Source organism: Pimephales promelas, chromosome 2 (genome assembly GCF_988280905.1).
Source record: "Pimephales promelas chromosome 2, fPimPro1.hap1.1, whole genome shotgun sequence".
NCBI classification, from domain to species: domain Eukaryota; kingdom Metazoa; phylum Chordata; class Actinopteri; order Cypriniformes; family Leuciscidae; genus Pimephales; species Pimephales promelas.
In genome coordinates, this window is record NC_142770.1 from 11,952,021 (window position 1) to 12,012,968 (window position 60,948).

The following is a 60,948-nucleotide window of genomic DNA, read 5'->3' on the forward strand; positions in this document are numbered from 1 at the left end:
ATTATGTAATATTTTGTTCAATCGCGCAACTACATTACAAACAGGTTTACCTTCATAATTCGCTGTTTTATGGGTGATTCTTCAATGATGACAGCAGTTTTGGGAACAGTAATATCTTATATATATATATATATATATATATATATATTTAATTTAAATAAAAGTTAACGTGTCCGTGTGTGGGGCAAGCTCAATATCGAGAAATGTAACAATAAAAAATCTTAATAAAAAAAATCTCAATAAAACAAATCTTTAAAATGAGTCAATTAAAGTGGCCTATATAAAGCCATCATGATATTGAAGAAGCATCCATGCAAATATATAATTCTAAGAGCCTGTAATCTGTCTACGTGTGCAGCTTACGTTTGAAAGCTTGCATTATGATTATGATTATGGTTATCTCTATTCAAATAGTCCTCCATAAAAGACAGTATGCTCTTAAGGAAACGTCGCGTCCCAGACCAGTCATCCAGTATAAGCATCGCTTGGGGCGATACACAAATTGACACTTACGTCAATCACTCACAATCATGCTCTCGTGCCAAATGTGCTGTAAGCTACAGTCTGCAAACGTCTACAGATGGTTGGGCCAGCTATGACATAACACCTTATCTGCAGAAACTACTGATAAAAAAAGTACTACTGATAAACTTGTTTCTGGTTTTATCATATCTGTGAAAAAAAAAAAAAAAACTCTGACCAAACTCTGGCATAAGGCCCAAGTGATTGTTCCTAATGCCAGACTTTACAACTTATTCACGTAGAGCATGGGCAGTTGTGAGAACCAATGTGAGAACAAAATATCTATCCATCCATCTAAGATTTACGGTGTAGTTTTAGCGCCTACCAGTGACCAAACTAGGCATAGGTAAGTTAATTTCCAAACAAGCGAGGCAACTTTTTTTTTTTTTTTTTTTTTTGGTCGTATAAGCAAGAAATTAACATCAAGTGGAAGCTAAATATTTGCTAAAAAAGGAAAAGTTCACGCAAAATAAATTTTATGTCATTGATCCAAACCCATTTGACTTTCTTCCGTAGAGAACAAAAGTAAACTTAGGCAGAATGACAACATCAGTATTTTATGAAAAAAGATGCTGCAATGAAACCGTGGCTGTCATATTCTAATAATCTAATGTTGTTGTGTGCCACAGAAGAAAGAAAGTGACACAAAACAACACGAGTGTGAGTAAAACATGACATTATTTAAATTCTCTGTGTTTTAAAATATTAATTTTAATATTTAAAAGTATTGAATTAAAATCTCTTTAACCTCCCAAATTCAAATAATCTAAGAAGGTCAGAGCTGGTAGAAATTAATAAAAGATTTTACTCAAAACAAATGTAAAAAGTCAAATTAAACACGTATCTTGCTTTAAAGCGAAACCAAACTTACTGCAAAAATGTACTGGTGCATACATGCACCAAAGAGTAGACAGCAACCCAGCTGTTGCATTAAAAAGTACATATCCATTTTAAAAATATGACTCTGGCACTTACCAATAATTGTGGCGAAAACCTCAAAGTTTCGCGACAACGTCTCAGAATCCTCCACAAAGTTGCCTAGTTTTGGCATGTATGGAAAAAATATTTATATAGTTTAGATTTGTCCACAAAGAATGTCCGCTAAGATGTGTCTGGGTTAAATGAATCGGCTTTCCCAGTGCAGACACCGGTTTAAATCCCAAGTCTATTCCAGTGTTCCTGCCATCCGAAACTACACCGTGTGGTGTGACAGCATTCGAGCGGCGGAGTTGAAGTACAAAGCAGCTCATAGAAAGGGCGGAGTCTTCCCTTCTTGCGATGTCAGCATGTGATTTAAGGTGGAAGAATAAAATCACATGCTTTATTTAACTTTTATGGATATTTTATGATATTTGTTTAAATGTATGACATTAATTCACTCAGATGTAATCTAAGAGTGAAAACGAGGTTCAATTGTATGGCATAAATACAGATATAGACAAGTTATAAGAGTCGAGCCACCTTAAAAGATGCTAACGTGGAGAAGCCATTGATTTAGGAGGGGCGTGATTATGTCTGACGTCATAAAGAAGTATCTGGGCAACCAGTCAAGGAAAACACATTGCTTGGATACGAGAGAAGTCTAAGGTAAACAACAAACTTACGTGGAATTCTAATCTCAGGAAGTTGGTGACGCCGCTTTGATATAGCAGTAAAAAAATACGAAAGATTAATATTTCAAGAAATAAAAGTATATGTTATAAGTATATGTAAGCAAATAATTTGAGCATTTTATAGAGAGTTGAATTATATATTAAATTATATATATTTTTTGTCCTCCAAACTAAAATCACCATCCTAATTTGATATACTTATTAGATCAAGGGTATTTTCATAAATGTCACAAAATGGTAACTAATTGTTTTAGGAGAAATAATAGTGAAACGTTCAGCAGCTATTTTGTAAGCTAATGTAAGTTGAAATGACTTAAACATCCAAGTTGATTGTACTTAAAAATTTAAGGCGGCAACTTTTTTACAGAGTAGTAAAGATGATGATTATGCATTTATATTCTTATGTCTGATTAATTTGTCCAACAATACTGACAATACAACACTGAAATATGTTTCATAAACCTTCCCTCATCACATTTTCGAAGCGGTGATGCGGCAAGGTGGAGATAAAGTGCAAAGTGTTCATGATTAATGAATTCTTTGTTAATGCTTCTAAACTGAAACAATGCGTTTAGCTGCTTTCCCACCCTAAAGGGAATTTTATCGAAGAGGTTATCTTGCCAATTAAACAGCTTTCAATGAATCAATTAGCCTTATTCATGCTAGAATGTCTGTCTTTGAATGTAATGGGTGGATGTGAAGGATCTTGAAGTGTCACAATGAGTAATCTTTATGTGCATTCATATGTGAGACATGTGTGGGACATATGTGGGCGTCTGTGCATGTGTGGGTGAGCAGCATTCCAAACTATCAAAGTCACCCGGTTCCCATATTCATGTTCGAGAAATTTTCATCTGCCCTTATCTGTCAGCCCATTCCGAATTGTTGTTTACCCCCGATTCCTTTGTTGAAAAACAGAGAGGGAAGTATTAGGACATGCCTGTCAGTGCGCAGGGCCGTGGCTCATAGGTCTGTCAACAGGAAGTTGGGGACAAATGAGTACTGTGGGAACAGAAATTACACAAGACATAGTTACACAAGGTTTTGAACGAACATACAACAAAGTACGTTGCAATAAACTGTACTTTACAGGTGTATTTCCTCCAACAGGGTGTAGGAGATATTTTGTGTGTTGACTGTTTTATATTTTGATTTAAAATGTCATTTATTCCTGATATATGGCAAAGCAAAGCTGAATTTCAGAAGCCATTTCTCCATTTAGTCACTTGAACCTTCAGAAATCATTCTAATATGCTGAGCTGCAGCTCTGGTAACACTTTTTACTATCAATGTTAAAAGCAGTTGTGCTGCTTCATATATTTGTGGAAACCGTGATCCATTTATTACATCTATTTTGAGATATTGACAGCCGACTCTACTTATAATTTTGCTCATCAACCAAATAAATAAATACTTGGACATTAACTATTGATCGGAGTTACCTGTAGGCCTACATATTAGCCATCTATAGGCTTATATCACTTAAAGGAGTAGTTCACTTAAAAAAAAAATTGCTGATAATTTACTCACCCCCATGTCATCCAAGATGTCCACGTCTTTCTTTCTTCAGTGGAAAAGAAATTAAGGTTTTCGATAAAAACATTCCAGGATTTTCTCCACATAATGGACTTCAATGGGAACCAAACGTTTCAAGGTCCAAATGAGAGTTTCAGTGCAGCTTTAAAGGGCTTTAAACGATAACAGACGATGAATAAGGGTTTTATCTAGCGAAACGATCGGCCATTTAAAAAATAAATAAAAAAATGTATAAGCTCAAATGCTCGCCTTGCTCTGTTCTGTGATGAGCGTTAAACATTTTAAAATTAAATAATTTATAATAAAATAAAATGCCTTAAAATTTTAAGTTGATTGAACTGGAAAAAGAGAGATTGATTTAATCATCAGAAACTCAAAATAATAAGTTATCTGAACTAAATAAATTATTTAAGTTGATTTGATAAAAGAAAAAATGTTGTGATAACAAATCTTGAAAATATATATATATATTTTACCGTGTAGCTGTCAATACAGAACTGGGACAAATTTGATTGAAAAGATCATTTGTGTGTTCCGAAAATGAGCGAAAGTCTTATGGGTTTGGAACAACATGAGGGCAGAATTTTCATTTTTGGCCGAACTGTCCCTTTAAGAAATATCTGACCAATGAATGCCAAGATTAACCAATGAGAATCAAGTTTTCTAGAGACTCATGTAATGAGAAGTTAATACTGAGGCCCTCAGCCAACCAGAATTGAGGAATTAAAATAACCTGTAAAGATTTATGACATTTATAGCTTGCAATTCTTGCAAATAACTCGAAATTGTGAGTTTATATCATATAATTCTGAGGAAAAAAAAGCTGGAATTGCAAGAAGTAGCAATTACCCTTTTTTTTTATTCAGTGGCGGAAAACTAGCATAGCTTTTTTATTATTTAAAGTGGTTAATCTTCAGCTAATCACGAGCCCACTGATTCAGGTATTTTCTATATATAATCACAAAATTACATCTTTTGTTCCAGGCCTTAGTAGCTGGCATATTTCATTTGTATAGTCTTTCATAAGTAGCCACCTGCAGAGCTTGACCATTATAAAATGAAAAAGCACTTGGAAACCGAGAATAAGCACAAGAGAATTCGACCAACGCGTCAGCCAAATTACTCGAGCAAATCAATTGTGTATTGCTTGTTATTAATCCACATTTCTTTTCATATTCTACAACATCATATGATGAATTAAGACAAAGCGAAATTACAGGGGTATCTTTGTTAGCCTCATGTTCAGCAAGGTTTATTTGTTCTCCGCAAACCCTTGTTATCCACCGCCCACTCAGCAACCTACACTCAAACATGCATTCTCCCATGTACTCTCGATGTCCTGCAGGCTTAATCCTGGGTTGGCTCGGATTAGCAACTTCCCACGTTAGGCTAATTTAATCAGAACACTGCCTCTATAGAGAAGCAATGCACGGGGGCAGCGTGGCACACTGACATTTCACCTGTACTCGCTGTTTGTGGTGATCTAAATCATTGATATGGATGGTAATTCTGGCCCTCTGATTCCATCTGTGACGTAGGAAGCTTGGTCATCCTGCATCCATTTAGACTTTAAAAATAGAAGCACACACTTCACAAGAATGCCATTATTTCCCGTCTCCGTTTCTGAGCCGCAGTCCCCACGACTGGCTTTTCGCGCTAATGTGCCTTATTGCTTACTTCCTCATTTCCCTGTGCTGTTCGAGTTCACCACAGAGAGTTCAGTTGTGTCCATCCGGTAAAGCATTTACATAGGGGCCAATGAGTTTGTTTACTTTTACAACTTCCCACATATTGGCTGAAGGAATCAGATTATGACTTCCATGAAGAAGGAAAAAGATTGGTTAATTGAAGACTAAAACATTGTTTCCTAGACAAGTTAATTCGTTTTCTGAACTGTAGAGAATGTAAACTGAAAATGTTGCTTAGTGACTTAGCAATATTAAAAGTTATATTTATTTATTTAGGTTAAGATACTCAAGAGTTAGGCAGGTTCATTATTAAAAAAAAAAGATTGTTCTAGAAGTATAATAATCGTACCTAGTGCTTATACCAGAAAAGAAAATGTTTCGAAATATCCTTATACCACTTCTTTTCAAAGGAAAAGTGTATTTTGTTCATGCAAATTAATTCTTCTTTAGTCCTTTTCAGTTCCTCATTAGTTGATATTCAAACAGCTGCAAAGGTATCATGAAGCAATCATTTTACAATACAAAACTGTTTAGATTAGGGCTGTCAAACGATTAATCACGATTAATCGCATCCAAAATAAAAGTTTTGTGTTTAATATATGTGGCTGCACTGTGTATAATTATTTTATAGACATAAATACACACACATGCTTGTATATTTTCATGTATATACTGTATATAGAGTTATATATAATTTATATCATATATAAATATAAATATTTTATATAAATCATATTTTTTTCTTAAATATACATGCATGTGTGTGTATTTATATATATATACAAAATAATTATACACAGTGCACACACATATATTATGTAAACACAAAACATTTATTTTGGATGCGATTAATCCTACGCTATCCCACGACCAATTCGTACGAATTCGTACGAGTGATTCAAAATTGGCTAATTCGTACTAATTCATACGACCTCACTTGTACGAATTCGTACGATTTGTCTAAACCCACGTGACGGATATGTTTAGGGGCGGCGTCAGGGGTAGGTCATTCGTACGAATTTATACGAATTGGCTGATTCGTAAAATATGTATGATTTAGCAAAATCGTACTAATTATTACGAGTGAGGTCGTACGAATTATCCACCTCGTAAAATTCGTACGAATTCCCGTGAGATCGGGTTGTAATCGCAATTAATCGTTTGACAGCCCTAGTTTGGATCAAAACTGAACGGAATTACAGTGTACTTGACATTTAATGAAATTTTGCATTTAGCTATTGTTTCCACCTAAGTTTTCCTGGAAAAGGCTATCCGTTTGCATTCACAGTCATCTCAATGGCACTTGCTCGGCTGGTTTGGAACCACGTGGAAGGATGTAATGTGAAATCTGGCGTGTTTACTCATGAGCACTTGTTTCTGCAGCCAGTCATGTGATAATCACTCTAGAGCTGCGACAAAGTGACGTGGCCACGATGCTAATTGGCTGATGAACATACACACTGTACAGTCCTGAACTGTTGTGATGTCAAAAGCAGCACAGAAAAAAAGTAGGTTAAAAAAACTGTCAATGGAGAAATATGGTGTAGTTACAACATCTACCAGTAGGGGCTCATAGGCCATGGTAAGAATTGAAAACTTGACCCTTTAGGTTGCATAAAGCATTCTGTATGATGCTTTACATCATCATTTTGTGACGTAATCCCCTTAGAAAAATTAAGTGTGAAACGTTGTTTAACCCAGGGTTGAAATGATGCTAAGTATCCAATATCCGGTGGGAGGAACAGCACACTTTGTAATCATGACTTTCCACTGAATCCAACCCTTAAGGTGAGGGTTGGCAAGAGCTGGCAACCCGAATGCCGCACGGGATAACATTTTTAACTAATGCTGCCGGGCAATGTTGCTTGGGCAATTTTCCATTAAAGGAGCTGTATGCAAGAAATTTATTTCAATTATTCATAAGTTTTCCCTGATATGTCACTAGACATTAAGAAATCATGTTCATTTCAAATACTTATAACACTGACAACAGTAGTCCGCCCAGGATATTGTCATTTAAAAAGTGAAGTCGCAGCCCTCGACTGGTGTTGATGTTGTCAAGTTGTGTTTTGTTCTGATGCGTCACCCTCCACCGATCTACCAATCACGGACTCAGTAGTGTTGCGGCATTCGGGTTGCCAGCTCTTCTCTAGTTAAATAAAAAAATTCTAACGTTGCGAAACACCAAAGAACTCGATATGAATCCGAAATACTTAGTTACAAAGTCCGAAATAAATCATTAACAGAAAAAAGCTCACTGTGTCGGACTGCTACTCCTTGCAGCAGCCTATCCTGCAGGAATATCTGCAGCATATCTGGCAACCTCGAGTCATGGGGGAAGGGGAGGATACACTCTAATTTGAAAGTGATTGCAGTACCAGTTTTGGCCACAATCTTGCACACAGCTCCTTTAAGAATCAGAAAAGGTCGCCTAAGTCTCACCTGGTTGCCCATTGACGGCAATATCGCCCAGCAGCATTGCTCAAAAAGTTGCCCAGTGTACCATCAACTTCAATTAATAACTCCTCCCCCTGAGTTTCACAGAAGGACTAAAATGCATGTTTGAGCTGTTTTAACTGAAATAAATTGTTTTGTCTCAAGATGCACACCAGTAATGTTTATAAAAGCTACTCAGATGTCCCCATTAAACTAAGGCCTAATCCTGGCTTAATCTAAGCCCTGTCTGTGAAACCAGGCCATTGTGTTAAGAGGCTAACAGAGACTGGTGCAGTCCATGTTTAGTCATGTCGAGGTATACCAGATCAGAATATTTGATATGTGCAGCATTAATTTGTCAAAGAGGTCTATTTTTGTACTCTTGTTAACCTATATGACACCAAGCATGAGGATGTGTTAACATGCAGCGCTACGTTAATCTTATGCTAATGTTTCTGAGGATACACCTCACTAAGGTGCATCATTTGTTGGATGGGTTACAAGTGCTGTGCGTCAACACACTGAAGGTTCATTAGACGTTTTGTACACTGATATAAGACACTGTCCATGAGGTATTCATACTTAAATGTCTTACTGCAAAAGCACACCAGCAACCTTCTACTTATTACATGTAGTGGCTTCCCATAATCTGAGGCCTTGTGAATTCTAAGAGGCGATCTATTTGTGGGATAGTCCTGGATTGAACCCAGTATTTTTTTGCCCATGTAATACCTTATCAGCATTCTGTAACCACTGTGATAAAATGCATGCTACATAACACCACGGCTAAACAGTTAAGATGTGTCAATCTGTCAGTTATAAATTATGTGGTTAATCACGTCCAGTTGTTCCCCAGTGCACAATGGATCTTTTTGCTTCAAATCTGAAGCATCAGAAAGCTTTTACTAGTTTGAGTTAGTATGGGAAATGTGAAAGCTAGCTTTAGCAAGCACGTTATCTTTCTGGAATGATGACAAGTCGGGAGTTCCTGGGAGTATTACCTCAGAGGGATCGTCATAGCATACAGTAACTTGCTTAAAGGGCAAGGCGGTGGTAAACATAAATAAGTTCACTGTCAAGCCTTCGTTTTGGCTTCGTATAAGGCTAGATTGCATACTGCAAAACTGCTGTCATCATTACTTCTCGTCATTATGTTCACCATGAAAATAAGTGACCAATTGGCATCGTTTTCACTCTAGCGCATTCCTGACCTCGCCTAACAGCCCAACCTTCCTCGCCCCACCACCTGCTAATACGGGGCCAGCTGACAGAAAAAGATCAATGGCTGTACTCATGGTTATGTTTGATCTGCTGTCTGCCAGCACTGGAAAGCGTCATACATTTGCATTGGGGTGTGGGGCCCAGCACCAAAGTCCGGGACTGCATAAGTGTGTAAATGGTGCTATGTCTACTTGGGTAGTGCTAGACGGAAACTAGCATGATGACATATTTTCCAAGTGCTTCAGCATTAAGACATGTGATTCGGAAACCAGCACGAGTCACTCTGTGTAAGGACAGGAGGATATATTTGACTCTACATTTACTATAGACCTTTCAAATGAATATGCTAATTTTGAACTAATTAGGTAAAAATTATTAATGCAAGAGAACAACGCCCATGACCTGTATGCAAATTGCATAAGGGATGTTCTAATGCCATGGAAACAATTCAAACCTGAAACCCCCCCAAAAGCAAAGCATATCATTGTGAATTATACTTTCAGCGCAGTTGGTACAACAGGCAACACGGCTTGCTAAACCACAAGTACTGAGAGCCGGTATTAGGGTGTGTTCCTACAGGACGCATTCTTGCAAGCAAGACAGAGCGCAACACAACTGCGAAGGGGTCTCAAAGTAGTAAATACTTTCAACTTTTTAACACAATGAAGTAAAAACGAAGCACTCTTGGCGTGAGACGATGAAAAATCCAAACGGATCTCACGAGAATTCGTACGAATTTTACAAAGGTGGCTAATTCGTAACAATTCGTACGACCTCACTAGTAAGATTTTTGCTAAATCGTACATATTTTACGAATTGGCCAATTCGTATGAATTCGTACGAATTACCTACCCCTGACCCCGCCCCTAAACCTACCCATCACGTGGGTTTGGACAAATCGTACGAGTGAGGTCGTATGTATTAGCCACTTTTTAATCACTCGTACGAATTGGTCGTGAGATGGCCTAGGAAAAATCAAAAAATAAAACAGCCAACGGCAGCTGATGCAGTGTTACAAAACAAAGGTCAGACAGAATGAGCAAAGCAGTTTAAGTGACACACAGAACACATTTAGGGTAATTGAATGAAAAAAATAAGGCGAGACGCATTTTTTTTAGAAGTGAACTTTAACTTGATACAGCCTTCAGGCGGGAGACACTGCAGATGACGCACAACTGAAGTGCAACAGTCAAACATGTCCACCTGGTGCATGTATACATAGAAAATAATGTGCTTTGGAAAGCAGAAACTTGTTCTTTGTGAACGGTGCATTAAAGGTTTACATTTTATCAGTCTGTGTCCTCTAAGAATCAAACTTATGACTTTGGTATTAATTGAGCCATTGGAAACATTCTAAATTTACTGGGCGAGTTGCCATTGCAGTCTTTTTTTCTTATATTGTGTGCAAACTCACTCAATGTTCTTGCCAAACAAGAGGTTCTACTTTAAGAGTAGAGATGCATGCACAGAATCGTGAATTTACTTTTTTTCTCTCTTAAGTTAATCATTAGGTCTATGTCACAACTGGGTTTGCCCAAATTAGTTTTCCATGCAGTGCTGCAGGGTTGGTTCCACAGTGTGATGCACTCAAAGGGTCAATGTTTTGCATTTAAGGGGAAATAAAATCAGAGCTTTTTTCCAGCTGGATACCTTAGTTGGGGAAAAAGGTGATGGAGGTGGAGAAGGAAAGTGCTTCTTGATTGGTAAGGTTAAGACAAGACATTTGACAGGTGACACAAGTTGCGTCCCAATTCAAAGGCTGTGTGCCTGCGTTCTTCGAAGGCTGATTGCGTCGCCGCAGCCTGGCAATTTGAAGGTGGCCTCCAAATGCGTCCTTCGTTTCCCATGAAATTAAGGATACAACAGATGGATCCTTTGCGGCCTAGCCTACGCCAAAATGTATTGCGCTCCAGTGACGACAGGATTTCATTTGGGAGAATTGAATTACGCTTAATTGAAAGTATTCGGTTTCAACTTACTCATATTTAGTGATACAAATGTATAAAAAATAATAATAATAATTAAAGCTGCAAGTAACATTTAGCGGTGTTCAAGCCTGAACTGCTTGGCTGCTTTAAGGCTTTTAAGCACAAAAGCATCAAAATACATTAAGTTTTACATAGCAAGCATTTAACCACTGAGATCATAGATGGAATAGAACATGTTTTAGCATGATCTAAACAGCCCAGAGAATAGGCCTAGACTGGTTTGGTTCCGATCGGGTTAAAAATCCAGGGACAAGTTTGCAAAAGTAGGTTTTGGACAAAATTCGACATAACGTTTTTTTTGGGGTTTTTTTTTGGCCCTAAATCCAAACCGGAGATATACATCTCGTCTGTCTTGAGCCACAGATTACAATGGTGTAAAAGACTAAGTCAAACTGTCTGGGAGTTATGAGCAATTTAGTACTTTTGGTTGCTGTAGCGCCACCTATGGGCCAATCGGGCTCATACTCCGATGGCCCTACCATCTGGCTGAGTTTCAAGTCTCTAAGCCTAACTGCTTGGGCTGCACGATGCGTTTTAGGGGATTTTTTTCGTGCTTGAACATCTAATAAAAACTTAAAGCGGTTCAAATGTTGACATATCTTACTAAGATGTGATTATATATAGTTAAACTCTTCATTACATACAGAAATGGGCCATGGTGAACACATTTAGACAGTTTGTGAACCCTGTTTTGTTTTCAGACAGTTTAATATAACTTTCAAAAAAGTCCAGTACAAACATTACTGTCACTCAATGGCAGCTGTCACAATTGCTAGACGACAAGTACAATCCTCCGTAGGCTAGACCGTCCCATTTAACAATGCTCGGTCTGCCCTTCGAAGGATGCTGGAGACCGTACAGGAAGTCTTTGGATTCCGGTCAAGGATTTGTGAACTGTCAGCCATTTCTTGATGTGCCTTAGAGAAAAAAATGGGTTCACCCCAATTTCTCTGGCCATAGACATCTTTTCAACCTTTAAAGTGCATCATACAAATGTATGTTATGAGCCATCAAACAGTTTTACAGAAACTGTGCTTTAGAGTTGGTGTACAGGGTTTCACTTTACAAGAGACCCATGAGCCCACGGCTCACCCTTGCTTTCCCAGTCAACTGATTTAACAACCTCACCCTTCGGGAATGTGACACTTTGCTCTGTGGAACGCAAGACCACCACAAACATCACTGTTAGCATGAGGGAGATACAAAGAAAGTTAGCTTGTCCTTTCCTTGCAATCAATAAAAAGTATGTCGTATCTACCTCTCTGCCATGGTTTGTGGAGGACTATGTGTTTGTCTGGGCCAAGTAGGCCTATAATACCTGGAGAAGGTCATCCATTAGCATTCCCAGTAATCTCCATTGCTTAGCTTGCGTAGGACCCCAGGAGGTAAAATTCTGGTAACTAATATCTCTGGAAAGATACTATTTGCAGCCAGATGATCTAGTTATGACATTTACTGGCAGGGACTCACTTGTAAAGGATAAACAGTCAAAACAAAACTGGTGGAGCCATTATTTAATCCCTAATCCATTTAGTACCAGTGCTTAACAAAAGATAGTCAGTATGACTGAAAGACTTACAAGAGGATGCCATCTTAAATGCCCAATGTATAGCTGTCAATCAGGGTTATTTATCAATAGAGCAAAGCTGATAAAGTTCAACCTCAAGGTTTTGAGGTGTGTTGTGGATTTGCAGGTTTCTCTAGAACGCTTGCTCTAGGTTCTATTTGTAGGCATCTTTGCAAGTGTGGGTGGGAGTGACAAAAAAAGGATGTGGTGTAGGGTCTACATCGAGAAACAGCCCTATAAGACTGACCTAAGACCGGATGCTTTTCTCAGAACTCCAGCCATAGTCAATTCCAGTAATTGCAGAACCGGTCTCAGATATGCCTGGTCCGTATGTCTGTGTAGGCGGGAGCGTCAAGCCTCCTCGCCCACTCCCAGCCTGCGTGCAGTATCTCACAGCCACCTGAGAGTCTGAAGCCCTGCAGACTGCAAGCAAAACCAGGTCAGTGCTTTAAACGGTCCTCAAGCATTTCTGTGACACCTATGCAAGTGGTTCCCAACCCTAGACCTGGTGTACCCTCAACACCGTTGGGAACTACTGACTCCTCAAAGGGGTCCAATCCTTCTCCAAGAGGGACATTCCTGCAGAGTTTAAATTACAAAGGTGTCCAATCCTGCAACTGGAGGGCCACCAAGCCGTGTTTAGCTCCAGCACCAATTAAACACACCTGAACCATCTAATCAAAGTCTTCAGGATGACTAGAACGTGTGGGCAGCTGCATTGGAGCTAAATTTCAAGAATGGATACAGAAATTAACATTAATCCCAACCACCTTATTTTGCAATGCGGAAGCGATTTTCTGTAAATGTGTTTAGCCGCTATTGACCTTATGTAGCCCCGCCCCTTTTCAGCGTTGCGCTCGTTCGTCTTTTGACTTCTGGTCTGTATTTCCACAGCGATCTTGCATGAACTGCTCGTAAAAAAATTCCCGGTCGACATTTGTTAAGACATCTGCTTAAACAATGCTTATGATAAACATTACAATGCTCATGATAACTTGAGTTAACTCTACAATAAGTAAATCCACTTCACCAGCTAATTACTCCTCGACAGCGATGCCATAGAAATACAGAACCGGAAGTTCAAAGACAATATTCTAAAGATGACGGCGCCCACGTTTCTCTGGTGCATAAGGTCTATAGGTAACCCTTCAATGTCAATGCCCACTTTTACCTTAAAAATAAGGTGGATAATGTTGGCTTTTTTTCCATTGACATTGCTAGATCAATTTATTCAAATTTGGTATAATTTCTTCAAAAACCTGTTGGTGCCATTGGGATATCTAATTCCTAAGTTACTCAGGGGGTTATACAATTATGAAAAGTTTTGCTGGGGAAGAACTGCTAACCTAAAACTATCCCTTCTTGAGACTTCAGAACAGTAATTAGGACTATCCCGTAGAGGAAGTTTAAGAATAGAGGCTATACTCACACTGGAGATGTAGGAACAAAGGATGGCAAGGGAAACATTGTGAGACACAAATAGAACCTTGTGGTTCCTTAAACCATTAGTAATCTCAAAATATCAGACTTAGCCACACTGATTTCAGACACTGTCAGTCTGTGAAAAAACAAAAAATAAGACTTCTGAATGTCTGCATTGGTTTTTAAGTAATTCATCCCAAACGTAGTAAAAACATGCACGTTATGCAGTGCAAGTAACAATTTAGACAAAACTAGTGAACCCAAAAAACAACTTTTCTCAGTAAAGGACGATTACTACTTTCTGCAAGTGTTCTCTGCCAATTCTGTACAAGTGCCACTGGAGCAAGCTGTAGCATGTTGCCACGCTAGGCATCAGACGTTCATAAAGACACATGTGGTTTAGTCTCGTAAAACTCCAGTCAGCACAAGCATATAGCTCTAGAGCAGCCATGTACCCAAATGAACCTGTACTTAAGCAAATATAGGCCTTTAACTCCACAACGTCCACCGTCTGCAGGATGTTTCTTTCTTGCAGCGTAGTCAAGCTGGATTTCTAACTCTGTTGTTGGCTTGTCAGTTTTTAGAGATCTAGAAAATGTATATGAAGGCAACTTGAGTAGGTTGAAAATTAGCATAACAGCTATGAGGCTTGAAGATGCACAAACAAGAAACAAATGCAATATGGCTTAAAAATAAACTTGTACAAGAATTGGTGTCATTAGCTATGTTTCCATATAAAGTGGCGAATTTAACTTATGCAATTTGAATATCGCCAAAAAAAAAAAAATTGCAAATAAAGCATAATTTCCATGCAGTAAGCCTAAGACAACAAAATCATCACTTCCTGATAAACTGGTGCTAAATAAAAAACAAAATTACTCGCGCCTCAGACAGAACGCGGTAATGTTATCTTGCTTTTGGAGGCGAGTGGCTGTTGTATGGGAATGCAGTCCTGGGAGGTAATTATACTGAAACACGTTAACGACAGACTGGCAGGCATTTCAGAACAACATTTCAGATGCTCTGCAAAAAGATAGGTCCACTGGTTGGTCCAGTTATGCAGTCCCATCGCAAAATTTCTTTTTTTTTGATGCACAATGAGAAACTTATTCAGTAAATTTAATTTAAAGGGATAGATCACTTTGAAATTAATTTTTGGTATGTTTTAGCTTTCCTCAAGGGCATTCAAGATGTAGGTGTCTTTGTTTGTGCAGTCATAATGCAGGTCTATGGTCACCACCTCAATGAGCATGCACAGAGACCAACTCAAACATGATTTAATGTCTCGTAAACGTAAGTACAAATTGATGGCCTAGGACAAGAAACGAGCGGTTTGTATGAGAAAACAAACAGTATTTATATCGTTTTTACCTTTTGTAGCCACAAACAATGTAAAAACGATAGAAATACTGTTCGATTTCTCACACAAACCGCTCGTTTCGTGTGTTAGGCCATCAGTGTGTACTTACATTTACGAGTCATTAAATCATGTTCAAGTTAGACCTCTCTGTGCATGCTATTTGAGGTGGTGACCATAGACCAGCATTATATGACTGACAGACACGAACGGTTTGACCTATAAATATCAAAATTGAAACTACTGCGGAAACAAAGACACCTACATCTTGGATGCCCTTGAGGTAAGCTAAAACATACCCTTTAAATTTAAATACAATCAACTTGGATTTTTAAGTAATTTCAACTTAAATTACAATAAACTCACTTTGTCGAACAAGGTTTTTTTTAAATTGTTGCCAACTTATTGATCATATAATTGTTTTACTCTGTACTACACTGCCCCCTTTCTGTCATGAACAGTACTGTACTCAAACAAATCTAAAGCACACCAAACAAAGCTTAAGTTAGTTTTGTGAAGCGCAAAGAACATACGTGACACAACGTGTTATTTCAAATAAATTTATTGTTAATTTCATCCACTGTACAAAGCAAGCAGTCTTGCAGGTTTCTGACTTCAATGGGGTAAGGTGGGGAACAAACAAAGCCGGAGACTTTTACACACCGACAGAATTTCAACTAAGAAACAAAAAAAAAGAAACTGGTGAAGCATAAGTACATTCATATGCAGAATTTACCGAGTATCATCCCACATTTCTCCCTTGCTAAAAAAAGAACATACCAGCACAAGTGGTTTACTCCAGCGCTTTGACGATTGCCTCGTTTGCCTCTATGCTGACCAGAACCTCTGCCCGGGCTGCCTCATCTGAAGCGCCCATCAGTTCTGACTGGGCTTTCTCGAGGTTCGCTTTCGCCGCCTACAAAAAAAAAAAAAAAGACATGGATGGCACTCTTGGCATTTGGTTCACATTCACCGTAATCTTGACACTGAAATATCAGGCGAAAACTCAATCCATAACAGCTGACATTATAAAAGGAGTCATCAATTGGAACAAGTGTCATATAGATCTGAGAACTTCAATATCTTGAAGCACCTTATAAGTGATAAAACTCATCTTTCCCTTAAAAATCAATGCTGCTGCTACTTGAGCCACATTCTAGACTAGCATGGCCGTATTCTCAACAGTGTGAGCAAATAAACGTGGCCTCTTTCCTGTGAAGGACATTTGTCACAGTGGCGATTACACAGTGTAAAGGCCAAACATTGCTGGGAGTTAAAGGTCTCTCAGTGGGGATTTGACACATCTGCACCACTTCAACGGTGACTGACCTTTCCTTCCTTATTAACCAGCGAGGCCCCCCGAGCATAGCTATCTCTAGGAAGAATAAAAAATTGGCCTATTTATGTGGAATGAACCCAAAAGTGCTCTTTATTCCGCATCGGAAAAAGGGCATGTCCAAGAACATCGCGCTTGGAATGAGTTCGATGTGTCATTCTGAACATTTGACTAACAGAATATGAAGAGCATTTTTAATGATGCTGTAGAGGGTAAACAGCATCATTTCTATGGTTTCGAATGCTAAATTTAAATGATAGTCTAATAAAATATGTCTATGCAGTCTGGCAAACAAATAACAGGGCGTTTCTGAAACAGTATGAACTACACAGATTAAACATCATTAAACGCCTACATTATAATCCGAACAGTCTTTGTTTTGTTTTTTTCAAAAATGACTCGTCCCTTTATTTCTTCAAATGGACCTTGTAACCCATTTTTAGTCTATAATGATGCATTTTTGAGTGAACTCAACCAAAAACAAAACAAAAAAAAAACAAAAACACCACCCAGGAATGGGTTGGATCGTGAAAAGTGGAGAATGGAGCTATGCATGAATGGGTTTTTCCATTAACAGTATGGCGGGGACTCACTGCTAGGTCCAGGTTGTCCAGAGGAACGGCTTCCTCCGCCAGCAGCTGCACTGAAGAGTCAGCATTAACGGTGACTGATCCACTGCTCACTGCAAAACACAAAGCATTGGTCGACGTCTGAAGAGGCTCTCATTTCTAGGACAAGTCTGACCCCTTCTGGATGGATTTCTAAAATCATATGCAATAAGTAGTCATGCTTGGTTCAACACAGAATATCATGTTACAAATATATGTGTGCAAATAAGGACCACAAGTCGTAGTTACTTTCATCTTCTCCTAGTTTCATTCTCCTTGCAAGTGTTTCTATATAATTAACATATTTAATATTTTATCAATTTTAGACATTTAAAGGTTTTATCAACACGCCTCAGAAAAAAAAACAAGTGTGCATCTTGAGACAAAACAATTGCACTGACATGTCAGTACAGGTTGTGTTCAGTTAAAACAGCTCAAACATGCATTTTAGGCTAAGTCTAACCTTAAAGTGACAGTAGCCTAATAAACCTGCTGCTGAAAATCATTTTAGTAGCTTTAGCAAAGAAATACATTTCATTTATACAGTGACTACTCAGACTATTCAGTAGGGCTGGGTAATAAATATCGATTTCTCGATATTAATCGATTCTTAAATCTCAAGAATCGATTAGTCATCCTGTTTCATTTGAATGAATGGGACATTGTATCGCGGCTGCGCGCATCTAAAAAAATTGCAATAATCTTTGTCCTTTGTTACTATTGATATGAAACAAAGTCTCAATTTTCAAATTACGTCCATTTTCTTTAGAAATTCAAAAACATAAATAATGTTTTGGCGCTGTGGCGTGAGATCGCTCTGGCGCAGCTCAAGAGAAGCAGCAGCGCTGATCTCTCTTCCGGCTTAATAATACCAGTCACAGCGCGAAATAAACATGAAGGAGCATCTGAAAGTGTGTTAAAAGATAGAGTACAACTTATCGAAATCCGTATCATGTCGCATTGATTCGCTCAATCAGCGTTTCAACCGCGGAAAGACGTCAGTTAAACAGCTTGTAATCAATGTCATGTATCGTCATATTTACCTCAGAAAACCCACATAAACTCGTTAGTCAGTTAGAAAAAAATAACTCCAGAGAGGAGCATTTTGCTAAATATATACACCATATTACATATGCATTATAATCTTAATGTTCTTCAATAATTAATGCATATTTGAATAAAAATGGCAAGTTTTTATGACAGTCATCATTTAAATATTTATATTTCATATAATCTGCTCATTATAAAAAATAAATAAAAGTGTAATTTAAGTGTTTGTATAGCTACAAAACAGTTCATTATTGCCTTCATATTAGGCTAATGAGGCCTAGTAGGCTACAACTAGACTCACATAGTTTACAACATTAGTTAAGAGATTTGATTTCCTTGAGAAAATTTGCCATTTATTGTAACGGATATCCAAAATAATCAATACTGAATCGAATCGAATTCGAAACGGAATCGAATTGCAAGCTTGTGAATCGAAATCGAATCGAATTGTGAAATTTGTGTCAATACCCAGCCCTACTATTCAGGGTTATTTTACATTCAATTATTCAATGTCTGTGCCTGTTAGACTTACCTGACAAACTTAAAGCACTGGTTATTTCATTTGTATCTTTGTTCTATTGTATTTATCCATGCTTGTAATGCGTTTATTATTTCCTATTGAATCACCCTGATCATTCTAGAATGATTATTTCCAAATTTCATCTGAAATTTTCATATAGAAATATATATTGCAGAAAAACAAAAATACTCACAATGTCATTTTTTTTTACAAAATCATGTAGCCCAAATTACAAGGCAATCTATGAACTGATAAAAAGAATGTATGCCTTCAACGCAATGCAAGTCACTTTTGATAAAAGCATCTGCCAATTGCATTAATTTTTATGTAAAATCAACCCTCTACAATGCGAGTAAATTACTCGCAGTAAATTTCACTCTGGGTGACTAAACAATGACCATTGGCAAATACATTCTTAGATTTTACTCGCCAGTGTGCGTGTTAGATGCCAAATATAAGTTTAGCATAAATATATTTTCATCAGGGGTGTCACGATTCTCCAAATCCTCGATTCAATTACATTTACGATTCTAAGGTCATGGTTCGATTCTTGATTTTTATCAATCGGCCAAGTCTTACATTCGCTTCATTAGGCACACACGCAAGGTCTCTCGTTTTTTTTTGTCTCAGCATTCACGCTCGCTCTTGCTCGCTCACTCTAGATTCCGGGAGATTTTAGGAAGCTGCTATCAATATGTGGGAGACTCCCGGAACTTCCGAGAGACTTGGGATGTCTGCAAACTGTGGCTTTTTCGAAGCGCGAACGGAAATCCAAAAAACTTCCACACCTTCAATGAAAGAGGAGGGGGTTCAATTTCTGTCGATGGCTCTCCTGCATCTGCACTTGATTGACTGATCTTAAGAGTGTACATTTTAAAAAAGCTGTGCCATTTTACAATGATAAGCTGAATCGGTGTATATATAAAAAATACTCACCGAAATACTTAGCAGAGGAACCGTCGTCATTGAAGACGGTGACTACGCCGGGCCGGAGGACCTGCAGTGTGGGGACGTGGGCTGGCAGGATACCAAAGGCTCCGGTCAGTGTTGGGACGTCAATCTGTTTTACGCTGGCTTCCTTGAAGAACACCTGCAAAAGGCACAACAAGCTTCAATGCACCAGATGAACAGTTTGAGGATGTGTAGCAACCAAGTGGCCGGCATCCAAACAAATGGCAACATATTAATTAGAAAGCGGAATTTTCAGCATCATGCGTCACATGATCCTTCAGAAATCATTTTAATATGCTGATTTTATGCTCAAAAAAAAAAAAACAATAAATATTTTCAATGTTGAAAACAGTTTATAGGTTAAAATTTGTTTCCAGAATTCTTTGATGCATTTAAAATATAATCTTTTCTAACATTATAAATATCTTTACCGTAACTATTGATCAATTTAACTCATCCCTGATGAAGTATTAATTTATTTATTTCCCCAAAAAAACAATAAAAATTCTTACTGAACTCAAACTTTTGAAGGGTAGTGTTTAATGTTACAAAAGCTTTTTATTTCAGACAAACGTTGTTCTTTTGAACTTTCTATTTTTTTTTTTTTTTACTGTGTTATGATGAACCCTCTGCGCATTATTTATAATTTTACTTGGGCTACTTTTGCATTTGAGGTTGTGCATGCAAATGTACAGATTTGAATATGATTTATTTTATTATTATATTACGATTTATCATTTTAATTTACAATAGATTTCTAAGATCATTCATTCAAATAAACATCGGTATGACAAAAATCGCATTAATTTCTACTAATCCCATTTTTATATGGTTAGTGAACAATTATGCCCTTCAATTCCACAAGCAAATTTATTAAATACATAAAGTTAAAATCGGTCACTTAATTATGATTTCCTTGACTTTTAAAGCTTAATTTCAATGATTTTCTTTTTCTGGGAAGCATTTTAAAATACCCTGATATTTCCAGGTTTTTCAAGAGTGTGAACTGTGAACAAAACATTTAATCTTGAAGAGACTGACAGTTACTTTGCCTTGCACTATAACACCCATATAACATACGTTGATTTAAATTTTGATGGTTCATAATTTCATGAAGAAATGACATATTTTATCAGCTGTCTTAAGACATTTAATTGATCTTCTCTTTGAATCTGTCAAAAACAAGTCAAGGTGATCGATAGCAATGCTAGCAGTCTGCTAAAGTCATTCAAAAGTGTGTCCATGTTCTGCATGACAGAATTCGTAGTATATAAACGTAAAGAAATATACATATAAATAATTACAGCGTAAACATTGTAAATTAAACATAGATTAAGTACATTCCCTGCGGATGCAAACAATAATCTGTAAAGTTACCACATTATTTTTATGTATTGACAAGTTTACCCACGCGCAACATGGACGCGCGCTCACAGATCAAACTATTTCTACAATAAAGAGTATATCCATGATAAGCTAAATGTAAATCATGACATATAAGACAAAATATAACTGAAGTAATCACCGCCGGTGATTAGCGTGTTAGCAGAGCGTGTAGGCCCGAAGCCGGAGCGTCAGTACCTGTGTCGGCGATGCAAAAGTGAAGGACATTTCAGCGGAGGAAGAAGCCGCTTCGGCATAACAGCGCGCGTGTCTCAACGCAGGGGCCGCGCGACGAAGGAGAAACCTCGCTGCCATCATTTTTACCACGGAGAAGAGACCTGACCTTTACAGCACGACAATGTACAAGCCTCGGCTTCCCTGTCCAGCACACAGCACAGGCAGTCAAGTCAGATAGAGCGCGGCTGATAGGACAAGGGCACGGGCAATCTTTCCCATCAGGCTTTGCTCGAACTGTGGGGCTGATGGGAACTGTAGTTTTTTTTTTTTTCAAGCAAATATGAACTGATATGGAGGTTTACATTTATTCATTTAAGTATAGGGTGATGTTTTGCAGCGTAAAAATGCAGTTTTTCTATAGATTTGCCTTGCCCCAAATTTAGCTTAAAATATTTAAATCGACCGACCGTACAGGAGGACAATAAACACAAATGTTTTCGACATTCATTATGTCAAGTACTTTTTTTTTTGTAAATCTTTAAAACCATTATTATTATTATTATTATTATTATTAGTGATTTAAAAAAATCAAATACAGATAAAAATAAAATAAAAAAAAGACAAACATAAAAGTTGATGTTTAAAGCTTTTGTAGTTTTTAAACTTAATATTGTCAAAATTCTGAAAATATATTATTTTTCTCAAAACAATTTTCAGATGTAGCCTAAATCAGCGGACGTAATTTCCACCGCTACGGACATGTTGCCCCTTTAAAAAATATTGTGCACTTTTTTAAAAAAAAATGTGTACGTCAATTATTGTACGTCATTGCCAAGCCAGATGTAGGCTAATTATGAAAATTATGAAAATGTGTGTAGGAGATATACAATGATTTTAAACATCATTGGAAAGACAAAGTAACTCTGCTGTGGGTTATTTTGTTAAACAATATATTTTTTCCAAATAAAAAACGACAGAATTCTCCTGGGATGTGCATGTATGTTCACTGATGGGTTGACAAATAAATGTGTGATGGTCAAACAATTGGTTTGAAATATTACCTTTTCCATTTTTGCGGTTTATGGCTCATGAACTGTTATCTTGCTCATAAAACCCTTGTTTAAACAACTATGAAAGCCACTGGGGCAAATTGTCACAAACTTCCTTTCGGTGTCCTAATTGTAGTTTTATTTATTTTTGTCTCTAAAATATCAGTTTATACCAAAAAAATAAACTCACTGTGAAAAATATTCACTGTATTGTATACGACCAGGAGAGGGCGCTCGGTAAATATCAATTTCAATAGATTCATATTTGTTCTTGTTTGAATGGAACATCACATTGAAACATAATAACGAATCACTTCAAATAGATTTATAACTTACTTTTTTTTACTCTATATTGCATTTTTATATTCAACACGATCTAGATTTATTAGTTCAGTTGAATATGGACAGTGCAAAAAACAACAAAAACAAAAAACACGTTTCCAGACAAAAGCTGAAAAATATGCATGACTTCTAGCTATTTATATATATATATATATATATATATATATATATATATATATATATATATATATATATATATAAACCAGACGACATGGGGTTGCCCGTTACTGAGGATTTTTACTGACTCAAATGGGGGATTACCTCATTTCCATAACATCATCAGATGAGGGCGTGAGAGACACTCGTGACAAGTAACGCTGCACCTCACTCTGACGTCACACTATCACTGGGCGATGGGAGAGTGGGTGTGTTTAACGGGACACTTCATTCATAAATACACAAAGATTTAAAACCCCCAAATTAAAGAGAAGATCGGGGAATCGTTTGCGAGCTTTTTTGTCTCATGGACCACATGAATTATAGTTAGGTGAGTTTTGTTTGCTTGTCATTCACGCTGCTATTGTTTCCATGATGAGCGCCCAGTGTCTTAGAATGACATCGTGCTTTATTTTGGGGGAATTATGGTAATGTTAGTCTAAAATGCGGAGATTATTTTCAAGCAGTAGCTTTGGAGAACAGACATGGGTTATCCTGGATTTTAAACGGCTATCGATTAGAAATAATAGGGACATCACTGGTTTGGATTGAGATTTAAATTAATCTATATGGTTTTTGTATCGCCTGTTTGTTGACTATGGCAAGCGGTTTGAACATTTATTCATGTAGACTAATTACTATTTTTATTTTACTAGAAGTTTTCCAATATTGACTAATCAATTTGACTAGTAATTAATTATATTCAGTCGATCCTAATGCTTATCTCAATACCTATTCCAGCCTTAGTTAGCCAAGAATTGATCACAGTTATTTCTTGTAATATTTTTTTAATCGAAAAAAATACAATTATTTTTTTCACGTGATATTTAATGACCACTCAGAATAGCTCAGTTAGCTGTAATTTATATACTAGTACGAGTAAAAATATTATGATTTCAACATGTTCCTCGATCAATATTTTTTTTTTTTTTTTTATCCTGGAACAACATTCCATCAACCAATCAGATTTTGAGGACAAGTTTATACAGTTTGTGGCAAGTTTAGGTTTGCAACCAGGGTTAGGTGCTTCTACATCAGTTATTCACCTATCATTTCCCTCTGATTTTAGGGATAACTTATGGGTTTAGAGTATGGTTATGGTGGTTTTTGGACATGATGTTGTTTATCTGGCAAAACCAGGATGACCTTCATAAGTTGTAAAAAAACAAACAAACAAAAAAACTGCAACACAAACTTTTGGAAAAATGTTAAACAAGTAATTTTAGCAAGTAGCTACTTGTAACAAATTGCATTTTTTTCATTGTTCAATGGAACAATGGAATATTTATTGTATAATAAGTAGCCTAGAACGTAACGGCTAATCAGTGATGATGAGAAAGATAACTGTTGGTATTGTACTTACTAATTAAAAATAAAATAAGTACCAGTAGTAATATACTAGTGTACATGTAGATAATACATGAAGGTTCTAGTTTGGATGAAAGAATTAATGCAAATAATCTATACAAATTGCTTATGGTAGAGATTTATGAATTTATTACACCACCGCAGAGTCTTCCAGGCATGACACTCAGGGAAAAAAAAAGGTACAAAAGCTTTCACTGGGGCTGTACCTTTTCAAAAGGTACACTTTGGTACCCCAAGGCTGCATATTGGCACCTTAGTGGTACATATTAGCACCTAAAATGTACACATTAGCTCATGAAATGGACATATTAGCACCTAAAATGTACATATTAGCACTCAAATGTACATATTAACACTTAAAATGTACATAATAGCACCTAAAATGTACATATTAACACTTAAAATATACATATTAGCACCTAAAATGTACATATTACCACTTAAAATGTACATATTACCATCTAAAATGTACATATTACGTCCTAAAATGTACATATTAACAATTAAAATGTACACATTAGCACCTAAAATGTACATATTTAGCACCTAAAATGTAAATGTTAGCACTCAAATGTACATATTAACACTTAAAATGTACATAATAGCACCTAAAATGTACATATTAACACTTAAAATATACATATTAGCACCTAAAATGTACATATTACCACTTAAAATGTACATATTACCACTTAAAATGTACATATTACCATCTAAAATGTACATATTAACAATTAAAATGTACACATTAGCACCTAAAATGTAAATATTAGCACCTAAAATGGACAAAAGTTGACCTTTTGAAAAGGTACAGCCCTAGTGACAGCTTTTGTACCTTTTTTTACTAAGAGTGAAGAACCACAGTTGTTGAGACTTAGGTAATTACTAGAACCTGTAAAATATGTTTCTTCAAATAACCTAAAATGTGCTTAATGTAGTTTTATTTAAGCCAAATTTTTAAGCAAATTGACGTAGGTTAAAAAGGTGTCATATCGAGTAAAAACACTCTTTACAGTATCATACAGCAAAATGTTTCATTAGAAATGGTGACAACCAAAGAGAGTGAAATCTGGCAATGACATCTGAAAGAATAGTCCCTGAATGGTACTAAATGGGTCTCTCTTGATTCGTTTCAATAACCATAACTAATAACGCAGTACAATACAGCAGCATTATGCTTCCGAGACACAAAAGAATGAACTTGAATTATCTCAGGAATGCCTAATGCTAAAGTCTCCAAGAGGGAGAAAGAGAGAGAGAGAAGCTATGAAAACAGGTAGGTGGGCAGAAACTGGATGAGTATGCAGTAGAAGCTGAAGCCTTCGCAGTCCGAGCCGTTAAACACACAGCTATCTCTGCATCTCATGCACACAAACACACGCTGCCTTCAGATAATGGGAGAAAAGGCAGCGCCGCTGCATTAAAGAAGCAAGGACTGCTTGGGAGGTGAGTGTGAGAGAGGGTTTCTTTGAATCTGCAGTGTTAATGGTGTTAAGGGGAGCATATGCTGCTGGGCCTCAGACTGGATGAAAAAAAGAAATGGTTATTTGATGGAAAGGGTGACATTGGAATGCATAAGTATGTGTTTGTATACATGAATTTGTTTAAGAAGGAGACTGGGAACTGTATTCTTGTTTAAAAGCTAATCATTCTAAAGAAACTGCCAGTTCAGGGATGCATTCGTTTCATTTTCCTTCTAAAAAAGAGAATTCTAATCAGTCTTTAGTGCCATAACCGGCTTCAAAGCAGCTGCCTGACTTCCTGTAATGTCGCAGGGGGGACACTCTCTCTGGCTTGGACCATGAGCAATGAGTCTGCCATATGGAACCTAACAGAACACCCCACCGTAAGTACTTGCGCTGCTTCTCCTTCCTGTGCTGCTTACTTTCATTCTCCTTTTCAGAGCTATCTCCAGACATGCGAATCAAAAATATCCTGTTCTGCATCCTTTGTAATTGGATCCACCATAAGATCTAAGCAAATTAGCCCTTTGCGAGAGACGTTTGTGTCAGACCGAATCCATCGTGCCGTCAGACGATGTGATAGAGCATCAGAACCCAGAGTTACTGTCAGGAACTTCAATTACCGGCATAAGCAGCATCATTCGATTAGGTCAGAATAGAGAGATTTGTTCAGGAATAGCAACTGATTCCAGGATGTTCCGGGATTTGTTGGACCTTATGTAAGGCTTAAATGAGTGGTTTACTCTAATATGATTCATTTACTCATTCGAAACCTGGATGACTTACTTCGAAGAATGTCCTAGCTACTCTTTTTCATGCAATTACAATGTTTCGGGAATGAGAATGTCCAGCTTCAAAAAGGTGAAAAAGCACCATAAAAAGAATAATAGGCTTTGTAAAGACTATAAGCTTGGTGTGAGGGACAGAACGATGTAGCAGTGTGATTTGTCAATGAATCGGTTTATGAATGAATGACTTTCGAGTCAGATTTTTTCAATGAATCAATTCACAAAATTGGTCTTGAAAACGTCTCCTTTTTTGTTCCATGGAAGAAAGAAAGGCATACAGGTTTTGAACAACAATTAGTAATGCACTGAATTCTTTTTTTACCTAAACATCAAAATCGAAAAATGTGAAATTTCATTTAGCCGAAAAACAAATAATAATTCAATTTGGTACATTTCGGTAATTCAATTTCGGTAATTCAATTTGGGTAGTTGAACTCGGTTTTCGGTTCAGGGCATCGTGTTCTCAGGTGATAAATTAAGCTCTTCACCAATCAGCCGCCCCGTAATTTTAGCTGAATGTTTACGAAATTTTACGTATTGCTACTCTGGAACTCTTGTGAAGTAGCATAATTTTTCGTTAGCTGTTTTAGCTTATCCATGACATAGATGCCGAAAAAGTCAGAATGGTAGAAACTCGTACTAAACATTGCTGTTTTGATCAGGGATTTCGGCTCTTTAAAACGATTTAGTCGGAAAACAAAAAATTGTTTTATTTTCGTTTGCCCAAATTTCGTTAAACCGCCAAACAACCAAACCACCATGATCCGAACCACCAGGGGGACCACTTGCTTTTTACATATAATTTAATGACTAGGGCTGAAAATGGGCCTAGGGCTACAATATATAATTTTAGTTTAGTTTTTGATATTGGCTTCCAACAAAGAAAAACAAGATTGCCGCATTCCTTTCCTTTAACGCGTTGTCTCCCTTCCTACGTAACATCCAAATCAGTCTAAACATGACTACCGTAATATACAACCTCCTGTGGGATGTGCTCGATACTAAAGAAACGCTGTTCTCCAGGTGCCTTTCTGTCCGCTCAATCTAAGATCATGGACAACATGCTACTTTTGGATTTGGCGTGCACTTTAACAGACAAATGTGCACAAAAATTATCTTAAAATATCTTGAGTTTCACTTAAACACAGTCTTAAGTGAACATAAACAGTTGGGGAAGTAATCGAATGATTGTCTGTATTATCTGCGCTTTTGGTCTTAAAGTGACAGCAGCCTAATTAACCAGCTGCTTAATGTTAAACAATAAAGAAATCTTTTATAATCATAACTTCCTATCTCCACAGCACTTGTTAGCTTAGCTTCCTAACAAGATGGCTGATATTGATTTCAGTTTCTGCAAGTGAAGTCCCACCCATTCATCTGTAATAGAAATATGTAATCTATCCTAGAGAAAGTCTTTTGTCTGTTCGAAAAAAAAGTAAAGTATTTAGACGTAGTGTCTTGAATTATCTAAAGATTGATTATACTAAGTTCAGTGATAAATTGATTCACTAACTTAGAAGATGGGTTAGCTGTTTTATCCAGGTGAGATTTATCCAAACAGGATTTAAGACGGCATTAAAATCACCACCCAATCAAGCAACGATTGCTCAAGCAATGTATTGGAAATATGAATAAAAATAGCACGGTCTGCCTCATTCGGGCAGTAAATGGAGGCCAGTGTTAAAGGGACACTCCACTTTTTTTGGAAATCGGCTCATTTTACAACTCCCTCAGAGTTAAACAGTTGAGTTTTAACGTTTTCAAATGCATTCAGCCGATTTTCTGATATTTAGAAGAATATCAGTAACCAGACAGTTTCTGGTCTCAGTGACTTCCATAGTAGGAAAAAAATATACTATGGAAGTCAATGAGACCAGAAACTCTCTGGTTCCTGATATTCTTCTAAATATCAGAAAATTGGCTGAATGGATTCGAAAACGGTAAAACTCATCTGTTTAACTCTGGGGGAGTGGTAAAATGAGCCTATTTCCAAAAAAAGTGTCAATAACCTGTCAATACGTATTTTGCAACATATAAATATAAATCTGCCTTCATCATTATTCCCCAGTAAGTTCAATAGTTATATCCCAGCAAACAAATTTAGGTTCTGGGAATGTTAGTTTTTGGCTTCCAAGAACGTTCCTGGAAACTTTCCCTTAAGGTTAAGGGCACGTTCCCGGAACATTCTCCTTACGTTATAAAAATGGAACCTAAAAATAACCTACATGGAACGTTCCCACAATGTTCTTGTTTGGTTCCCAAAAAAAGAACCTCATGGGACCATTCGGGAACGTTAGGGGAAGGTTCTGTGTTTGCTGGGATGTAACTTCCTATCGACTAAGATAAGAACTAGAGAAGGATGCCAATTTAAAATAAATGGAACTCGATTGACGGTGCAAATATTCGAATATACGGGTACGTTTAATAGGAGAATTTAGGCCATTCACATTCAATGATAAGATATTCAGAACCTGCATTGTATGTTTTCAATTTCTAATGTCTAGTGAAGAGAAACGAAAGCAATGCCATACAGTAAGTTACATGTAAATGTTAGTGCATATCCTAGATTCCAATCCATCTAGACGCATAATTATTTTAAAAGAAAAGCAAAATAAATAAAAGTATTGGTGTCTGTTGGAGGGAATAGAAAACAACAAGAGAAAAGAACGACAAACAACTACCGGTATGTACAAAACCCGGTCTGACTTCTTCTTAAAACTTGAACAATGCTACTCCATGACAGACTTCCCAGTTTCTCCTTTGAGAACAGCCTTCACTTTTGCCAATCCGGGTTAATGTTGGGACACCCCGGTGAAAAATAGCCTGCTGACGACCGACGTAAAGAGAGATCAGTCTTCAAAACGCTTTCATTTACAAAACAATAGACCCGATCTGAATAAAGTCTCCCATGATCTTCAACTGAACAATGTCTTCTGGGTAATTAGGATGCTGAGCTCCTCCAATTGAAGCTGAATAATGTAAGAGTAATTGTAAGGTGTTACATATAAAGAGCCAAGACTTCATGCCTTGTTCCTATGCTCTTATTTAGCATTCTTTTCATTGAACACCTCTTCACATGAGCGTCCTACGTGAACGAAGATGACAATTAAGCAGGCGGGAGGTTGAAAGGTGCTGTCTTTGACAAGGAAACCGACCGTCTCTTCCGTTCTTGTCTCAGTCCTTCACCTCTAGATCTATCTAAACTCGTCTTTGGTAAACACTGTACTTAACATCTCAACTCAGGCACAGAAGCCTCCACACCTGAAGGTCCTCTCCTCCAGAAACTGCGCCTTATGTAATCGCCATAAAATAAAGGTTCTTTATTGGCATATGGTTTAATGAAGGACCTTCATCGAACTTTCCATTTGGACAAAAGGTTCTTTATAGTAGAAAAATGTCCTTTAGATTATTAAAATGTCTTCAATGCCAAACATGTCTCTGGTTTATGTGTCAGTAAACCATTTTTAACCATTTTCTAGGTTATGAGACGTGAAAAAGTTGGACAACGTAATTGGAGAAACTGTGAAAATTCAAGTCATGCGGTTTTACTCTGAGAAGGAATTTCATCTTTGACTGGTTTGTTTCTTTCGCTGGTGTTTACCTAGGACGTCCCGTTGTCGTCAGGGACACAGAATGGCTATGTCCTCCTGCTGGTCCTCTTGTCCATTTTTGTCGGGGGGACAGTGGTCCTGCTCTCTGTCCTTCTGATTGTCTGTCGTCGATGTTGTGAAGGGGACAGACGCCATGCGTGGTAAGACCAATCCACACTGTAAACAAATTATTTTCCTCAACATTTTTTCTTTTGTCAAATCAACTTAAATCATTTATGTAGTTCAGATAATATAATATTTCGATCTTCTGGTTAAATCAATCTCCTACATTGTATTAACTCAATTTTTCCATTTCGATGAACTTAAAAGTTTAAGGCAAGCAGGTTACTTCGTTTTTTAAGTTAAACCAACAATATTTTTTTTTTTTTACAGTGCAGTCAACACGTCCCTAAATCAATATACTTCTGGATGAACATTTCTGTCATCCAATCAGATTTTAGGATTGGTAACTTCAATAATATTCAACCTAACATTTCCCCGTTTTTCTCTTCTCCCGGAAAAATGTCATGTGGTGCAACTGCAACTGATTAATAAATGACCTTCACATGTGTAGTATTTTAGTTTGTAGTATGACAATTTAGTATTATCTATATTCTATTAAAGTTTTATATATTTGAATTCATTTAGAATATTTTATTTTAATTTTAAAATAATGTTATTTTATTTTAATCATATTGAATTAGCTTTTATTTGTATACTTTCATTTTTTTTAGCTCTTTTTTAATGTGTTTTTGTCAATTAAAAAAAAAATCTTATTTAGATTTAATTCATTTTTATTTCTGTTTTAGTAATTTTGGCACTTTCAGTTAGCTGCCAAGGCAAAATCTAATTTTTTTTTTTTTACTTACCTCAAAATGGTTTAAATTAGCAATAACAACACTGACTGGTACAGTAAATGTACACTTTGTTTATTTATTTATTTTTTTTAAATCTCAGTGATATTTCTATACTTTTTTTTTCAGAGCAGCCCATCTGGATTGTGTAAAATGTACACAGATCCATTTTTTATTTAAAACTCTTAAAACGGTTGCAAAATGTATAACAAAAGGATCCAATAAAATGACAGCTTATACATAAAATAGCCTAGATTAAATGAAAATGCTTTCATTATGAATATACATTAGATTGAATCATTGCATGTTGCTGCCTATGTTACAATTCTGACAGCCGATGCACATGATTATGTTTGACGCTAAATTATACATCAAACGCGGAGATTCAACTGGAATAAACAGATCCTCCCGTGAAGCCAAGGACGCTCACTCCCGAAAATGTTTTCAGTGCACATTGGTCACAGCCTGGGTGTATTTGTCAGTGACTGCTGAGAGGTGTAGAGTCTGTCTGCTCTCCAGGCAGCCTGGAGGAGTGCAGGCTCACACAAATGACGAGTATAATGAGATCTCATAGCAGCCATCAGCCACGATAAATCACTCCTGGTGCGGGAGAGAGTGCACTCTAGCCAACACCCACTAATACACACACACACACTCTCGCAGTGTGGAACCGTGCACTGTGGTTAGAGGACTGGAAACTCATTTCCAGTTTCTCATTACCCACAGTGCCTTATGGCGAATCAAAGCGTATATTGTCGTAATAAAGCCGGTGTTGTTATTTTCCCTATAATATGGCATTTAGTTTGATGAATGTGTTATGAGTTATTTATTTCTTAATTGTTCACAATCGGGACGTTCTCAAAATATCGCAAAACCTCATTTAAAGACCCCATCATGTATTCGTATTTGGGCAGGACATCTCAATTGGTTTTAAATGACATCATCTGGTGGACATATTCACTCCAGGGTTTGATTAAAATCTGGGCATGATGACATCATCAGTATTTTCACTCTGTTTTTTGGAAGAAAAAGACTGTACATTTTAAATGTGTATTTAAGTTTTAACATTTTTCAGGGGTTAAACTAACACAAAAGCCACTTTAATTTGATTTTTGAGTATTAACTGTCAATTTCATTTTTAATTAAACACAATTTATAAATTATTAACTTTTCAATCTGGTTAGGGAATCTCCACTTTGACAAAACCAATAAAACAAAATATAAACATTAGTGTTAAAGTAAATATATTATAATTTACTTTACAATATAATATAATAATAAAAAACTAGGGCTGTCAAACGATTAATTGCGATTAATCGCATCCAAAATAAAAGTTTGTGTTTACATAATATATGTGGGTGCACTGTGTATAATTATTTTGTATATATATAAATGCACACAAATGCATGTATATTTAAGAAAAAAATATTATTTATTTATAAAATATAATATACATTATATATAAATCTATATACAGTATATACATGGAAATATTTCTTAAATATGTACAAGCATGTGTGTGTATTTATATATATATATAATAATACACAGTGCACCCACATATATTATGTAAACACAAATTTTATTTTGCATGTGATTAATCGCGATTAATCGTTTGACAGCCCTATAAAAACGTTTTATATTATTTAATACCAACTTTGTGATATAACGTATAATATAATACAATTTAATATAATATTAAAGGGTTTTCAATGCAAAATAAAATAATGCAAAGCAATAAAATCAAATAGAATCAAACCGAACATGTTTGCACCATATTTTGAGAATGACCCACTTATGCATGCTATAAATGAGATTTACATAAGTTTGAATTTGACTCATTACATGTTTGCATTGAAGGTTCATTGTTTGCCTCAGGGCTAGCGATGACACCGAGAAAAGTAACACCACATATATTGAGGAGGCCCAGCAAGTGCATGGTAAGAACTTCATATCAAATAAAGTTAATGTTTATATAATATGTCGGCCTCCGAAGTTAATGCATTTTTCATATGTATTTACATACAGTACATGCTTCAGGTAAAATGTCAAGGTCAAGTCAAAGCAACATTTATGCAGTCTCGCATACATCAACTGAGGGCATTATGTGAATAAAAATACGTCCCCTGGTCTAATCCGTCTCTCCCCGCACAGAGATTACGATTCGCATTGATGAGTCAGACTGCCTGTCGGCAGCCAGCTCCCACGACATGGAGACAGAGCGTTTCCTTTCCACGGGCACAACCGGCCGCCGGGTCTCCTTCAACGAAGCAGCACTCTTCGATCATAGCAAAAAAACACAGGAGAAAGGTCGAAGGTCAGCCGCCCACTCACTCATGCCGCCCACTCTAGACACACAGAGCAGCTCCTATTCACAGCGCTTACTGCCGCAGCAGACCGCAGCTTTCATTATTCCTTTATGTTTTACATTTACATCTGTGCTTGAGATGTGCTTGATGAAAAACATGAGCATTTTCCATTTATCAAGATTTGGGGTTAAAAAATGAATGAGAATGTTGAAGGAAAAGTGTATATTTTGTTAAAAAAAAAATTGAATCACCTCACCTGACATGTAATTTGTTACACATTTTTCAAATAGTCTGGAATTTATTTGTAATTTCATAAAAATGAATGCATAAGTATTAAATGTTATTTTAAAATGTTAATTTAATTTTAATTGTTTAAATTTTATTTGAAGAATTTTTAAGTATTAAAATATTTTTATATTAAAAATTAGGTTTATATATATATATATATATATATATGTGTGTGTGTGTGCGTGTGTGTATGTGTGACATTTAATTCTTTAATACTTATGCATACATTTATGTGACCTCACAAATAAAGACTGAATTTATGCATACTGTCATTTGTCATATTTCACTTTTGTTTTTTTTAAGGAATAGGTGTTTATGAACACACAGAGATATTTATATAATTAAATATTTTATAAATTATTATTTTTATATCATTCTTTTAATACAATAAAATTATTGATCTAACCGGAACTATGCATAAATGTATCTAAAAGACATTTTCATTTTCATATTTGTGAAGCAAATCTATAATGAAGTGATAAATACTAACAGTGTGTGTCCTTTTTCCATCTCCCCTCAGGTACACGCTTACGGAGGGCGACTTCCATCACTTGAAGAACGCGCGGCTCACCCACCTCCACTTCCCTCCACCCGCCCTCCAGATACTCACCATCCACGAGTGTGAGTCATCAGAGAACAGTATTGCCATGACAACGCGCCCCGTCGCTAAATCCAGCCTCTCAATTTTCCAGGTGACAGTCACATTGCTCTGCTAATAGGAGAGTATGATGATGTCAGTTTAAATCATTGAGGTCATGATGGATTATCAGTTTGTCAAGTGATATGGTGTGTATGGAGACGTTTACAATGTGGAGCAATTGATTTATCTAGATATTGAGGTCACTGATGTTTTAACATGTTAGCTTTTACTCCTACTTTACCTTAGTCACTCACATCATGATGAAGCGGCATTATATATGAAGAGTTCAGATGCAAAAGCCTCTAAATGCCATTTGAAATTTTCTTTTTTAATGATGATTTTTATCAAACTTGTATATTTATGTTCAGTAATTTCACTTAAATAACAATTAATAGGTAATTATCATTGGCATTTAAGTGAAATTACTGAACTTAAATATACAAGTTTGATAAAAATCATCATTAAAGAAGAAAATTTCAAATGGCATTTAGAGGCTTTTGCATCTGAACTCTTCATATACAATAAATCCTACTGTATCCCTACTGTCTCCCTGTATAGCAGCTCCAGCTTCTTTTAAACACATTTAAAAAATATTATTGACTCCAAACGTTTAACGACACTAGAGTACATATAAAGAGTTCATATAAATTACAGATATTTTGGAATTTTATCTCAACTTGTGTAAGAATGGCAGTCTATACACTGTCAGAAAAAAAGGTACAAAAGCTGTCACTGGGGCGGTACCTTTTCAAAAAGGTACACTTTTGTACCTAAAGGGTGCATATTGGTACCATAATTGTACAAATATGTACCATGAAGGTACCAATATGCACCCTTTAGGTACAAAAGTGTACCTTTTGAAAAGGTACCGCCCCAGTGACAGCTTTTGTACCTTTTAAGCTGTCACTGGGGCGGTACCTTTTCAAAAAGGTACTATATATACAGAATAGTAGATGTTTTATTCATCATGCTGGAAAAATGTAATTCAGAATGTGTATTGTGGGATACAGTACACTGCAAAGTGTACTCTGTTGTATTTAACTAATTTTAGCAAAAGTTATTTCATTAATGCATGGCATGCATATAGGGAATTTGCATATAGTACACAGTATTTGCACAATATGTTCTACAAAAATAGTAAGAGTGTATGGTAGTTTGATATTGCGAATAGGGATGGGCAACGATTAATCGCATCCAAAATAAAAGTTTGTGTTTACATATGTGTATAATTAATTTGTATATATAAAAACCCACACATGCATGTATATATTTAAAAAAATATGTTATTAATATATCAAATATTTATATATAATATTAATTGTGAATAAATATATATATAATATATACATATACATGCATGTGTGGGTATTTATATATACATATTAATTATACACACTACACACACATATATCATGTAAACACAAACTTTTATTTTGGATGCGATTAATCGTTGCCCATCCCTAGCCATTCGTCAAGGAAGCCCTTCCCAGAAGTCAAATCTCAATGGTCCCAAATTCTATATTAGAAACCTCAAATATAATCTGATTGGCTGTCACATTTAAAAAATTGGTTTCATTGTCATTCCACAAGGAAGCCCCTCCCACAGTCAAATCTCATTGGTCCAAAATTCTGTCGCTCATCAGTAATCACGATACCGCCCTCGCGCCGCTCTCTCACGGGCCTCGGCCTTGTACATCTGTATAAACAACATCAAATATGATTATGATATGATTGGCTGTCGCATTTTAAAATGTGGTTTCATCGTCATTAAACACAGTCAAATCTCATTTGTCCAAAATTCTGTATAAGAAGCATCAAATATGATCTGATCGGCTGTCGCATTTAAAAAATTGGTTTCATTGTCGTTACAAAAACCCACAGTCTAATCTCATTGGTTTCAAATCAAGTTTCATCGTACCTGCTTAGTATATGATGTTAGAATGCTGCTCCAATTAAGTTATTCAGTCTGAAGCTTTTGATAAAAATTTTTTCCGAATAAGTTTCGAATGACTGCATGATTTTGTTTGTTTAGGTTTGTTTCTCATTACGGCCATAAGCAATAACGTGCATTGTGTTTGTCCCATGTACAGCCACCAGTATGTTCACTGCCACAGACTGCCCTGATCAGCCGAAGTCTCAGTCCCAGCTCTGCCCTTCCTGGCGACGCTCTCAACTCCACTGTACACACAACGTTCTGTGAGAGCATTGCGGCGGCCGGTCCTGAGCCCTCCAGTCCATGTCTAGTGAGTCACACACACTAATACACTCACCCGCCGACGCATAATAATTAGTGCGCAACCGATATTTTAGAGAGGACTGCCGATATTAAACTAGTAAATATGAATTCTCATTAAGATAAGAAAAACAAATGCTTAACCACGTGTCCATCGCATATGCAGACTGATATCTAAAAGGTTTTTATCTTCTTCTAACATTCAGATATTTAAAGCTACACTGTGTGATTTTTACCCCCATCTAGTGGTGAAAAGGTATATGACCATCCAGTGAATATTAGTTTCGATTCCTCTCAATTTCGATTTCGTTTTAACTCCTACGGTGGCCAATGTAGTCCAAGATTAACATGGCTTCCAGTTCGACCTCGTCCATGAGTGTTAACTCAAACGTAAACGCGAAAGGCGAAAGCTTGAATTGACGGGTATGTCCCTCTTTGGCTAATGTACTTTCAAGATGGAGGGACAACATGGCGACCGACATTAGAACCCCTTACCCGTATGGCATATTATACACTCACGAGAATACTTTATTACTTGAATAAAGTACATGTACATGAACGAGCACATATATTTTTGAAAGAACTAAGTGTTTTTAGCTAAGAATAAACTAAAAGAGTTACACAGTGTAGCTTTAAATAGGATAAAACACCAACAATAAAATTTTTTAGCTAGGTTAGCTGATTACCTTGAAAGTCCATAGATAATGCTTCAGTTCTTACTGCCGTACGTTCTCCGGCAACCAGACCCGTTTTCCTGTTTGTTCATGTGACGTTCATGTGAGATTTGGACACTCAAGGCCAATTTATACTTCTGCGTAGGGTGCGCGCAGTAGGTACGGCGTAGCGTACGCATAGACATGTACCATACCGCGTACCTTTCGTCGTAGCCTGACGCGCACCTCCTCAAAAATTTAACTACATGTCACGACGACGAGGGCCGCAAGATCTGTGATTGTTCGGCTTGGTACCATCGCATTTCCTCCTACGCATTTCCGCACGTACCATCTCACGCATTTCTGCACGTACCATCTCCTCCGACGTCTTCTCTCGTTTCTGCCTTTTAGTTTTAGTAATTTCACTAAAATTAACTGTTTTTCCACCTCAATAAGCTCCAACTCCAACATGATCCGCTTTCTTTCAGTCGCCATTGATTGTAGTAGCCTAGCCGCGAGGAATCTAAACACAGTGGAACATTAAAACCCTCCGCCGCCAACTAGTGTTTCGGAGCAGTACTGCAGAGCAACCAAGACCTGAACGCAGAAGTATAAATGCTCACGACGGCGTCGCCTTGGTGCGTAGCCTACGCCGTACACTACGGCATACCCTCGACGCAGAAGTATAAATTGGCCTTCAGGCATTGACGTTCTCAGTGATTTCAAAATAAAAGTCCCGCAAAAAAAAAAAAACCAAACAATGCCGATAATTAATCTCTTATCGTTAATATATTGCTATAATGTAATCTTGCGAACAAAAACAGATGGAGGTCAGAGGAGGAGTCGGCAGAAGCACAGGCATCATGGGTAATGGTAGAGAGGGTGCATCGGCCTCAGCCACGGCCCTGTCCTCATCTGGAGGGGCCCCTCAGGGCCCAATGCTGCAGTTCTTCACCAAGCTCCGCCGACACGCCAGCCTTGAGGGAGCAAGTCCCTATTTCAAGATCAAGAAATGGAAGTTTGACAGCAGCCAAAGAGCTTCAAGTCTAGACATGAGAGGTCAGTGACACATCCAGCGCACTTAGTGTGAATTAGTGTTTTACAAAGTGTGAATTACTGTGTTTTTAGAATTATAAAAATTACTGTGTTTTCTACCATGCTTCACTGTGGTAGAGATGCATTTATTATTATATTTCTCAGCAGATCTTTGATGACACTGCTCTGGAGCATCACAATGCAACTCACGTTTCATTGTGATTCACTCCACACACAACTTTCCATATTCTGCCAAAAAAAAAAAAAAATTCTGAGAAAGCAAGAGCTTTTTAAGTTGGCTAATTTTCTGAAAAATAATTTGTGATTAAGACAATGCAAATCTTAAAATTTTGTCTTTTTGGGCTCTGCCAATTTTTTGACATGTCAAAAATCTTTTAAGTGTGATATTATTCTGCCTAATATATAAATAATGAGAAAAGCGCATGGTGTAGCTGACGAGACTGAATGAATAAAAATGAATGAATAGATTAACTAGAATGCTGTTGTTTGATTATATAAGTATTACTGTAAAAATCTTTCAGTTTATCCTCTCGGGTCTGTCAGCATGAAAGGAAGTGAAAAAACACTGCTGTGGAAAGTACAGACAGTGTTATGAACCTGTGAAGCGATCAGTTTCCTATCCACAGGGCTTAGATGCAAAGCAATATTGAATGTTTCTGTGCTTTTCATTTAGCCCCTGCATTGTGTATTACCTTGGAAAATGATTGAAGACCTTAATAGAGTTTTAGTGCCTTCATGTAGCGTGGAGCAGAGAAACAGGTCGGCTTTATTTTCGATAGTAATCTATAGTCTACTGAACACACACACACAAACACACACAGTGTGTAGCAGACTATAGAATATTCGCTCAGCCAAGACGGAGCTGCTGTATTTGAGTGCCAAGACTCACTCTCAAACAGATGGCCGGTTGACGCAGGGCTCTTCCATTCCAAACTTTTTTTTTTAAAGGAGATATGGCAAAAAAAAAAGGGCATTTCAAACGATCAATTTATTTTATTCTGTGGAACAATAAGGTCCTCCTGATTAAAGCAATGCTCTAATAGAATGGATTTCAATTATAGAGTGCCCTGGTTAACTAATAAGATATCATATTGTCAATATGTTAATTATGTTTTTTGAACGCATTACAACTAATGTACTATATTTAGAATACACATAAAAAACAATTAGAGGCAGGGTTAGTATTAAGTATTAAATTATTTTAAAAATAAAAATTACATTAAAATTTAAATTAAATTGAAATTAATTATAAATTAATGTATAATTAAAAACAGTTTATAGACAATTCATGTTATATACGCCTTATTCACGGCAGCGCCATCTTTGATTTTTTTATGAGAATGAAAGCGAGGCTGTGAGGGATAGACTTGCATCTCTTCAGTGGGATGTATTGTTATTTAATGTGTTTTCGGATTGTTCTGCTCATGAAACACTGGAAAATATCTTTCCAAGAAATGTCAGTTGACAAAAAACTCCCGACAATGTAAGCTGTGGAAAATTGTAAGTAATCTAGCCGCTTTATTCAGCTTTTTACAGCGGATGCCATTGGAAACACGGTAAGTCTATCCCTCACAGCCTCACTTTCATACCTGTCATGGCGCTCCTCTGAATAAGGTCTATACCAAGATGGAGCCAGACCAAATGCAAGTTTGCTAAAACAATTCCTAAATAAACAGTTTACTGTTGGTTAACTTCCTTATCCAATAGCCCGCATAACTTTTTTACTATCTCAGAGCAGAAGTCATTCATTTTCAAAACTCATGTCATTCCAAACCCGTAAGACTTTCTTTCATCTTCTGAACACAAATTAAGATGTTTTTGATGAAATCTGAGAGCTTTCTGTGCCTCCATTGACAGTCTACACAACTACCACTTTGACGCTTCAAAAAGTTAAAACTAATCAATATGAATTGAGCGGTTTAGTCCAAAATTTTCGGAAGAGACACGATCACTTTATATGTTCAACAGATTGAATTTAGGCATTTATTCGTAATTCATAAAATCTGGACTAAACCGCTCGATTCATATGAATTAGTTTTACGACCTCTTTATGAACTTTTTGAAGCGTCAAAGTGTCTCCGTAGCTTTCAGTGGAGGGACGGCAATCTCTCAGAAGGTCTTCATTTGGATCTGTCTTTCAGGTTTGGAATGACATGAGGGTGAGTAATTAAAGCAAATTATTGCATTTTAATTAGAGATTACAAAAAACTTGTGACGATATTTGCCTAATAGTTCCAACCATGTAACTTTGATGTTTGCGAATGTTTGTTGGAACTATGGTTTTGGGAAACACAGAATCACTGAATTTTGTTGGTGACCATTGGCCATTGGTGGATTAACTAATCATTGACAATAAAACCTGGAATGTGTTGATTTTGATTTCATTTTAGCCTTTAAACTTGCTTTGTGAAACCGTTGACGCAAAATTCATGTCGTCCCCAAAGGCTCCCCCAAACGGAGGCAGTTCCAGCGGCAGCGTGCAGCCAGCGAGAGCATGGACCAAGAGGAGCATGACGCCCATCACATCGACCTCATACAATACATCGCTCGCACCAAGGATGTTACCTACTGCCCCACCCGGGCCAGTCCACGCCTTCTTTCCCCCCCTTCCACACCCCCACCCTCCCTCGGCAGGTATCTTTAATTGCCTCGCCCATGCATTCGCTATAGCAACCATCTGCCACGCCACTCATAAAGCAGACCCCATTCCATGCTGGACTGATCTCAGCTCGCTGATCGCACTGCCTTATCATGGCATCATCAGCTTACAGTGCAAAAAGCTTTGCTTGAGAATATGGAAGTTGTTTTCCTTGAGTGTGGGTTAATTCCACAGGTGTACTTTTTTTGGTATTTGTAGCGATTGGTTTGCATATGTTTTGCAAAATTGTCCAGGATGGTCAATATAAGCATTGTTTTGTTCCATGAGTATATTTGTTTATATTTGCTTGCCTATTACAACTGACTTTCTTGAATCTGTTGCTGTGCATTGGTCTCCTCGAATGAACCATCACAGAGTGAGTCACAACCATCTGTGCGTTCATGGGGGCATCTGTTTTAACATCTCTGAATCTGGGCTTTAAAAGAAAGGAAAAATAATTAAACAAAATATATTTGATATACTTAACTGTTCAAAACTTTACTGTCAGTAATTTCTTTTTTAAGAAATTAAAAAAAATATTTGTTTTTATTTATTTGCTGTTTTTGGAGCATTGCCATTTTATATGAATAATAAAATTATTAAAAAAATACAGTATATTTACATCAAATTAAAAGTTGTGTCTGAATCTGGGCTCAGGGTTTTAATGGAAAGCTTATTTGACAGATGCACACTGATAAGAATCATGCTGTGCTACATTGTGGCATTTTAAAAATAAATACTGACTCTATGTAGGACTATACGCACAACCGGCGCTGCGTCATAGAATGTCTCTGAATAGGTTCACGCCCACTTTTGGGGGAAAACAAAGTAGAATCCCCATAGACTTCAATACAAAATAACAGCAAAAACCAACGTCCGTACACAGCCGACAGGCGTAAATAACTTCATCACTTATATGAAACTTGTCAAGTCCACCCTGCCTGCCACAGAGCGTGAAAGATACATACACAAACTTAATTTGGTCAATTTAAAAACATGTCCCTTTTAACATGTCAAAATTGGGGTAACAATTGACTCCCAGCGTCAAATTGGGGTAACAACCCCACCCAGTGGCCAGAGGTGTCTTACCCGGACATTTACTTGTACCTAATCGAGTCACCAGGTAAGCCCCTGAATGATTTATTTCGTTTTTTAAAGTAAAAAAAAACTTAATATATATATTATGAATTTATGATGATGATGGCAGGTAGCCTGGGCAAGTTCACGCTCTATGGCAGGCAGGGTGGACATATAATTACTTGACATGTTTTATATAAATGATTTCTTAAGTTATTTACGGCTATCGGCTGTGTACGGACGTTGGTTTTTGCCGTTATTTTGTATTGAAGTCTATGGGGAGTCTAGTTTGTTTCCCTCAAAAGGGGGCAGGGACAAAATTGACAGTTAAGTTCCCGATGTGCCGGATGTGCGTATGAGCTTGTCTGATTTCATATGTGTTCTGTTCTTCAGGTTAGAGGTGGAGGTGATGGTGGAGCCGAGCTGCAGCAGAGCGATGGGTCCCGGGGTGATCGGCCTCAGCTCCGAGCCCCCAGATGAGAGTCTTGGAATGGGCTATCATCAGGAGAGCTTAGAACCTCAGACCTTGTACCGTGATATCTGGACTCTTCGCGCCTCCCTCGAGCGGTATGTCTCATCCGACCAGAGCAGCAACAACGACAAAGACTCGGTCCGTAGTGACGCAGAAAGCGTGTGCTCTATAGGGGGTAAGACCGAGATGGGAGGACTGCCTAGGTTCCCCTCGCAGGATATTGGGGATGAGATAGAGGGGGATGCAGACTTACCTCTAGATGAGGGATCGGAGAAAAGTCGTAAGCAGGATAGCGTCGATTCTGAAAGAGGAAGTGACGGGGAGCCAGGAAACCGCAAGCTCCTCCAGATGGACAGCGGTTACGCCTCGATAGAAGCACCTTCGCGTGCTCCTGAGGAGCTGCGACTGTTCGGAAGCAGCAGTAGCAGTAAAGACGGCTCCGCCGTGGAGCGCAGGCACTTCTTCAGTTCCGACCGCAAAGGGACCGTGTGCGAGAGCTTCGACACGGAGATCTTTGAAGAAGAACTCGAAGAGGAACCAGCAGGTGCCAGTGGCGGTGTGGACGGAGTGGAAACGGACAAGAGCACCATTCTGTGGTCCCCTTACGGCCAGATGTTCACTCAACGGAATGATCAACCTCATCCCCCCGCCCTTTCCCGCCGCGACTACAGCATCGACGAGAAAACCGACGCGCTTTTCAACGAGTATTTGCGGCACGACCCACAGTTCGATCAGCAGGAGTCCCCGCTGCGCTCCAAGCATCGTTCTCGCGTGCACCTGCGCAAGCAGTGGCAGCGCTCCAAACAATACAGCGACCCCGGCCAGCGCTTCCAAACCTCTTTTGACCGGTACCGCTCTCCGCTCCGACGTGGCGAAACTGTCAACTATCCTTTAGAGACTAGCTACCACAGCACGCTCCCACGAATCATTAGCGCACCTGATGAAGAGAGCAGCGAAGGTGCAACCAGTACTCCCGAGACACCCAAGGCAGATCAGGATACTGCTCCGGACAACATAAGAATATCTTCCAGCACTGAAAGCCGTGGAACCATCGACGAAAAGGAAGTCCTTGAGGCATCACAGCCTCTTCCAACAATTGACATTGCTGGAGAGCAATCGGTGGACCGGGAGAACTCTAGGCTAGCACTGCCACCCCCTGAGCCTCCTGATGAATGTACGCACAAATGTACAAGCTACGGCCCACAGACAATCACAGAAGAGCTGAGTGACAAGCTAGCGGCTACCCTCGAAGAGCGGCTGTACTCGGATCTCCGCAGGACCAGGGAACCGTCCGAGTGTAGCGCAGTGACTATGACCTACACATCGCCCGATCACAGTCCAGTGTAGCATGTGGCTCCCTTCATCTCCTCGTACAAGAACACTTCGCAGCAACTACAGGTCCAAAGTTTTGATCGACATTCGCTCTGATCTGGAACAGGTTTACTTTGGTCATTTAAATGAAGTTGAAATCATTGTCATTATGTCCTAGACCAATGGTGTAGAGGCATTTCTTCCATGCCCATTTAAATGTAGTTAAGGCGCATACCTCATGTTGCTCAGTGGACCAAGTCTTAAACAAATGAAATGTCAACTTCGGTTATTAAAGCTCTCCATTTAGCTACGCGTTGACTTCAAAAGCCAATATTTTCTCTGCACTAGGTAATCCACTGTGAATTTGGGTGCTATTAGATTAAATATTGATTATATTTGTAAGTGCATGAATTTTATTGCAATGCTGCCTATCTGGATGTCTGTTCATGACCCAAATTAAGAATATTATTATCATTTTTTTTATTTTGAAAGTACAAGATAGCCCTCTATTTGGTGTATGTTTTGCTTTCGGACGTTGTGATGAAATGAAACACTAAATGCTATTTATTATTAGCGTCTGGGTTTTTGTTGTGTAGCTAAACTTGCTGTCTGACTTAAAATTTCAGAAAAAATCATTGATTACGGTAATCTGAAACACCATGGCATTGGTCCAATTCCTAAGCAAACTCTTTCCCAGTGTTTGTAATTTGGGGTAAATTACACTGACACATTCGCAACCCACTATTAATTGTTCCTGTCATTTAATAGCGTTCACCCGCCCCCCACCCCCCGTTGAAGTCCTGATTGGCTAAAAATGCCTCTTTGTGAGATACTGTAATTTTATGACCATTGACTTATTATAATTATTGTGCTTTTCATCTTTTAATTGTATCATTTGTTCTGTATCGGTTATCATATCTGTGAGAATGAGTAGTAGAGTGAACAATTTTAGTGCCAAATTGTTGTCAGGTAATACCAAGATCAAACATGAAAACACTGTAAGCAACAAACAGTCCTGTAAAATAAGGATCACAGATTTGCCTCTCTAAGGGTTTGAATCAAGCCTGAGACATTTGAATGAATTTCATTGAGAGAAGGGCATGCCTTTTCTTGCATGAGCTCTGTGTGTTCATGAGCAGTACATTTACGTTAAGATGTGGCCTGGACAAAACCATCATTTAGAGTCAATTAGAGCAAATCCCACTGCCCAGCATAAGCCATTGTTGTATCTCGGTACAAATGCCACCATTCACATTAATCCGAACTGTCCACTATGCTAGTATTTCCATCTGTCAGCGTCGGCTCTTGGGTTGAGCTCACAGTATGGGTTGCGTTGTATTGATCATTCTGGGTTTGATCTTCTAGTAAGAATGCAAACAAAAGGTTGTCTTCAGCGGATTCTCAGTTGTGATGTGTTAGAAAGTCTATCATTGTGAAATGTGAGCCCTTTGGCGACATACAGTGTAGACTCTTGATGTAATGAAGCAAAGCTTGTGTAGCATCTGTAGTCTTTGTCTATGAAGGCTCACAATGTTGTTGTGTGCCCTTTTAGGGCGATTGTTAGAGCTGTCGAGTAGTACACTAAAGTCTACATGTGCTATTTAGGCTGCAGCTGAAGTACCCTATCCAGAAATAAAAAGCTTTCATTATCTAGGCGAACAATGGCTGATGTGTATGGAGTAATTAACAATGCCAGAGAAAAGAGAGCTTCAGACTAGCTGATATTGTTTATTGATTGTTTCAGGCTAAATGAAACGTACAGACCATCTCACATGATTAATATGGTGCCTTCCTGTGCGTTTAACATTTAAAGGGATAGTTCATCTGACAATTATCATACAATTTAAGTCAATAGGGTCCAATCAGTGTTATTTTAGTATAGTTAAGATTATAGGGTTTTTTTTGTGCATATATAATTTTAATTTAATTTATTATTTTATAAATATAATAAATCATTTAAATTATTACTTTTTTATTTCTAGCAATGTTTTTTTTATATGGTTTTAGTTTTAGTTTCTGTTAAGTATAATAAACCTGTTTTAGGCTCCAATGACTTTAACTACATGGACAAAATATCTCCTTTTGTGGTCAACATGAATGTGGGTAAATGATGCCAGAATTTCCATTTTTGGGTCAACTATCCCTTTAAGAGAACGAGTTTGAGATCCTCACTAGAGCACTTACTTACATAATTGAATAGGCCAAATTACCTTACAGAGGTTATTAATAAAAATAAACAGAAAAAACGAACAAAAAGCTGTTGGAAATGGAAATCTGAAATGTGGTACATCTACGCGGCATTGTCAAATACACGTACACAAGGGTTATCTGTTACAAATCCAGACCTTGGTTTTGATTAACTGTAATCCGTAACATGTCAGGGACAGCTAAATCTGTACAAAGGATGAAGTTGAGTTGTATATAAGCACAATGATGTCCCATTTCAGGCACTAGAATAGTCTATGTCTTGGATTTGACATAGTTGGGACCTTTGGGAGATATGTGCACAATCAAATAGCCTGTCGGTTGATGAATTACTGTATAGATTTGCATGTGATGACAAATTATTGTTTAGCAGATCCAAAATGAAGCACCAAATCATAGATATTTTTTGTGTGAATCCGAGAATGAAAAGAAATAGACTAAGTATTTTAGCGGAGTCTGTTATTTTAGAAGTTATGCTTTGCTGACTTGATAAGATTTTCATGGACAAAATTAATTATTTCTATTGCTGGGTATATTTCGATGAAAAAGGAAACATATATTAATGTGCACATTTCCTTGTAGAAAAACAAAACAAAAACTTGCTTGACTGATTGCTCAGTCAAAAAAAAAAGAGAACGTTTGTTTATATACCTGGATCTCTTTGTTCTAGATCTACTGAGCCTTGAGGGACCAACTAATCTAAACATTTATTTTCATGTTATGTTTTTCCAACTAGTCAATAAAGAATGATGCATTATGACTTTGCCTGAGACCGTTTCGTTTTTATTTCATCTCAAGATCAAAAGATTGTCGGCTCGCTTCTGCAAACTGATATCTACACCTGTCTATGTTCCATCCTGCCGTTCTCCATCTTAGGCGCTGAAATATCCCCGTGGGAACATCAAATATTCATATCAGCCAAGCTAATAAATTAAAGATGGCTGTACAGTCATTATGATTCTAAATCAATAGCAACCCCCGGTAACCAGGGAGAATGGGATAGGGCCTTTACTCTTGTGATAGTGGCTATCAATCATCTGCGCGACAACGCGAACAATGACACCACTGACACATCCTATTTATACATGTTCCTGTGCTGTACTGAATGTTCTGAATTGAAGATGACCAACCCAATGGTTTTCATAGGCGTTTGAGATTCATCTCTCCATTGGGGACAATTTATCATTAACATTTGAGCTTAAACACTTATCACTGGGGGTGTTAAAAGATGATGCTGTCAAGGAAGATAATAGACCGATTCTAGATCTTTTTTTTTATCAAACAAGCATATCCTAACCCTATCACTAAGCTGAGCTCTAACCATCAAAAGTCAATTGGAAACTGCTTGAAATGGGTCGGCATTCAATTTCTTGATGTTACTCAAGCCCCAACTCTAAACTCTGATTGGTCAACTGGATTGTTCTTTCAGGACCAACAGGAAAACATCCTGCTTTCACAGAAAGACCATAGCTGTGTCCGAAATCGAATACTTCCCTACTATATAGTATGCGAAAAACAGTACGCGAGCAGTATAGTATGTCCGAAATCATAGAATTCGAAAAACAGTAGACGAAAAGTACCCGGATGACTTACTACTTCCGGCGAGATTCTGAAGTGCGCATACGATGGACACTTTACAATCCCATGATGCCACGGGAGAGGAGTTGTTGTCGTTATATTTGAAAATGGCGGTAACCGGAGACGCGGCTGTAACGTTATAGGAGATAAACACAGACACACATGCGTATCTCTATTGATTCATTCATGTTTATTTATCGATGGTAATATCACAAGCAAATAAATGGCTTTTAATCTGTCATTGTTCATAGGGGTTGTGTGTGTGTTTTGTGAGGTAAAATTTATGAGGTAAACAAATGTTATTTGAGAAATTCCGCAAAAGGCGTGATCTGCGAGCAGCTGACCGACGCCTCCTCTTGATTGTTGGCTCGAATGACAAAAAAACGCAAATGAAAACTGAAAGCAGAACTAACGTTGGTGCAGTCACTGGAATGGGCTCTTTAAATTTTCTTTTAAATTTTCTACAATAACAGCGTGCATGTAGTACATCTGGACTCGTATTCATACTATTTAGAACATCCTTTTTTAACGGTCGCTAAGTACATACTTATTTAAATATAGTACCTACTCACATAGTACGCGATTTCGGACACAGCCACTGTCTGTGTCCGTATTTACATGGACTTTCACAATTGCTATCGAAATATATTCAAGTTTTCTAGTCAGAAATTGGACATGAAGCCCAGTCTCAAGTCGTATTTAAGATTGGGAAACTCTGGTTAAATTAGTGGTCTGGTTAACACTACTGCGTTTTCGTTTAAAAACGGAGACCTTTTGCTACGTTTGCACCTCCTGTCCAGACTAAAACGGAAAAAACGAAGACCTAAAACGGAAAAGTTTAGAAACGCTGCAGCTCCGTTTTGTGCTTTGAATCTCCGGAGTTCGTTTTAGTGAAAACGGGACAAAATGGAGGACTTCAGATACGCTGACGCAGAGACCCACGCTCGGCTCTATGATTGGGTGTCATCAGTCATGACGTGTCCTTCCCTGATTCGTCAGCCACTGTTTACACCGGCACGCACATGCCCAGTGTTGGTGAATGGTAACGTGATCCGCATTTTCAGTCGTTTTAATGTGGACGGAGATCAATTCTAATACGCAGATAAAACGCCGGTGTGGACAGAGATCGTATTCGTTTTAATTCTCAGTTTTTAAACAAAAACGCAGTAGTGTGGGCGGGGCTGGCCATAAACTTTAAACATGGAGGAAGAGAAAACCATTTCTGTAGTGAATGGTTGATAAGTCATTTCATATTTCCATTTATAAATAACATTTTTTTGCATTTTGTATGCATTTGAATTAACCTGCTATCCTCAAATATTTCTATTCTTTCCATCAACAAAGCACTTGAATACGACAAACTCGTAATTGCGACATCAGAAGTGGGAAATAGGACATCTTCGACAGTCAACATTAATATCCAACAAAAACAAAGTTCATGAAACTCAATATGGTGAAAGGTAAACTGCTCGCAATCACATCATCGTCTATAGGGATCAGCTGATTGGCTCCTTTGCAGAGTGAATTTGATTGGTTAAAAATCTGTGCAGTGCAGGATGACATCATCAATATATCAATCATTTTTGGTCCACTTTCCTAGTACAGTTTAAATTGCTTATATCTGCCAAGACTTTAGTGGCATGCTAAATAATAAAAATTGCCCTTTAAATCTTATTCGAGTAGGATAGTTTCTGCATGGTCACACATATAATTTATTGCATTTTAAGCTAATTGAAACCTCATTCAGTACTTCGGCATAAAAGCTTTGAGAAGAAAAAAGACTTGTCTCACCCTTCTGAGCTTGGCACTCATTAGGATGACTGTACCCTGTGAAGCGTGCTTGGTGTACATATGCACCGCTCGAGGCTACAGAATATGATGTGCTTCTCATCATCGTAGTGACAGCACATATGGTTTCAGTGGAAGGCGCCTTCTAAATGCTATCATTTTGTAGTGTCTACTAAGAGCACACCGCTCTTGCAGACTTATAGAATTTATTCTTAAAATGGAAGCGTCAACTGTGCTGAAATCACAGGAACAAATGGTGTCTGAAACATCTCTGCTTTGTGAAACAATATCCTGTGCAATCCATTAAGCGGAGATGGCCAGTGAGTCACCAGCAATGGGCAAATTAATGGAGATGAAATGTAACTCACTCACCACCCCATCCCATCAACAGACCGAATGGTACTCTGAAAAACATCATCATTTCAATTGCCCCATTCCCTTCTACGAGGGAAAGAGAGCTAGAGAGATAAAATGCGTGGGAGACACCGATGACTCAGACAGGATAAGACACACTTTTATCAGAAGGTCACTCAGGCTCTCCTCTCCAATTAAGCCGTGCTGGAAATGTTAAAAACTGGTTAGTGGACTTTTCTACGTACCAGACTTCAGAATGTATGTGCCAAATGATCCGGTTCCCACAGGAAAGAAAAATCAGATCTGAGATCTCTTTTATATCTCATTTGTTTTTCCTAGACAGCAATCAGATGAGATTTACTCCCTCTCCTGCTATACGAGATGTCTCCAGAAACAGACGCGTTTTCGTTTAAAAACGGAGACCTTTTGCTACCATTTACCATTCGTTCTGACGTCACATCTTAGGTCGGAAATTACTTGGAATCAGATAAAACACGGATGGACTTTCAGATAAGTCTGTAACTAAACCTTAGTGAATGTTTGTGCATTTCCCCCAGACGTGAGATGCTAATGCTTACTGCCATGTTATCCCCAAACCTTTTTTACATTCAACATGATGAATGGTAATAGCTGCACAGGGAGCATGATGTGAGGTGATTTTAGCAGATGCTTTCCTAAGGGGCCGGGTGGGCAGAGGAAAGTGGGAACTTGTTAAGAGATTGTGCTGGTGCTTATGAATGAGTCATAGGGAGTGTAGCCCACATGAATGGGCAGGTGCCACTGTGATGGAGAAAGAAATAGAAAGAGACAAAAAGAGAGAGACTGAGAGAGACATAGATAGAGAGAGACAGATCCCTGGAAAGCTGATTAGGATCCAGCTCATGCCCACACATCCACCCACACACTCTCCCTCCTCCGCCTCTCTTCCCCCTCTCACGAGGATGATGAGCGTAGGGTTCCTCTTGTCTGCGTCCACCTCCAACGGCCCTGTTGCGTCATTCTTCTGACATAGTCTTTATCTGATGTGGTAAAAAAAAACAAAAAACTATGAAATTATGCTAATCTAAAGAAAGCAAACCCACTGTTTATTCAGTAATGCTGCTTCACATAAAAAACCTTTTTGTCCATTAGAGTTACTGTATAGCTTTATTTTATGAATCTGCCGACGAAAATCGTAAGCTTAATCGTAATATTACTGATTAAATACTGTATATGTAAATTAGTGCTGCTAAATCGATTCATTGCGTCTAACACAGTTTGTATATATGTCTGTATCTATATATATATATATTATATATATGTGTATATATATATATAATCTATATATATATAAAATCTATATATGCGATTAATCACGATCCATAGATTTAACGGCAGTAATATAATGTAATTTTTGTTGTTATATTACTATTATTATTATTATTGTTAATAAAAAATAAGAAATATTTGTAATGTAATATTTCTCCGTAAAATAAAAAGTACTTAACAATAATGATGTAAAATAATGTAATAATAAAAGTAAATTTATTTTACAGTACAACTGTAAAATTAAAGTTTTAACATTCATGGCTGCCTTCATTTCTTCGTTTTCGAACTTTAAACTTTAAACTTTTTTTTTTTGACATCACTTCTCATTACAAGTTTGGGAATATAGTTTGTGTATGCTGCATTCCCAAATCCCAAATGCACATTATAAGTGACCCAAACTCTCTGTTATCATGAGCTGCTCATGTGTAAATAAACACAGTGCTGTGCATTACTCTGAAACATGCAGCGCATATATTTCTTTAATGAACCTGAGTGCACTTTGTTACTTAGACTCTGCAATGAATCAAAATCTGCAATGAATACGAATGTGGAGAGTTGCTTGAGAACATTGGCCATGAGTTATTAGCCTATCTAGGGCAAATATCAGTGTCCCTCTGTCATGTGTAGGCCTACTGTCATTTAAATGCAATTGACCTCTGCGCCTGTCAGAAGAATGACAAAAGAATGCTTGCCGAACGGGATATGTGGCCGTGTTGAAAGAAAGACAAATGGGAGGGGGGGGGGGGGGGGATTACATTCTATTGTAGAAGTGTGACTATTCCGCTTGCTGCAGAATGACTCACAGTTGCCATGGAAACTTTACCACTCACCACTTTCTAATCGGCTATTTCAACAGCCTGACGGAGAGAGCCAGAGCTGAGTAAAATGCTTCATGCCGGAAATAATCAACACACAGCGGTGGACAAAAATGGTGCTGCGACAGAAATTCTAACTTAATGACACTTTTTGACAGGTGTTTGAACACTAATGGAACCAGAATGATGGCAAGACACCAAAAATAGGAACTAAATGAACTTACTGGAGTCTTAAATAGGTAATATTGATGACTGTTGGAAATTGGTGCATCATTTTTTCTTCTTCTACAAATTACACAACAGTGGGTGTTTGGTGTGGTTCAGTTCGAGTCTACTTGAAAACGTGGTTCGAAGCCAAAAGTATGTGTTGGTTCAAATGTAGATTCAGACCAAGCCATCAAATGTGTAGTTGATGTGATTTTTAAAATATTGTATTTATTTATTAATTATTATTTATAATTATATATTTATTTATTTATATATTGTTCTGGATGTATTGTATGGTGAAACCAGAGGCCATTTTCACAACGTGGATAATAAAGTAAACTAAACTAAAACTAAAAGCACATCAATTTTGTAACCTGAAACGTTTAAACATTCATCTTTGGACTCCCAAAGCAGAACACAATCACCATCTTTAATAGACCTTATGTAGCCCCGCCCCTTTTCAGCGTTGCGTTCGTTGTCTTTTGACTTCCGGTCTGCATTTCCACAGAGATCTTGCATAGGATGAATGAACTGCTCGTAAAAAAATTCCCGTTCGACAAAGACATCTGCTTCAGAATGCTTATGATAAACATTACAATGCTCATGATAGCTTTTGTTAACTCTACAATAAGTAAATCCACTTCACCAGCTAATTACTCCTCGACAGCGATGCCATATCAGAACCGGAAGTTCAAAGACAATATTCTAAAGATGACGGCGCCCACGATCATTGTTCCATGATTATATGAATACAAACAAGCATTATTCAAACCCAAGGTAAGTTTTTTTTTGTTAAAACAGGATATTGAGTTCCCAGAAATAAAATGTATTTTCAGGTGTCCCGCTAGCATGTACTGAGGAACAAATGAATCAATCTAGATTTCTTGCTGTTTAATTGGAAAATGACACTATTCAAAGACTGCATACTCATTTGTAGAGAAAATCAAGCCTAGATTGGTACACATAATGATATGTTATGGTTTAGCCCTGTCTGACCTCAAAAGCCTTCATTTTAGATTATCAACTGAGAACTATGAATACACTAGCAAAATTAACAATTTTTTCAATTTGAATGGACCATTGCAGAGGTCTCCAATTAGCAGATTGAGACAAGACTGGTTACAAATAACCTTGAATTAAATATTTTCAGTTCAACACTGGATAAATGAGCAGGCTTAGAAATATTATTCTAGCTGTATAGAATGTAAAATGTTGGGTCAAATACATTATTTATATTTAATAGTTTATTAGATCAGTGTTGTTATTGTTAACTAAAACCAAAACCATATAGAGTATAGTATCAGTTGTTAAGTACAATCTACGTGGATGTTTAAGTCATTTACTCGCAGTCTCATCCCAAGACGTCATTCAACTGACGTCTTGGGATGTCTTTTGACCATACGTTAACATCCGCTGTAACGGAACTTTTGGTGAGTTAAAGCAATGTAAAAACATATGTTGTCAAAACAATCATATATTTTTTTACTGTGTAAATATAAATGGACAAACTTAAATTTATATGAAAATTAGAAATATTGTCCAGGAGTTATAGTTGAAGATTCAGTTTCATGCATTGTTGCACTAAAAGTTACCCAGTATATACCTCTTGCTGAAATTACCATATGTTTTATTATATGCGAGGTCCTGCCTGTCTGCAGTGAGAAACAAAAGTGAGACCCTGCTGTCTTTCTTAAATTGCAAATTCATTTTAATATATACAGTGTTTGCCCAACTTCACCTTGAGAGTTTAAAATGTTTCAGTCACAGCAGCAGTTGCTGACAATCCGTGCGTCATGACCTCAAAGAAAAAAGTATTTTAAACAGCTCTCGATGTTATACAAACTATGACTAATACGGCATTTAATTATTCACCTGGGAATAAGGCTCAATGTTTTATCCAATCAGACGCTATACATTAAATGGTGGAATAATGCCTGCCAAAATGGTGCATGCTTTGTTACAAACCTTAAAAAGCAAACAGATACAAAGAATTCAAGGATCATTGAAAAAAAGCTTTTCAGATATCTCAAGGACAAATCTATGAATGTGTGTATTTGTAAGAGAGGAGGATGAAAGAGAAGGCAGAGAGAAAATAAAATAAACCCAGTGAACATCTATCCATAAAATCATTTAATTTAAGCAGTGTAATGGTTTCACTTTATTTGGATGGTCCCTTTAACACATTCAGTTTTCCATAAGTAACGTTGCACCTACATGTTTACTAACTCTCATAGAGCATTAATAGAGTATTAGTAAACTGGTAGGGTTAGGGATAGAATAAATTGACATGTACTTGCTTTTAGTCAGTAGACTGTCTGTTGGAGGAGCATCACAATAAAGAGTTAAAAAAAAAAACTTCTGCTGATAATTTACTCACCCCAGTCGAAAAGAAATGTTTTTTGATGAAAACATTCCAGGATTTTTCTCCATATAATGCACTTTATGGGCACCAAATGGTTCAAGGTCCAAAAGACAGTTTCAGTGCAAACTGCAAACTGTTCAAAGGGCTTTAACGATTCCAAACGATGAATAAGGGAAAAGTGAAACGATCGCTCATTTAAAAAAAATAAAAAAAAAAAATGATAAGCTCAAATGCTCGCCTTGCTCTGTTCTGTGATGCGCGTTCGTGACTCTCCTGTTCATCAAAATGGACGAATCTTTTTTCGAGTCATTTGGTTCATTCAACGAACGAATTGACTCAGAAAAAGATTTGTTCAATTTGATGAACGAGTTCGAACAGGGGAGTCACAGAACAGAGCAAGGCGAGCATTTGAGCTTATAAAACTTAAACTTTGTTATTTAAAAAAAAATACAGATCGTTTCGCTTGATAAAACCCTTATTCATCGTCTGGAATCGTTTAAATCCCTTTGAACAGTTTGCACTGAAACTGTTTTTTGGACCTTGAACCGTTTGGTGCCTAGTAAAGTGCAGTATATGGAGAAAATCCTGGACTGTTTTTATCAAAAACCTTCATTTCTTTTCGACTGAGAAAGAAAGACACCAGAAGACCATCTGGTGGACCATCAAAATAAAGTGTTACCGCATGTTTTTCCGTTAATCGGTTTGTCGCAGTATTAGTATTTCCTGTGCTCAGAAGCTGCAGTGTTTTCTCAGTTTGACCCAAACTGATTGCCCCAGCAGATGTCCTTGTCCCAGAGGTCATTAACTTCTGAGAGTGATTCGTTTGAAAAGACAAACTATTCATGCCAATAGATGAAATTGTCCAAGGAGAATAGATTTGCATATTTAGCATGAAAATAAACAGAAGCGAGTCACGTTTTGAAGTATCATAATACCTCGGAACAATTTGTCCTTTATTTACAAGCGGCAAAGGTAGGTAATGAGCTCTAACGTCAGCAACAAAAGGACTTAACTATGTGCACGGAATGTGTGTATTTATGTTCCCTAACCATTACCTTGTAACAATAAATGCGAGAACTTTGCCTTTTCACCGTGATTCATCAGACCTTGCTTTATCCCGCGGATGCAAATGCAGCAGAAGGTCAGAGATTCTTGATGAAGAATTCAGATAACAGCTTCACTCAGACTTTATGAATATATAAAAGACCATACCTGATCCATGTTAATCAAACAGAATGTAAATTTCAGCTTCGCAAATGTGCAAACAAGGGATGGGACCCATAAAAGTGAAAAAGTTCTATAATTGAATATGGCAAAATAACATAAGAAGGATATAGACACATGCTGTGCATGCACACAATAACGTTGTGCTTAATGGTGTGCTTCAAGACAAGGACGTTTTCTGAAAGAAGTCATTAAATATGCATATGTTACAGCATGGTGCGTACATCCTACGGTAAAGCCCCTAAACGCTGATATCTGCATGGAGCTGTGCTGTTAATTTTAAAGACCCGTCTGCCCTTTTGGTTGTTTAAATATTTATAAAGTTTTTTTTTCTTCTTTCAACCTTTGGTTCGTATCCTGCTTCATGTTGAGTACTGATGTGATTGAAGGGTAATTTATTTCATAGAGGAGTAAATAACGGCTTTATCCTTCATTATTGGTAATGAAGTTTTAGCACTGCATGAACGCTATCGGAAATAGTGAATATTATGATTTTTTTCAACAATTCTGGTTGCTTTCCCCTCAAATATTTTGGGGAAAAATAAATCCTTTTCTGTTTCTAAATACTGTAAATGCTCTGAATAGGATATTTTCAATAAATAGCCTATTAAACAACAAAGATAAGAAATGTTGTAACAAATTTTATCAATTCCTTACAGTCACACTTTAGATTAGAGTCCGATATTCATTAGTAATATGACTTTTGCCTCAATAAACTCCTAATTACTGCTTATTAATAGTTAGTAAGGTAGTTGTTAAGTTTAGGAATGGAGTAGGTTTGAGAGATGTAGAATATGGTCATGCAGAATAAGGAACTAATATGTGCTTTCTAAGTACAAATTAACCAATATCGCAATATACATGCTAATAATAGTGAGATTTGGACCCTAATTTAAGTGTTGCAAATATTACAGACAAAATGTAATGTAGGCTAAACAACCAGTTGCAACAGGGTATCGTTTCCCTTTCAAAATAGGACTTTGGTGTGGTGTCATGAAGTTGGCTAAACTTGTGGGGATTGCCGACACTTTAAATCTCTTGACAAACTAAAAGACATAAATTACATTTGTATGTATTAAATAAAAGATACTGATTGTATTGAATGTCAGCTTGCTTATTTTGCTCAAGATAAATGATTTATTGGGTCCACAAGTAATGCCAACAAGAAACTATGCTTCTAACCATAGGTCGAAAGTTGTCGTTCCAACCACAGCTAACGAGGCTTTCGGGAAACACACCCCTGGATGGAGTTATGCATGATGAACCTAGCTGAATGGAGAAGTTGTGTTGTAGTGTTGGGTTGGCCGGGACCACAAGAAGTTCTGTCTTCGCAAGGTTTAGTTCAAGGTGTTGGTTCTTCATCCAGCAAGAAATGTCTGTCAGACAGGCTGAGATGCGAATAGCGACCGTCGGATCCTCTAGTTGGAATGAGAGGTAGAGTCGTGTGTCGTCAGCATTGACAGATCCTAATGATGACATGTAGATTGGGAAGAGAATGGGTCCCAGCACTGAGCCCTGAGGCACCCCAGTAGCTAGATCCTCACCTTACCTCACCTCTCCATGACAAAGGACCTTCCTGAGAGGTAAGTCTTGAACCATTGGAGTGCAGTTCCTGAGATGCCATTCGTCTTAAGGATTGACTGGAGGATCTGGTGGTTAACTGTGCCAGAATGATGAGAACTGAGGATTTGGAAGCTGCTCTTGCCAGTCCATGAGCGTCCTTTTCCCGTAAGTCTGACATTTTTTCCTGACCTTCATACTGTGGTAGAGAATTCATTAAAGAAACCATACTTGGCTCATACTGTATAATTCCAATTCAATATTCAAGTTATTTGAATGTGGAGAGATTGTATGAGAACGGGTGTGTGAAAATGCTCCATAGAGCCTGGACGATAGACTTACTGGGCATGTTACAAACACTTAGTGAGTGGCAGCACTAAGGAGCCTGGCTTGCTCTTTGTGATAGGCTGCTTAGCCCCTTAGGGTAGAGCAGGGTGAATGGAACCATGTTTCATTTACCTTCCTCCCCAGTAACTGTTAGGTTGTGAAGCAGGAATATCTCTCCCCTTCAGATAGATGCTCGACCATGGAGAGTTGGCTGGTGGGCGTTCCTCCTTGTTATCTGTCAAGGAGGAAGGTCGAGTGCATTTAAGGCAGGATTCAGCTGTTTTCCCCCCAGGTAATTTGGGGTCCCAGTCAAATTAAAAATAAATCCCAGTCAATCTCTTTGTTCAAGCTATAGGAAATTGGAGGTAAATATAATATACCATAAATGCTTTGAATATTCCCTCGAACATCAGTTGGTCAAACGTTACCAAAATAAATGTTGCATACAAAAATTTAGTGTGGGAGAAAACCTCTCTCTCTCACACAAACTACTCTAAACTCCACTATCCTTTGTTACAGATACAGTGGTGACAGCTGTGAGTCGATGTTGGAGCTGAAAATAGAGTTCAAAGTGTTTAAACGTTTCATTCCTTATTTTCACACCATTAACAGATCATCAAGTCCATTCACCTTATAACAGTGAGATAGCAGGAAAGTAAAAGCTCACAGCCACAGCAACTCAAATGCTGGCCCTGTGCGAGTATGTTACGCTCTAGTCATTTGTTGCCATGACAACTGTGTCCTGACCGTCTGAGCTGGCAAGCTTTCAAGAGTTGTGAACTATCTAAATAAATTGAATTAGATTTTTTTACACTGAGTTTTGCTCAGTGAGTTTTGCTCACGCTTTACGTGATGGCGTCTTGAAGCACAGTCCAATCAGTCCAATGGTGGTGTAACGTCAAAGGGGGGTGACGTCACGAACCAGGAAACTATAAAGCCTACGTGAAAACAGAGAGTGTCTTCAGTAGTACTCTCTGTGAAACTGTCCTTGTTATTTGGTGTTGTTTTGTCATATATATATATGAAGTCATGGTGAGCAAGCAGGAGTTCTGATTGTGTATGCACCCCTGCACGTTTTATTTAACTGGTGGGGACACACGCATTTTTTGTGTAGCTTGTTTGGGTGAGGAGCATGCACAGTCAGCGTTCGAGGGTGCTGGCTGTGAGTGCTGTGTTGTTCTTCCTCAGACGCTCAGGCTAGCATTCCCCAGGGCTCTGGTCCCGCTGCTGCCGAGGATAGAAATAGATAGAAACGTCCCTATGGTGGCATTGGTATACGTTCCCTTAGCGTCAATCCGACGCAGAGTGAGTTCCCTTGAAAGGGAAAGCCTCGGTTACGACTGTAACCTCGGTTCCCTGAAGAGGGAACGAGACGCTTTTTCCAAAGCGCCAGGGCGGTTGCGCTTCAATTGTGTGCGTATGGTGCGCTTGCGGTATTCTGAAAAGTTGAGATGTTTTTATCTCGACACGGCGCAGACGCGCATGGAAAAAACGAGCGCGTCGCACTGCGACCGCATCGCTTCCATTGTGAGCGCGCATACCGTGCGCCTACATTTGAAATAACGAACTTGAGCGCGCAAAAGACGCGATATGTGAAGCGGCCCTTATACAGCCTAGCTCATTTTCAGAATGTCAATGTTGCATTACATGGAAACAACATTTGTGAGTAAGTGCCCTATAATTTTTATTACTCTGTTAATAATGATAATAAAAATCAACTTGACAGACATAGTTTGACAGTCTGTGAGACCAACCCATTTTTGAACTTTTTTCCCTCACCAAGTTTAATTCTTATTATACGCTTATTGAATCATTGTTCTGAAATAATATCTTTCAATAAAGACAAATGGCTATAAAATAATTTATAACAACGTTACTACCTTGATAATGCACCTATGAAATTATTGTATCATCCTCCCTAGATGGAAATGTTGATAATGTTCTGATAAAGTTGTTTGTTTTTGCAAACATATCATGTTTGCTGGTTCAACAGAGTGATACTGATTCAACAGACAAACAATTGTGTAATGCAGATAATTGACTCTTGTTTTCTATTGAGGGTCATTTTCAAGTACGTGAAGAGTAAGACCGAATGCATTGTCGTGATATCCCCTAAGTGCGTAACAATAGACCCTACACCACATTATTCAACTAAATTAGTCCTCACTGTCATCTGTGACTCTCTGATGTTCAAATTTGAAAGAGCACTGCAATAGCTGCCATTTAAACATTCAGTCAATCTCTAATTAAAGTGTTTTAAAAGCACTGTAAACACGAGTTGATTTGTCAAAGTTATTTAATCAGTTTAATCAATCACACATTAAAAGTGTCTGGCAAAATGTAAAACCAAAAACAAATATTTTGTTAATAAAATACTAGAGCCAAGAACTAAAATCCATTTGTTAACTGTCTTTGCTCGGTTGACCTCTCCACTTATGTTGAAACACTCTCCCTATAGCATTTTTAGCACCTTTTGCAGTAGACCAGTGTTTTGATCAACACATCACGACTCACTCTCATCCTACACCCACTCATTTCAGTCCCAATAGCATACAGTATTTCAGTTTGCCAAGTGTCATAGAGGGTGCTAGTGCCATAACAGTGCCACCTACTGTACAGCTGGTAATATGTGGACATATAGTATTAAACCCATCAATCATCTGTATCATTTTTCCAATACCAGACTCAGCCGGCTATTATGCATTCTTCCACTACCTACACACAGTCACTAACATGTGATACACAAAATGTCTTGTTTATACGACAGCTTACAGTATTCGAGTAGCTAATGTATGAATGAACTGGTAATTGGCAAGGGTAAAGGGAGCATCTCAGTCTTTGCAAGCAAAAATGAGTCATGGCTCGCAACAACTAGACAATTGTCAAGCTAGACAATTGTCAAACAATTCAAAAGTCACATTTCCCAATGCAAGATTGCAAAGAATTTAGGTATTTTACCATATACCGAATATTAAGGAAAGGGAATCCAGAGAAATCTCAGTCTGTGTAGGGCAAGATCAAGTCAAGTCACCTTTATTTATAATACACTTTTTTCCAATGCCAATTGTTTCAAAGCAGCTTTACAGTTATAACAGGAAAATAGAACAAAAATCTAGAAGAAAATAGTGGCATATCCAGCTTAAGTTCATACAAAATGGTTCAATTCTGTTGCAAAAAAGTTATTTATACATAAAGAAAACAGTGATGTCATCATCCAGCTCAGTTCTATTAATGCAGGCAGATCAATAATATTGTTGAAAATTAAGTGTCCTCAACTGAGCAAGCCAAAAGCCTAAGCCGACAAAGGCGACACGGCAAGTAACCAAAACTCCATCAGGTGACAGAATGGAGAAAAAAAAATAACCTTGGGCAAAACCAGGCTCATTTGGGGGGGCCAACTCTGTTGGACCTGTTACGCAAGGAGAAAGCTATACATCTGTTCAATGCAGAGATGGTACCGAGTTCTCTGGGTCTGATCTCATCTCAGACGCTCCAAAACACAGTGGAAATAGGTGCTGTGATCATGAGTCCACATTTCAGCTTGTTTTTTGGGGGGAG

General features: G+C 37.6%; 3 protein-coding genes across 6 annotated transcripts in view; 1 reads left to right on the forward strand and 2 right to left on the reverse strand.

Moving 5' to 3' along the window:
* midn (midnolin) overlaps positions 1–1,739 on the reverse strand; it is a 22,987-nt gene extending 21,248 nt beyond the window's left edge. Inside the window, exon 1 of one of the 2 annotated variants that reach the window (XM_039681554.2) lies at positions 1,498–1,739. In XM_039681554.2, coding sequence (XP_039537488.1) covers positions 1,498–1,573 — 76 coding nt within the window. In that variant the 5' untranslated portion in view covers positions 1,574–1,739. The remainder of the gene's footprint in view (positions 1–1,497) is intronic. The other variant, XM_089135196.1, reaches the window with a different exon arrangement.
* A 14,366-nt stretch (positions 1,740–16,105) lies between these two features.
* atp5f1d (ATP synthase F1 subunit delta) lies at positions 16,106–21,646 on the reverse strand. Its single transcript, XM_089135200.1, has 4 exons — positions 21,397–21,646; positions 19,801–19,954; positions 17,280–17,368; positions 16,106–16,266 (listed from the first exon to the last, which is right to left on the reverse strand). The coding sequence occupies exons 1-4, from the start codon at positions 21,514–21,516 to the stop codon at positions 16,144–16,146; spliced, it is 486 nt and encodes a 161-aa protein (XP_088991326.1). The 5' UTR covers positions 21,517–21,646; the 3' UTR covers positions 16,106–16,143.
* A 1,447-nt stretch (positions 21,647–23,093) lies between these two features.
* On the forward strand, positions 23,094–45,720 carry cbarpb (CACN subunit beta associated regulatory protein b). Of its 3 annotated transcripts, none has more exons than XM_039681562.2 (10): positions 23,094–23,253; positions 26,066–26,136; positions 30,147–30,292; positions 32,846–32,925; positions 33,140–33,302; positions 34,103–34,274; positions 36,313–36,465; positions 37,933–38,167; positions 40,609–40,798; positions 42,273–45,720. In XM_039681562.2, exons 2-10 carry the CDS (start codon positions 26,092–26,094, stop codon positions 43,696–43,698), a joined length of 2,610 nt encoding a protein of 869 aa, XP_039537496.2. In that variant the 5' UTR covers positions 23,094–23,253; positions 26,066–26,091; the 3' UTR covers positions 43,699–45,720. The 3 variants fall into 3 exon arrangements, with proteins under 3 accessions (XP_039537496.2, XP_039537498.2, XP_039537497.2); XM_039681564.2 differs by having other exon boundaries at positions 32,864–32,925; XM_039681563.2 differs by lacking the exon at positions 23,094–23,253 and adding an exon at positions 25,531–25,736.
* The last annotated feature ends 15,228 nt before the right edge of the window (positions 45,721–60,948 follow it).

Coding starts and splice junctions, on each gene's coding strand:
- atp5f1d (XM_089135200.1), bottom strand. CDS start 21,516: ATGATGGCAGCGAGGTTTCTCCTTCGTCGCGCGGCCCCTGCGTTGAGA. Junction 19,955..21,396: donor CTTTTGCATCGCCGACACAG/GTACTGACGCTC, acceptor TGCCTTTTGCAG/GTGTTCTTCAAGGAAGCCAG. Junction 17,369..19,800: donor TTCCTCTGCTAAGTATTTCG/GTGAGTATTTTT, acceptor TGTGTTTTGCAG/TGAGCAGTGGATCAGTCACC.
- cbarpb (XM_039681562.2), top strand. CDS start 26,092: ATGAGCAATGAGTCTGCCATATGGAACCTAACAGAACACCCCACC. Junction 32,926..33,139: donor GGAGGCCCAGCAAGTGCATG/GTAAGAACTTCA, acceptor CTCCCCGCACAG/AGATTACGATTCGCATTGAT. Junction 34,275..36,312: donor CCAGCCTCTCAATTTTCCAG/GTGACAGTCACA, acceptor TCCCATGTACAG/CCACCAGTATGTTCACTGCC.